This window comes from Sminthopsis crassicaudata, chromosome 5, assembly GCF_048593235.1.
Source record: "Sminthopsis crassicaudata isolate SCR6 chromosome 5, ASM4859323v1, whole genome shotgun sequence".
Taxonomy (NCBI): domain Eukaryota; kingdom Metazoa; phylum Chordata; class Mammalia; order Dasyuromorphia; family Dasyuridae; genus Sminthopsis; species Sminthopsis crassicaudata.
The window spans coordinates 242,460,853-242,532,941 of record NC_133621.1 but is presented as its reverse complement, the minus strand read 5'-3'; the positions used below and the strand labels follow the sequence as shown (position 1 = coordinate 242,532,941).

Genomic DNA, 72,089 nt, shown 5'->3' with positions numbered 1-72,089 from the left:
ACCAAAAAATAATTGGAACTAAATAAATCTCATACTAAAGAATGATTGGGTGAAACAGCAAATCATAGACATAATTAATAACTTCATTCCTTTAGAGGCCTACTTGCATAAAATAGAGAAAGAGAAGGTCAATGAATTGGGCTTATAACTAAAAATGCTAGAAAAGGAATAAATTAAAAACCCCCAGACAAACATGAAACTTGAAATTCTAAAAATAAAAGATGAGATTAATAAAATTGAAAGTAAAAAAAAAAAACTATTGAATTAATTAATAAAACTAAGAGTTGGTTCGATGAAAAAACCAACAAAATAGACAAACCCTTAGTAAATCTGATTTAAAAAAGGAAAGAGGAAAAGCAAATTGCTAATCTTAGAAATAAAAAGGGAGAACTCGCCACTAATGAAGAGGAAATTAGAACAATAGTTAGGAGTTGCTTTGCCCAACTTTATGCCAATAAATTTGATAACTTAAATGAAATGGAAGAATACCTTAAAAAATAGCTTGCCCAGATTAACAGAGGAAGAAGTAAATAGTCTAAATAGTCTTATTTCAGAAAAATAAATAGAACAAGCTATTAACCAACTCCCTAAGAAAAAATCCCCAGGAACAGATGGATTTACCTGTGAATTCTACCAAATATTTAAAGAACAGTTAACTCCAATGCTATATAGACTATTTGAAAAAAAAATAGGGATTGAAGGAGTCCTACCAAATTCCTTTTATGACACAGACATGGTACTGATACCTAAACCAGGAAGGCTGAAAACAGAGAAAGAAAATTATAGACCAATCTCCGTAACGAATATTGATGCTAAAATCTTAAATGAAATATTAGCAAAAAGACTACAGAATATCATCCCCAGGATAATACACTGTGACCAAGTGGGATTTATATCAGGAATGCAGGGCTGGTCTAATATTAAGAAAACTATTAGTATAATTGACCATATTAATAATCAAATCTCAATCAGATGCATCTCAATAGATGCAGAAAAAGCATTTGATAAAATCCAACATCCATTCCTACTAAAAACACTTGAGAGTATAGGAATAAATGGACTATTCCTTAAAATAATCAGGAGCATATATTTAAAACCATCAGTAAACATAAGTAATGGGGATAAACTGGAACCTTTCCCAGTAGGATCAGGAGTCAAACAAGGTTGCCCATTATCACCATTACTATTCAATATTGTACTAGAAATGCTAGCCTCGGCAATAAGAGCTGAGAAAGAGATCAAAGGAATTAGAGTAGGTAATGAGGAAATCAAACTAACACTCTTTGCAGATGATATGATGGTATACTTAGAGAACCCCAGAGACTCTGCTGAAAAGCTATTAGAAATAATTCATAACTTTAGCAAAGTTTCAGGATACAAAATAAATCCACATAAATCCTCAGCATTTTTATACATTACCAACACAATCCAACAGCAAGAGATACAAAGAGAAATTCCATTCAAAATAACTGTCGATAATATAAAATATAATATATACATATTATATTTTTATATATAATATATATATAATAAAATATATGTTGAAAGTATAAAAATAAATAATTGGAAAAATATTAAGTGCTCTTGGATAGGTCGAGCGAATATAATCAAGATGACAATGCTTCCTAAACTAATCTATTTATTTAGTGTTATACCAATCAGACTCCCAAGAAACTATTTTAATGACCTAGAAAAAATAACAACAAAATTCATATGGAAGAACAAAAGGTCGAAAATTTCAAGGGAATTAATGAAAAAAAAAAAATCAAATGAAGGTGGTCTAGCTGTACCTGATCTAGAACTATATTATAAAGCAACAGTCACCAAAATCATTTGGTATTGGCTAAGAAATAGACTAGTCGATCAGTGGAACAGATTAGGTACAAAGGACAAAAAAGGGTACAACTATAGCAGTCTAGTGTTTGACAAACCCAAAGATCCCAACATTTGGGATAAGAATTCATTATTTGACAAAAACTGCTAAGAAAACTGGAAATTAGTATGGCAGAAACTAGGCATGGACCCATACTTAACACCACATACTAAGATAAGCTCAAAATGGGTACATGATTTAGGCATAAGTATGAGATCATAAATAAATTAGAGGAACATAGGATAGTTTACCTCTCAGACCTGTGGAGAAGGAAGGAATTGTGACCAAAGGAGAACTAGAGATCATTATTGATCACAAAATAGAAAATTTTGATTATATCAAAATAAAAAGCTTTTGTACAAACAAAACTAATGCAAACAAGATTAGAAGGGATAAAGGCCTCATCTCCAAAATATACAGAGAATTGACTCTAATTTATGAGAAATCAAACCATTCTCCAATTGATAAATGGTCAAAGGATACGAACAATTTTTCAGATGATGAAATTGAAACTATTTTCACTCCTATGAAAGAGTGTTCCAAATCACTATTGATCAGAGAAATGCAAATTAAGACAACTCTGAGATACCACTACACACCTGTCAGATTGGCTAAGATAACAGGAACAAATAATGATGAATGTTGTAGGGGATGTGGGGAAACTAGGACACTGTTGCATTGTTGGTGGAGTTGTGAAAGAATCCAACCATTCTGGAGAGCAATCTGGAACTATGCCCAAAAAGTTATCAACCTGTGCATACCCTTTGATCCAGCAGTGCTACTACTGGGCTTATATCCCAAAGAAATATTAAAGAAGGGAAAGGGACCTGTATGTGCCAAAATGTTTGTGGCAGCCCTTTTTGTAGTGGCTAGAAACTGGAAAATGAATGGATGCTCATCAATTGGAGAATGGTTGGGTAAATTATGGTATATGAATGTTATGGAATATTATTGTTCTGTAAGAAATGACCAGCAGGATGATTTCAGAGATGCTTGGAGAGACTTACATCAACTGAAATGAGTGAAATGAGCAGAACTAGGAGACCATTTTACACTTCAACAAAAATACTGTATGAGGATGTATTCTGATGGAAGTGGATATCTTCAGCATAGAGAAGATCTAATCCAGTTCCAATTGATTAATCATGGACAGAATCAGCTACACCCAGAGAAGGAAAACTGGGAAATGAGTGTAAACTGTTTGCATTTTTTGTTTTTCTTCCCAGGTTATTTTTACCTTCTGAATCCAATTCTTCCCTTGCAACAACAACAACAACAAAATTTGGTTCTGCACATATATATTGTACCTAGGATATACTATAACATATTTAATATATATGGGAAGGCCTGCCATCTAGGGGAGGGGGTGGAGGGAAGCAGGGGAAAATTCGGACCAGAAGGGAGTACAAGGGATAATGTTGTAAAAAATTACCTATGCATATGTACTGTCAAAAAATGTTATAATTATAAAATTAATAAAAAAAATAAAAAAAAAAGAAATGGTTCTCAGTGTTTTTCAGGAGAAAACATTTTAGTTTTAGTCAGTGACCAGGGAACAGAAAGCTAGATGAACAAAACCCTTCTCTACCATGGGGTGATACTAATGGGGGCTTTCAAATAGACCTACAGCTCCCCCATTAGTGATCCCTGTATTCCCAGGTAGGAGTATGTCTTTTCAATCTCCAAAACACTTGCTCCTTGTACAAAGTGATTATCCCCCTGACTATATATCTAGTCTGAAGTAGAACAAAAATACATAGGCAGTGGTTTTTCTTTTCTTTTCTTTTTTCTTTCCCTTTTCTTTCTTTTCCTTTCTTTCTCTTTCCTTCCTTTCCTTTGCTTGTTTTGCTTTCTTTTCCTTCTTTTATTTTTTTGAACTTAATAGCAATAAGCATAGCTGTAATTGTGTAATTTATTGGTGTAGCAGGTACCATATATGTCAGGAAAAAGCAGATAAAAATTTATGAGTTATATTCATGATAAAAAGGGAGACAACAAGAGAACATCTCAGTACCTGACACATAGTAGAAGCCATTTCCATACCTAAGCATGTTACTCCCATTCCTTGATGTTTCAATCACCAATCACCCTGAAGTTTTTTCAGGAGAGCCTTGTTTTCTTACTGCCTTAGCATACAGAACCCATCATGTTGGGAAGCTACCATTTTGTTGGCCTGAGTTGGCACTAGGGGTCCCCTTTTCTTATTGCCTGTGGGTTTTTGAATAAATTTTTGTGTAATTTTGGAGCGAAAAGTAATTTGCTAGACAGGTAAATTCCTGGGAAGTACCAATAATGAGTACTGTGTTGTTTTATTATGTTGCATTATTTAAATGTGCACTATTCAAGGTTATAATTATATGTAAAATATAACTCATCATGTAGAGAAATGGAGGAAAAAGAAGGTACAGAGACAAAGTTAAACCCTGGGAGCCAGAACATTATCTGTTCTTCAGTTTAGTTGCATTTTTGGAAATTTATATGAGAATATGGGGTGCTGAAGGGTGAAGAAGTTTTGAGGTACATTATTATATGAAAAAAAAAATGTACTTCTCCCATTCAACATCAGCACACTTCCGGTAGTTACTACACATACTTTTTGGGACTACAAACTCTGATATAATCTGTCTCAGATGAGATGAACTAAACATTTTTGAAGAAACAAAAATTCAGTATTGTTGTCTCTAAAATATTTTGGGGGAATTTCTCAACCTAGAGGTCCTAAAATCATCTTGAAAAGTAACTCCACCCACTTTGGTCCATTTAATTAGAGGTCAATAAATTAAGAAGCAAGGTTAGAAGATAAAAAGTTTAATGAGCATCAGCTGATGGTCAGTTGCCACATGGACAGCAACTTGCAGAACACAGACAGATACATTCATTTAGAAGGGTTTATACAGACTTACGGTGATATTACAAATGGTTGAAAGAATCTGAGGCTGCTTAGCTACTTTCCTTCTTTGGGAGATTGAATGGGATTAGAGAGATCTGACTTTAATGTCTGGGCTAGCTCTCTGGTGGGTCTCAGGATCAGTGTGAGACCTTGGGCTTGGTGGGGGAATGAAGTGAAGGAGGCAGGAGAGCAGCCATGTGGCTGGTCAAAGATGGAGTCTGGACTCTGGACTCTGGAGCCTGAAGTCTTCTTTGTGGCTGAGATCACCGAGGTTTAGAGAGCCCTCTGTCTCGGGGGCTCCCTTAAATACTCCAGCACAATTACATTACCATATTATACTGGGCAGGTGTAGCTGTAGAACATCACATCACCACATTACCCTAAGCATATGCCAACTAGATTGACTACATCATTACATTACATCAAGAATGTGCTTAGAGAACCACCATCTTATACTGAATAGATACTTAACTACAAGCACCTTATGGTCTTAGATTCAAGTACACCCTTTCAGAGTTCTAGCCCGTTACATCTGACAGGATATCAGGTGATTTGGTGAAAATGTATTAACTTTGGGGCTAGAATTGTTAGCTATTAGGATCTTAGAAGTTGCCAAAAATAAGGTTTGCTTCAATGGATTATTTTCTCTATATCTAATCTTATCAGATATCTTGGCAGGAATTCTCTAAAAGAGCAGAAGCCTCCTTCTATGTAGAAATCAGTAAGGCTCATCCTGTCTTTGCCAGTTTGAGGGTCTGTCTCTATTTATACAACCCCATAATTGTTTCTTTGATCTCCAAGGTTAACTTTTTTGGGGAGGGATATTTTCCTCAAATTCACAGCTTGCTTCTTCCACAATGTCATTTCATCTCAAACTTTCTTCATATTGATGGTCATGATATTAGAAGGCTTCAGTCATTTGGATTTGAAGTTAGAATACCAAGATTTAATCTGGACTTCATAATTTACTATCTATAAATTTAACCTTACCTCTCTTAACCTGTTTCTTCATCTGTAAAATGAGAAATCTGGATTAAAGATGTCAGCATGGTACTGAGTATAACAGGAAACTGAGGATTTCTCAGAATAGTCACTTGATAATTCCAGACCCAATTTCAAAGGTCTGTTAATCATCAAGGCTCTGGGAAGGAAAACAAAAGGTTTGCTCTTCTAGTAGAAATATCTGAGGTGATCTCCTGGACCTTTCCTTAACTGCTTAGAGAAGACTCTAACTATTTAATGGCCTGGAGATATTCTAAGAGGTCTATAAACTGGCTAATCTCTATTTGTTGATTGAGGAAGCTTTAGGTAAATTAAGTGTCCTTGGTTATTCTAGCTTAATGGATTTACCTCTAAACAAATCTCCTTATTGTGAGGGAATTATATGTTTTGTTTTTTATAAAATTATTAACTAAGGTATATTGAATTTATAACTTAGATTCAGTTTATCTGGGGAATTTGGGAAAATGAAATAGGGTGCTCATACTGGTTCAAATAAACAGTTGTAAACCTTGTGAAACTGACCACCATAAATCCATAAGCTGAGGAAAACACACCTGCAAACAGTAAAACTGACCATATGGGTCTGACCAGAATTTGGTAAATTTGTGCCACTAAGTGGGAAAGTGAGAATTGATTGATAAGGAGAGGAGGTGTGTCATGAATTCTTGTGGTCAAGACTACATAACTCACTTCAATCTCTGTGGAAATTAACCTCTCTCCATTAGTGGAACTCCAGTGGAAAGATAGTTTGCTTCTTGTAAGATTCTAAAATAAACACTTCTATTCTTCATTTGAGATATCGCTGAGTATTTGTAAATTGGATTTGCTGTACCACAAAATACAGTAGAAAGACTGGTGGATTTAGAGGCAGAAAACCTGGATTTAGATTCCAGCACTGCTAATTACTACCTATATGAACTTGTTTCTTTATTTATAAAATGAAAGGTTTGAATTAGGTGACATCCATGGCTCCATTTATGATCCCATGGCTAGGTAATTTCTAAAGTTCAGCTCTCACATTTTAAATTATTTGTTTTTTTGATGAAGGCATATACATAGCAAGAAAAATTTCTAGGCTTTACTTGTGAAAATGGTGTTCATGCACATATATGCTGGTTCAAGGCAACAAAATAATGATAATATGTAGTTTAGTGATTCTTACTAATCTAGAACACGATGTTTATTTTGCATGCTCTTTCTCCTGTGATGATATAGAGGGGATTCTCCAGATCAATTCAGCTCACAAAGCTAAGGAATTATATCTCCTGTTTCTTTAAATGGGAAAAGATCTCTTCCTCTTTGCTATCTCAAGACATTTTCATTAAATCACACCAATAAGGATTTTACAGTCACAAGCTTTTATATTTTCTAAAATGTCAGACAACTGGAAAATCATTGGAACTGGAAGTATTGTACCACTGACAAAATGTGAGGACAAGCCCTTTTCTCCTTCAAGAAAGATCTTATTTTAAAAACATTTTGAAGGACCAAAATATGCTAATTGTTATAGTACATTTATTTTATCCATAAATGATAGGATGAAAATGATAATTTAAAAGTAAAATTATAATGTTTTTGCATTAATTGTTGCACCTGGTTCTTCTAGTAATAATTCTATTTCCCCAAGAAGAAAAGATTACTGTGAACTTTGAGAAAGAGGCATGAGAGAGAGAATCCCTCTTGCTGAGCCCTAACAGTAGCTAACAAGTAGTGTGGAGCTGGGGTAGAAGGTTAACCTTCCCTGGCATGGGGAACTTTTTCAGTGTTTCTTGTCTCCTCTGCATCAACTTGTGGATTATTAATAATAGTATTTATGTAATATTTTAGGCCTTGAAAAGTGCTGAACATATAGAATTTAATTGGCTTTTCACAACCCTTTCAGATAGGTATTAATATTAACTCCACTTTACAGATGACAAAATTGAGGCAGAGGTTAAGTGACTTCTCTGTGACAAAACTATAGTATCTGAGGCTAAATTTCTGACTCCAGGTCTCTTGTTCTAGCCACTAGTCATCTAGATGGCCAATCATCTGGCTGGAAGATTAGGAGTGACACAACTCTTTCCAAACACCCAACCTATAAGAATACTTAGGTGACACTACAGCCCATCCTAATTTCTTTGCTTGTTAAAAACTTAGACTACTGAGTAATCTCTTTTTTGGGGGGGGTGGGGTGGAGGGAGGAGTAGAATTAATACTAAAAGGACCAGATGCAACAATTGATGCAAAAATGATATAATTTTTTTTTTTTTTTTTTTTTTTTAATTTTTTATTTTATTTTATAATTATAACATTTTTTGACATTACATATGCATGGGTAATTTTTTACAACATTATCCCTTGCACTTACTTCTGTTCAGATTTTTTTCCCTTCCTCCCCCAACCCCCTCCCCCAGATGGCAAGCAGTCTTATATATGTTAAATATATTACAGTATATTCTAGATACAATATATGTGTGTAGAACCGAATTTTTTGTTGCACAGGAAGAATTGGATTCAGAAGGTAAAAATAACAGTTTACATTAATTTCCCAGTGTTCCTTTTCTGGATGTAGCTGGTTCTGTCCATCATTAATCAATTGGAATTGGATTAGCTCTTCTCTATGTTGAAGAAATCCACTTCCATCAGCATACATCCTCATACAGTATCATTGTTGAAGTGTATAAAGATCTTCTGGTTCTGCTCGTTTCACTCAGCATCAGTTGATGTAAGTCTCTCCAAGCCTCTCTGTATTTCTCCTGTTGGTCATTTCTTATAGAACAATAATATTCCATAACATTCATATACCATAGTTTACCCAACCATTCTCCAATTGATGGACATCCATTCATCTTCCAGTTTCTAGCCACTATGAAAAGGGCTGCCACAAACATTTTGGCACATACAGGACCCTTTCCCTTCTCTAGTAGTTCCTTGGGGTATAAGCCCAGTAGTAGTATGGCTGGGTCAAAGGGTATGCACATTTTGATAACTTTTTGGGCATAATTCCAGATTGCTCTCCAGAATGGTTGGATTCTTTCACAACTCCACCAACAATGCATCAGTGTCCCAGTTTTCCCACAGCCCCTCCAACATTCATCGTTATTTGTTCCTGTCATCTTAGCCAATCTGACAGGTGTGTAATGATACCTCAGAGTTGTCTTAATTTGCATTTCTCTGATCAATAGTGATTTGGAACACTCTTTCATATGAGTGGAAATAGTTTTAATTTCATCATCTGAAAATTGTCTGTTCATATCCTTTGACCATTTATCAATTGGAGAATGGCTTGATTTCTTATAAATTAAAGTCAATTCTCTGTATATTTTGGAGATGAGGCCTTTATCAGAACCTTTAACTGTAAAAATTTTTTCCCAATTTGTTACTTCCCTTCTAATCTTGTTTGCATTAGTTTTGTTTGTGCAGAAACTTTTTAATTTGGTGTAATCAAAATGTTCTATTTTGTGATCAATAATGGTCTCTAGTTCTCCCTTGGACACAAACTCCTTCCTCCTCCACAAGTCTGAGAGGTAAACCATCCCATGTTCCTCCAATTTATTTATGATTTCGTTCTTTATGCCTAAATCTTGGACCCATTTTGATCTAATCTTAGTATGTGGTGTTAAATGTGGGTCCATGCCTAGTTTCTGCCATACTAATTTCCAGTTTTCCCAGCAGTTTTTGTCAAATAATGAATTCTTATCCCAAAATTTGGGATCTTTGGGTTTGTCAAAGATTAGATTGCTATTTTTATTCACTATCTTGTCCTGTGAACCTAACCTATGCCACTGATCAACTAGTCTATTTCTTAGCCAATACCAAATGGTTTTGGTGACTGTTGCTTTATAATATAGCTTTAAATCAGGTACACCTAGACCACCTTCCTCTGACTTTTTTTTCATTAGTTCCCTTGCAATTCTCGACCTTTTATTCTTCCATATGAATTTTGTTGTTATTTTTTCTAGGTCATTAAGATAGTTTCTTGGGAGTCTGATTGGTATAGCACTAAATAAATAGATTAGTTTGGGGAGTATTGTCATCTTAATTATATTCGCTCGGCCTATCCAAGAACATTGAATGTCTTTCCAATGATTTAAATCTGACTTTATTTTTGTGGCAAGTGTTTTGTAATTTTGCTCATATAATTCCTGACTCTCCTTTGGTAGATATATACCCAAATATTTGATACTATCGACTGTTATTTTGAATGGAATTTCTCTTTGTATCTCTTGCTGTTGGATTGTGTTGGTAATGTATAAAAATCCTGAGGATTTATGTGGATTTATTTTGTATCCTGCGACTTTGCTAAAATTCTGAATTATTTCTAATAGCTTTTTAGCAGAGTCTTTGGGGTTCTCTAAGTATACCATCATGTCATCTGCGAAAAGTGACAATTTGATTTCTTCATTTCCTACTCTAATTCCTTGGATCTCTTTCTCGGCTCTTATTGCCAAGGCTAGAGTTTCTAGTACTATATTGAATAGTAATGGTGATAGTGGGCAACCTTGTTTCACTCCTGATCTTACAGGGAAAGGTTCTAGTTTATCACCATTACATATGATGTTTACTGAAGGTTTTAAATATATGCTCCTTATTATTTTAAGGAATAGTCCATTTATTCCTATACTCTCAAGCGTTTTTAGTAGGAATGGATGTTGGATTTTATCAAATGCCTTTTCTGCATCTATTGAGATGATCATATGGTTTTTATTAATTTGATTATTAATATGGTCAATTATACTAATAGTTTTCCTAATATTAAACCAGCCCTGCATTCCTGGTATAAATCCCACTTGGTCATAGTGTATTATCCTGGGGATGATTTTCTGAAGTCTATTTGCTAATATCTTATTTAAGATTTTAGCATCAATATTCATTAAGGAAATTGGTCTATAGTTTTCTTTCTCAGTTTTCGATCTACCTGGTTTAGGTATCAGTACCATGTCTGTGTCATAGAAGGAATTTGGTAGGACTCCTTCAATCCCTACTTTTTCAAATAGTTTACATAGCATTGGAGTTAGTTGTTCTTTAAATGTTTGGTAGAATTCACCTGTAAATCCATCTGGTCCTGGGGACTTTTTCTTAGGAAGTTGGTTAATAGCTTGGTCTATTTCTTTTTCTGAGATGGGACTATTTAGACTACTTACTTCTTCCTCTGTTAATCTGGGCAAGCTATATTTTTGAAGGTATTCTTCCATTTCATTTAAGTTATCGAATTTATCGGCATAAAGTTGAGCGAAGTAGCTCCTAACTATTGTTCTAATTTCCTCTTCATTAGTGGTGAGTTCACCCTTTTCATTTTCAAGACTATCAATTTGCTTTTTCTCTTTCCTTTTTTTAATCAGGTTTACTAAGGGTTTGTCTATTTTGTTGGTTTTTTCATAAAACCAACTCTTAGTTTTATTAATTAATTCGATAGTTTTTTTACTTTCAATTTTATTAATCTCACCTTTTATTTTTTGAATTTCAAGTTTTGTGTTTGTCTGAGGGTTTTTAATTTGTTCCTTTTCTAGCAATTTTAGTTGTAAACCCAATTCGTTGGCCCTCTCTTTCTCTATTTTATGCAAGTAGGCCTGTAGAGATATAAAACTTCCCCTAATTACTGCTTTGGCTGTATCCCACACATTTTGGTATGATGTCTCATTATTGTCATTTTCTTGGGTGAAGTTATTAATTATGTCTATGATTTGCTGTTTTACCCAATCATTCTTTAGTATAAGATTATTTAGTTTCCAATTATTTTTTGGTCTATTTTCCCCTGGCTTTTTATTAAATGTTATTTTGATTGCATTATGGTCTGAAAAGGATGCATTTACTATTTCTGCCTTACTGCATTTGATTTTGAGGTTTTTATGCCCTAGTATATGATCAATTTTTGTATAGGTTCCATGAACTGCTGAGAAGAAAGTATATTCCTTTCTGTCTCCATTTAGCTTTCGCCAAAGATCTATCATATCAAACTTTTCTAGTATTCTATTTACCTCTTTGACTTCTTTCTTATTTATTTTGTGGTTTGATTTATCTAATTCTGAGAGAGCAAGGTTGAGATCTCCCGCTATTATAGTTTTGCTATCTATTTCCTCTTGCAGCTCTCTTAATTTCTCTTTTAAGAATTTAGATGCTGCACCACTTGGTGCATACATGTTTAATATTGATACTGCTTCACTATTGATGCTTCCCTTTAGCAGGATATAATGCCCTTCCTTATCTCTTTTAATTAGATCAATTTTTGTTTTTGCTTGATCTGAGATGAGGATGGCTACTCCTGCTTTTTTGGTTTTGCCTGAAGCATAATAGATTCTGCTCCACCCTTTTACTTTTAGTTTGAATGTCTCATCCTGTTTCAGGTGTGTTTCCTGTAAACAACATATAGTAGGATTCTGACTTTTAATCCAGTCTGCTAACTGCTTCCTCTTTATGAGGCAGTTTGCCCCATTCACATTTATGGTTAGAAGGACTAATTCTATATTGCTTGCCATCCTATTAACCCCTGCTTATGCTTTTCCCCTTTCCTTCCCTTTTACCCTCCTATCCAGTATTAAACTGGTGAACACCACTTGCTTTTCACAGCCCTCCCTTTTTAGGATCCCTCCCCCACCTTAAAGATCCTCCCCTTATTTTACCCCTTTTCCTCGAAATTACTGTATTCCCTTCCCCTTAGCTTACTCCTTCCCTTTCACTTTTCAATGAAGTGGAAGAAGTTTCACCATAAATTGAATATGTCTATTGATACACGCTATGTTCATCTCCCTCCTTTCTTTCTCTCAGATATAATAGGTTACCTTTGCCTCTTCATGAGATGTAGTACCACCACTTTATACTTTTTTATGATATAATCTCCTTTCCACCTCTAGTTTCTAAGACAAATTGTACATATGTTCTTTACATATTTTTTGACAGAAGTATAGTTCTCAAGATTTCTTTTTACCTTTTTTAGAAGTCTCTTGAGTTTTGTATTTGAAGATCAAACCTCTTATGTAGGTCTGGTTTTTTCATCAAAAATAGATGGAATTCATTTATTTCGTTAAATGTCCATCTTCTTCCCTGGAAAACGATGCTCATTCTTGCTGGGTAAGTTATTCTTGGCTGCATACCAAGTTCCTTAGCCTTTCGGAATATCATGTTCCAGGCCCTGCGTTCTTTTAATGTGGATGCTGCTAGATCCTGTGTTATCCTTATTGTGGATCCTCCATATCTGAATTGTTTTTTTCTAGCAGCTTCCAATATCTTTTCCTTTGTCTGATGGTTCTTGAACTTGGCCACTATATTTCTTGGCGTTTTGATTTTAGGGTCCCTTTCAGTAGGTGATCGATGAATTTTCTCAATGTCTATTTTACCCTCTGTTTCCAAAACGTCTGGGCAGTTCTCTTTGATAATTTCCTCGAAAATGGTGTCCAAGCTCTTTTTTTCCTCCCATTTTTCAGGGAGTCCGATTATTCTCAAATTGTCTCTCCTGGATCTGTTTTCCAGGTCTGTTGTCTTTCTGGTAAGGTACTTGACAGTCTTTTCAATTGTTTCATTTCTCTGGTTTTGCTTGACTCCCTCTTGGTTTCTCCTTGAGTCATTCATTTCTACTTGTTCCAGTCTAATTTTCAATGATGTATTTTCTTCACTCACTTTTTTTATATCTCTTTGTAATTGTCCAATTGAGTTTTTATCTTCTATGGAATTTTTTTCCATTTTATCCATTTTATTTTTTTGAGAGCTGATTTCTTTTTCCAGCTCTCTAATCCTGTTTTCCTTGGAGTTGTTTACCTTTTCCAGCTCACTAATCCTGTTTTCTTTGGAGTTGTTTACCTTTTCCAGCTCACTAATCTTGTTTCTCAATGATTTGATTTCTTTATCCATTCTGTCTTTGAATGCATGGGATGACTTCTCCAGGCTCTCTTGCCAAGCTTCCCTTTCCTTTTCCCATTTCTCTTCCAGCTCTCTTGTGAGAGCCTTTTTGATTTCCTCTATGAGGTTCTTTTGTATTGAGGAGCAGCTTATATCCCTCCCAGGGGATACATCTGGGGACATTCTGTTCCTAGTCTCCTCAGCATTTGAAGTCTGCTCCCTCTCCACACAGAAGCTGTCAATGGTTAGAGCCCTTTTGAATTTTTTGTTCATTTTGTCAGAGTAGGAATCAAAGAAAACAAACTGACAAGAGAAACAATTGGTCTGTTTTGCGGGGGATGGGGCTGGATGGTATTAATGGGCTTCCTCTACAGACTGGGGGTAGCGCAGCAGAGAGCCACTAACAGAACAGCAATGACTGTACTGAGTCTGCCCTCTGAGGCTCCGAGAACGCACCGAGTCAGTCCAGGTGGGGGTTGGGGGTGGCCGGGCTCTGAGAGACGCTGGCTTTCTGGGGTTTTAATCTTCACCTCCGGTGTTTACACCCTCTCTGCTGCTCCTGGCTTGCTGCCAAGATGGAGCATCCACACTGGGGCAAAAGCCCTTTCACAGAAACTGCAGAGATCACACCCCTCCCCCTCCGGTCTGAGCTGTGTGAGCTGCCTGTCTTGCTCTGGCTGCCTGCCCTCAGTCTGCGCCCAGTCTGATTGACCCTCCCCCAAGCAAACACAGACCTTTTCTGGCGACTTTCAAGGATGTCTTCTCTTGGTGATCATCTGTGGATTTCTTTCTGGGTCAAGCATTAAGTCAGAGGCTTGTCATGAAGTAAGTTCTGAGAGAAAACGAGGAGCTCAAGCAGCTGTCTGCCTCCACGCCGCCATCTTGGCCGGAAGTCCAAACCAAAAATGATATAATTTTACTTTGAAATAAACATTTTCATCCCATCTCATTTCCTTCACCTTATGGATAAATGTACTGTTATCAACTAGCATATTTTGGTTTTTCAAAGTGTGCTCATGTTTTGTCGGTGATTGTGATATATGATTGTGATGGAATACTACTGTGTTATAGAAATAATAAACTTGATCTCAGAAAAACACGGATAGATTTGCAGGGAATAAAGAGTGAAATGAGCAGAACAGTGAGAACATTGCAAACAGTAACAGCAATATTGTTTTAAGAATAACTTTGAGCGAATAAGTCATTTTGACTTAAAAATACCCAAATTAACTATAAGGGACAGGATGCTATCTGCATCCAGAGAAAGAACTGATAAATAGATGTATAGAATGATTTTACATATATACAACTATTTGTGTCTAATAGCCAATTGGGAGGGGGTGACAAGAAAAAAAAGGAAAAAAGAAATTTACATAAACTTATTTTATTTTAAAAGGAATAGCAATTATACATAATAGATTTGCAGTTTCATGTGCAAACTTTTTAAAAATTAATACTATGGAATAAAATGCTTATTGATTGAAAAAAAAAGTTCACAGAGTTAAGGTCAAACTTCCCTGTTTCCATGACGTTGGGCCATTGTTGGTTTGGATGACCCAGGCACCCCTGGTGTCCTGTGTCCCTGTGATAGTCTTTATTACATGGTCTGCCAGAAGGCAGAGTGTTACATATAAATGGCTTATCATATTTGTGCAATACAAACAATGTGATACAGAAACCAAATAATCTGAGGTGACATTACTCTGCATCAAGAGAGACATCTGTTTATGGCCCTTCCTCTATATCATCCCCCAATAGCAAGGAATAAGATAAGAATTTTTTAGTTCTTTGGTCACTTCTGTTGCGGACAGTTCTGAATGATGTATTTGGAGAAGGACATTGACAGGCAAGGGGAGTAACCAGGACTTTGAAGGTGCTAAAGGCTAATTTGAAGGAATCAGAAAAACCTGGAGAAGAGGTCTTTAAAGTGTGTGAGGTATTGTCATGTGGAAGAGAGATCTGCTGGGTCTGAGGACAGCTAGGAAATGGGAGGAAGTTTGCAGATTTCAGCCCCATCTAAAGAAATACTATTTTTTACTGTCAGAGCTACTCTATAATGGAACCGGCCACCTCTGGAGGAAATGGGTTTCACTTCTTTAGAAATCCTCAGCAAGAGCTGGATGGTGACTTGCAAGACTTTGACGGACGCCTTAGAGAATTTTTTTGGGGGGGCACAGATTGCACATTATGGGTTCCTCTGAGAATCTGTATTCAAGGACACGAAAATGTGATTCCGTGGCACCAGTTCCCACCTCAGAGCCTACGTTGGTTTGTGTTCACTGCCCCCCCCTCCTTTCTTCGTTCTACCCCCTCCTCTGTTTTGTTCCTTTAAGAAAGTTTCCCTTTCGCATTTCACAGATCTAGGGGTTTTTAGGACGGCACAGTGTAGGCACACACTGGGCGAACATCCCTGCTTAAGGCAGCCCCCGAAGACTCGCCGCAGACGCCACAAAGCCCGGCGAGTTGGTTCCAGTTATTAGAGTTTCCCCCGGGCACGAGCTCAGAGAAGCCAGGGTGCAGCTTCGGGGAGGGGGGGTTCCCCTCGAAGGTCTGCTTCCCAATGTCCGGCTCGTACGTGGGCATGTCCAGAATTTTCTGAGAGGTTTTTTTTTTGTCTGAAGGCAGGGTCCAGAAGGATCTGCCTCCTCCCAGGAAGAATGTCCGGAATCTAGGGACCAGGGCCGCAAACTGATCCGGACCTTCTAGGGAGCTACGAGACGAAACAAGTTATTGTGGGCGGAGTGCGAGTTAGCGGTCGGAGCAGCCAGGAGGAGGACCAAGAGGAGGAAGAGAAGGAGGAGGAGGAGGAGGAAGAGGAGAAAGAGGAGGAGGAGGAGGAGGAGGAGGAGGAGGAGGAGGAGGAGGAGGAGGAAGAGGAGGAGGAGGAGGAGGAGGAGGAGGAGGAGGAGGAGGAGGAGGAGGAGGAGGAGGAGGAGGAGGAGGAGGAGGAGGAGGAGGAGGAGGAGGAGGAGGAGGAGGAGGAGGAGGAGGAGGAGGAGGAGGAGGAGGAGGAGGAGGAGGAGGAGGAGGAGGAGGAGGAGGAGGAGGAGGAGGAGGAGGAGGAGGAGGAGGAGGAGGAGGAGGAGGAGGAGGAGGAGGAGGAGGAGCAAAAGGGGGAAAAGGAGGAGAAGAGGAAGGAGGTACGGTTAGGATAAGAAGGAAGACCAGGAGGACTAGGAAGAGCTGGAGGATGTAAGGAGGAGGAGCTGTCGCGGATACTCCCACTAGGGTTACTTAGTTTAGGAGCTGCATCTCCTCCCCTCCCATCCTGGGCGGAGCTAGGGCGCTCCCGAATCCTCCCCCTCCCCTTCTCCCCTCCATCCCCTTCCCTCCCCGTGCCGAACCCGGAACAGAGCAGGTGGGAGGTGGGGGTAGTGGTGGCCGGGGCAGGGCCATTGCCCTGGGCTCACTGAGACCCCTGCCTCCTTTTCTTCAGCGGCGGGCACAGCCATGTCTGCGGAGGAGATGGTGCAGATCTTGCTGGAGGGCCGCTGCTACCCAGTGAGCAAGAAGAAGCTTATCGAACAGAGCGATTACTTTCGAGCCCTGTACCGCTCGGGTATGCGGGAAGCTGGGGGACCAGCCTCTGGGGGCCCCGAGGTGCAGCAGCTACGGGGTCTCAGCGCCCCGGGCCTGCAGCTCGTGCTGGATTTCATCAACACTGGAGGAACTGGGTCTGGCTGTTTTCTGGGGCCGCAGGCAGAGAAGGGAGGTGGAGAGGAGGAAGAGGTGGAGGAAGGCAGCCTGCTGGAGGAGCTGGTGGAAGTGGCCTCCTTCCTGCAGGTCACCTCTTTGCTGCAGCTGCTGCTGTCCCAGGTGCGACTGGACAATTGCCTGGAGCTGCACCGCCTGGCACAGGTGTATGGGCTGCAAGACCTCCAGGGGGCTTGCCTGAGGTTCATGGCTGCCCACTACCATCAGGTGCTTCGAAGTCCCAAGTTTCCCCTTTTGGTCTCCCCTTCACAGGCTCCAGGGGAGGTCAGTCTCAAGCAGAAGCTGAGGGAGGGCAGGATGAAAGGGAAGGCTGTACTCATAGCTCTGGGAGACTTTTTGGGGGGCCCCCTGGCCCCGCACCCCCACCAGGGAGAGCCGAGGTCTATGCTCAGATATGATGAGGCCGCCCAGCGGTGGTTGCCTCTGGCCAGTCAGCTGCCTCCTGATCTGGTTAACGTCAGGGGCTATGGCTCTGCCATTTTGGACAACTACCTTTTCATAGTGGGAGGTTATAGGATCACCAGCCAGGAGATCTCTGCCGCCCACTGCTATAACCCTTGCAAAAATGAGTGGAGTCAGGTGGCTTCGATGAACCAAAAGAGGTAAGAACCAGATCCCAGTGTTCCCCCAAAACTCGTGAGTCCGTGGTGGCGTGGCAAAAAGTGGTGATAATGTGCAGATGGACATCCCTGGGGTGTTACACCAACTCAGTATTCTCTGCTGTGACTGGCTTGTGGGCCTCAGACTGGTTTTGTTCCCTTAACTTTTGGAGGAACGAGTCAGAGATGTCAGGACAGAAGAGCTAAATGAGCTTAGACAGTAGGACTTTTAATGCAAGGAAGCAGCACCTAGCCACACTTTCTCCTTTTTTTTTTTTATTATAGCTTCAGTGACAGTTATCTTGTTGCACAAGAAAGATCAGATTTGGAAAGAAGGTAAAATATAACCTGAGAAGAAAAAACAAAAATCCAGCCACATTTTTAAAACATATTTCATGAGAAAAGTTTAGTTTTTCCTTTGACTTAGATTCTTATAGTCACTGAAGTCACACATGATCAGTCTAAGCAGTTATATTTATCCAAAATTCCTATGGGACAACTTCTTCCATCATTCAGAATCCTCTCAAGGCCTTAAAATACAGTCCATAGGCTTAAAGATTTAGATTCTAGATACATAAATGATAAAGCATTCATTGTACAATCCCAACCCTTAAGGAATTTACAATCTAATAGAAAAAGACAATATAAAAGGGGATTATAAAAGGACTAGGAGCAGTAGGAGAGGAAGGGAGGTGAACAAGAAGTGAAATGAATAGTGGGGCTGGAGTTTCCTATGAACAGGTACTTCCAGTGGACCTCAAGGGGAAGTCATCCTCTAGAACAGTGGTCCTCAAACTTTTTAAACAGAGGGCCAGTTCACTGTCCCTCAGACTGTAGGAGGGCAGGACAATAGTAAAAACAAAAGCTCACACTCTGTCTCTGCCCCTCAGCCCATTTGCCATAACCTGGTGGCACCGCATAAAGGTCCTCAGCCTGCCGCCATAGTTTGAGAACCCTGTGTTTAGGGGGTAAAGGGAGTAAAATGATCTAATCCTTTCTACTGCTAAGGCAACTTGGTTAAGGTCAGTCATTCAGGTATGGTAGTAAGAAGCAGGGGGCTTCAAATTCAGGTCATCTTCTGGTTTTTACACTATTGTATTTATCACAAGCATCTCTCCTCTTTCTCCTTCCAAAGACCCATCCTACATAACAAATAGCATTTGTTAGAGGCAAACAAACAGAAAGACAGGGAGACAAGGGAGATAAAGAATAAGAAAAAGAAAGCATATTGAAAAAGTCCGAAAACATGTTCAACCTGTAACATCTGTGGACCTCCCATCTCCCTCCACAAAGGGATAGTTTGGGAATGGTCTCGTATTGCTTGATTTGAATCATGTTTGATATTTATAATTTTGTTACATTCATTTTTTTTGCATGTTTCTTTTCATTTATACTATTGTTGTCATGGTGTATGTTATTATCTTGGCTCTACTTATCTTCACAATGCTTTAATTCTTGTGGATCTTAACATTTCATTGTATTTATCACCTATATCATTTCTTAAAGCACAGTTATATTCCATTCATGTACCACAATTTATTTAGTCTTTCACTTATCAATGGGAATCTACTTTATTTCTAATTCTTTGCAGTAACAAAAAATGCTTTTATAAATATTTTAGTGTGTGTGGAAATATTCTTTTATTAACAGTTTCCTTGGGGAATAAATTCTGTAATGAAATCTCTGGTTCATAGAATATAGACATTTTAGGCCTTTATTTGCATAACTAGATTTCTTTCTAAAATGGTTATACAATTTTAGGACTCCACTAACAATACATTAGTGTGTTTAACCCCTTCAATTTTTTAAAATTAATTTTATAATTATAAATTTTTTGACAGTATATATGCATGAGTAATTTTTTTTATAACATTATCCCTTGTATTCATTTTTCCAAATTTTCCCCTCCCTCCTTTTACTCCCTCCCCTAGATGACAGGCAATCCCATACATTTTACATGTGTTACAATATAACCTAGATACAATATATGTGTGTAAATCCAATTTTCTTGTTGCACATTAAGTATTGGATTCCGAAGGTATAAGTAACCTGGGTAGATAGACAGTAGTGCTAATACTTTACATTCAATTCCCAGTATTCCTTCTCTGGGTGTAGTTATTTCTGTCCATCATTGATCAGCTGGCAGTGAGTTGGATCTTCTTTATGTTGAAGATTTCCACTTCCATCAGAATACATCCTCATACAGTATCATTGTTGAAGTGTATAGTGATCTTCTGGTTCTGCTCATTTCACTCAGCATCAGTTGATGTAAGTCTCTCCAAGCCTCTCTGTATTCCTCCTGCTGGTCATTTCTTACAGAGAAATAATATTCCATAACCTTAATATACCATAATTTACCCAACCATTCTCCAATTGATGGACATCCATTCATCTTCCAGTTTCTAGCCACTACAAAGAGCTGCCACAAACATTTTGGCACATACAGGTCCCTTTCCCTTCTTTAGTATTTCTTTGGGATATAAGCCCAGTAGTAGCACTGCTGGATCAAAGGGTATGCACAGGTTGATAACTTTTTGGGCATAATTCCAGATTGCTCTCCAGAATGGCTGGATTCTTTCACAACTCCACCAACAATGCATCAGTGTCCCAGTTTTCTCACATCCCCTCCAACATTCATCATTATTTGTTCCTGTCATCTTAGCCAATCTAACAGGTGTGTAGTGATATCTCAGAGTTGTCTTAATTTGCATTTTTCTGATCAGTAGTGATTTGGAACATTCTTTCATATGAGTGGACATAGTTTCGGTTTCATTATCTGAGAATTGTCTGTTCATATCCTTTGACCATTTATCAATTGGAGAATGGTTTGATTTCTTATAAATTAGGATCAATTCTCTATATATTTTGGAAATGAGGCCTTTATCAGAACCTTTAATTGTAAAAATATTTTCCCAATTTGTATCTTCCCTTCTAATCTTGTTTGCATTAGTATTGTTTGTACAGAAACTTTTTAGTTTGATGTAATCAAAATCTTCTATTTTGTGTTCAATAATGATCTCTAGTTCTCCTCTGGTCATAAATCCCTTCTTCCTCCACAGGTCTGAGAGTAGACTATCCTCTGTTCCTCTAATCCATTTATGATCTCATTCTTTATGCCTAAATCATGGATCCATTTTGATATTATCTTGATATATGGTGTTAAGTGTGGCTCCATATCTAATTTCTGGCATACTAATTTCCAGTTTTCCCAACAGTTTTTTTCAAGTAATGAATTTTTTATCCCTATGTTGGTATCTTTGGGTTTATCAAACCCTAGATTGCTATAGTTGTACCCTTTTTTGTCCTTTGTACCTAATCTGTTCCACTGATTGACTGGTCTATTTCTTAGGCAATACCAAATGGTTTTGGTGACTGCTGCTATATAATATAGCTTTAGATCAGGTACACCTAGACCACCTTCATCTGACTTTTTTTTTTTCATTAGTTCCTTGAAATTGTCGACCTTTTGTTCTTCCATATGAACTTTGTTGTTATTTTTCTAGGTCACTAAAATAGTTTCTTGGGAGTCTGATTGGTATAGCACTAAATAAATAGATTAGTTTGGGGAGTATTGTCATCTTTATTATATTCGCTCAGCCTATCCACGAGCACTGATGTCTTTCCAATTATTTAAATCTGACTTTATTTTTGTGGCAAGTGTTTTGTAATTTTGTTCATATAATACCTGACTTTTCTTTGCTAGATGGATTCCCAAATATTTTATGCTCTCTACATTTTTTTGGAATGGAATTTTCTTTGTATCTCTTGCTGTTGCAATTTATTGGTGATGTATAAAAATGCTGAGGATTTATGTTAACACCTTCAATATTGACTTTAAAAAATATATATATATATATTTTAATTTTCAATATTCACTTTTATAAGATTTTGATTTCCATTTTTTCTCCCTCTCACTTTTCCCCCTCCCCAAGATGGCAAGCAATCTGATACAGGTTATATATGTACAATCATATGAAACATATTTTCTATTAGTCATGTTGTGAAATAAGAAGCAGAACAAAGGGAAAAACGAGAAGAAATTAAAAAACAACAACAAAAAAGTGAAAATAGTTCTTCACATCTGCATTCAGATACCATAGTTCTTTCTGTGGATGTGGATAGCATTTTTTGTCATGAGTCTTTTGGAATTGTCTTGGATCATTGAATTGTTGAGGAGAGCTAAGTCTGTCAAACTTGATCATAGCACAATGTTGTTGTTACTGTGTATAATATTCTCCTGGTTCTGCTTACTTCAGTCAGCATCACTTAATGTAAATTTTTCCAGGTTTTTCTAAAAACTGCCTGTTCATCATTACTTACACAACAATAGTATTCAATTACACTCATATACCACACTTTATTCAGTTATCTCCAATTGATGGATCTCTTCAATTTCCAATTCAAAGAGAACTGTGATGTACATTTTTATATACATGGTTCCTCCCCTTCTTCCCCCCCCCCTTTTTTTTTAATGATTTCCTTGGGATGAAGACCTAATAGTTTGCTGCATCAGAGGGTATGTACAGTTTTATAGGCCTTTGGGCAGGTAAACATTGACTATTGCCAGTTTTGAAAAAAATTTTGACCAATTTACAGGGCATGAGGTTAAACTCCTTAGTGGTTTTGATTTACATTTTTTAAATTAATGATTTGCAGTATTCTTTCAAGTGGTTGTGATTTGCACTTTTTAAAAAAAAATATTTTTGAAACTGTGCATAGCCAATCACTATTGGAGAATGGCTGTTAGACTCAAATATTTATTGTTTAAGAATCCTGGATACCAACCCCTAATCATAGAAATTTGAATTAAAGATTTTTTCCCTCATTCAACTTCTACTTTCTTATTCTACGTGGATTAATTTTGTTTGTACAGAAGCTTTTCAGTTTCATATGATCTTTTGTAATTACTTCTGTCTCCGATTTGATTCAGAATTTCATACCTAATTGCCTGTCGTCGGGGGGAGGGAATAGAGGGAGGGGGGGTAAATTGGAAAAATGAATACAAGGGATAATATTATAAAATATATATATATATATATATAATAAAAAAAAAAAAAAAGAAAAAAAAAAAAAAGAATTTCATACCTATATCTGTGAGATATATATGATTTGCTTCTCTTCTAGGTTTTTTCTTTTTCTTTTTAATGGCATGATCTTTAATAATGTCATATATTCACTTAGAATAAATTGAAAAATATGTTGTGAAAATGTTGCTCTAAGGCTAATTTTTGCCAGACTGAATTTCAGTTTTCTCAGCAATTTTTATCAAATAAGGAATTTTTTTTCTAGATAATCTATATTTTCTATAACCAGACACTAGGTTATACAGTTTTTTTCACCTTTCTTTACTTTTAAAAACTAATATCAAATGATGTTGATGAATGTTACTTTATAATAATAGTTTGAAGTTTGGAAGTGCTAGTCTCCTTTCATTATGTAAGTTTTTCTTTTTTTTTTCTCATCATTTCCTTTGATACTCTAGATATTTTATTTTTCTAAATGAATTTTGTTATTATTTTATCAAATACATTAATGTATTGCCTTTGTTATTGATTGGGATAGCATTAAAAGTATAAATTCACTTTGGCAGTTGTGCAATTTTTATTATATTTGCACAGTTTAGCCATGAGTAGGGAATATTCCTCCAGCTGTTTAGATTATTCTTTTTTTTCTTTTAAGGAGCACTTTGTAATTGAATCTATATAAGTCTTTGGTAATTGATTTCACTAGATATTTTATGCATTTTGTTCTTATTTAGAATGAAACTTATCTTTATATTATTGTTTCTTGTGTTTTGTTATTATATAAAAATGCTGGTTTTTTTGAAGATTTACTTTGTAATTTGCAACTTTGATGAAGTTATTATTTTAATTAGCATCTTTGAAGTTTCTTCAGGATTGTCCAAATATATCATCATATTAACAAACAGGGGTAGTTTTTTCTTTTTTTCTCTTGTCTTTTTGAAGTTGCTAGCAATTTTAGAACTATTATCAAATAACAGTAGGGAGAGTGGACATTCTTACTTTATTCCGACAATTATTATGAAAATTTCTGGAATCTCTCCATTGCATATGATGTTTGCTCTTAGGTTTCGAAGATGGTTTTTTGTGACATTAAAAAAGATAACCTCTATGCATATATTTTGTATTATTATTTTTTTAAAGAATAAATGAATGTTGCATTTTGTCAATATTATTTGTGTCTATTGAGATAATTATGTGGTTTGAGATGTTTTGGTTTTTAATATGATTAAACTATGTTGATTGTTTTCCTAATGTTGAATCCTATTTGCTTCCCTGGTATAAATTCCATTAACTCATGACAAATGATTTCTCAGAAAAATGACTAAATGAGATTTTGAGTCGGAAAATTAAGTTTTATCATTTGTTGAGTTTAGTATTCATTAATAATATTGATTTATAGTTTTCTTTCTGTGTTTTATCTTTACCTGGTTTAGGAATTAAGATAATTTTTCTGTCATATAGGATTCTGATAGGGTGCTTTCTTTCTCAGTTTTTTGTAATAATTTGTGAAGTATGGATACTAATTGTTCTTTACAAGTCTGGTAGAATTCTCTTGTGAATGAATTCATTGAAAGTTTATTTCTTCAATAGGTCCTCTATGATGAGATCTGTTTCTTTTTTTGAATATTGCATTGGTTATTTAAGATCTCTCTCTGGTCTAAGAGTACTAAGCCTCTACAGTAAATTTAGCTTAATCTTTTTTTAAAAGTTGGCCTTATTTTCACTGTCTTTTTCCCCACTCCTAAACTCCCACTTGTTTCCCTTTTTTCTTTGGAGTTTTGATTATTAGTTCTTTTTTGTTTTCCTATTTTAATGTGGTTATTTAATTTTTCTCTCCCTTTTTTCTCCCTTTCTGTCAAGTAGATTACCCTTCCTCTCCCTTCAACTCATCTTTGTTAGCTTTTTTCAGTTTCATCTTTTGTGCCCTTTTCTATTATCTATCTTCCATCTCCTCTTGACCCTTATTCTCTGTTTCATGCCTTCTATCTAGTCTCTTGTATTTTCTACAATCTACTTTGTCTACTGCAGCTAGAATTTTTGAGATAGACAGTTTGCCATATAGATTTCCTCCTTTCATTATGCCATTATGCAGAGCAATACAAATTCCTGTATTTGGCAGAGGTTATGCGGCCTACCACTGTTTTACATCCTCCCCCTGCTTTCTTTCTCTCTGAATTTGCTTCAAAATCTTCTCCTTAGATCTATGCTTCCATTCTTCCTGGTTCCAATTGTCCCCAGGAGCTACAGCTTTTCCCTTCTCCACCTGAGGTAGGACAGGTTCTCTTGTCAAGTATCAAATCTACAAAGCACCCAGAACATCTTCACCCCTATGGGCATTCATCAGTGGAACCTTTTGCCACCACTAGAACATCACCTCATTGTTCCCTCCCCTCCCATTTTTTAATCTTTCCCCTTTATCCACTTCCCTGAAGGCTGTCTCTTCCTCAAAATCCATAGGAAAAATCTTCCCCTTATTTCTAGCCACTGATTTGACCCAGTCACATAACCTTCCCTATTCCCTGCTCCTTTCCTCTCTTCTATGTATCTTCCTATTTTATAATGTAACCTCAGAAAAAACATTGACTACCCTACTGTAGGGAGGGTGTTTCTGTCTGTCTTGTCCCAGGGCTGCCTCTCCTCTATATCTCAGCTTTTGTCCAAATTTCCATGTATACATTTAGAAGAAAGTCACTTGTCTTCTGCTGTCTATCTGTAGCTGTCCTTTGCTACTGCATTAGTGCAGTTCTGTTGTTTGAGGTCTTTGAGAAGTAAATAATTAATATCTTCAAGTCTATTTTCTTTCTAAGAGTATTTCAAATGCTTATTTTCTGTTTAGGTCACTCTAGATTCTATTGCCCTTCAAAACATATTGATAACGTTTAGATTTAGGGGAACCAAAATGAGATTAGGGTTTCTGGTGGTCAGGGAGTTAAATAAGGTCTAGTGGCTGGTTCACGGTTCAGGGAACCAATGGAGAGTTTGGTTCCCTTGCAGCCCCTTGGGGGGTAGGAAGCTTTGAGGACTCCCTTCTGGCAGCACAGAGGTTCTCCGTAAAAGAATTTACAGACCTGAAAACCTAGATTGATAAAAGAAGTTTATTATGGGGACTGGAAGTAAGGTTAGAAATCCTGCCAGGCATAAAGTCTGGTGTTAGGGAAATAGGTGAGGATAAATAGAGTGGACAGAGGCCCTTGGCATCCCAAGCATGGCATAGCTGGCATGTTTGGAAGTTTTGCAAAGAGAGGTTTTAATTTGGCTCTTTTATATTGAATGTCTTAGTCGGGGCTGGGACAGCTCTAGTTGGCTATGAGCTGGGGATTGCTCTTGAATGTGGCTGAGTACAGCTTGAATTGAATGGAAGATCTACATTTGAATAGGGTTGGAATTCTCTAGTTCAAGACTCAACCAGCCCCACATAGGTAAACCACTTTATCTGATTCCCTGAGGCTGTCTCTCACTGAGACTGGATTGAAGGAGATTTTTGCATCATTGAAATGCCCTTTCCTTTATATTTGAGGGCCTTCTTTCTTGAAGAGTTTGTTGTTTCTGAACTGAATTGTTAAATTTTAACTACTATGCTATGTCTTAGAATTTTCAAGTTTGGGTTTTTTCTGGAGTTGATCTATGATTCTTTGAATTGGCATTTCATTTTCTGCGTTTGGAAGTGCTGTTCAATTCTTTTGTTTTTTTATTGAATTATGGTTTTAAAAGTTTTTAGACCTGTCATGTTTTTCTGGGTAACTCATGAAACTTAGTCTCTACACATCCTGTCTTTGAGATTGGTATGTTTTGTTTGTATAGTGAGCATATTTAAAATTTTTTTTTTAACTTTGTGATTATTTGCATCCCTGATCAATTGTTCTCTTTTTTGTTTCTTTGGTGAAACTTACCATTGTAGACTCAAATTTTTTATTTTGCCACTTTTTTTTTATTGTGCAAATCAGAAATTCTTTTTTAATTCTCATCTCTGTTGTGGCTGATGAGGTCTAGAATTGGGGTGCCCAAATGAAATTATGGCTTAATTTAGGTCTAGTGGCAGTTTTGGGGTACAGGGAGTCACATGGAGCTCCCCTGCAACCCCATTGGATTCGGCGCAAGGATACGGAGTTAAATGAGGTCTAGTGGCCACGCAAGAGTCCTCTGTAAAGGAATTTACAGACCCCAAAATTTAGATTGATAAAAGAGGTTTATTTGGGCGATTGGAAGTAAGGTTAAAGTCTAGTTAGTATAAGGTGAAGGTAGAGATAAGACTGGAAACAGTGTTCCATTGGGCAGAGATCCTTGGCATGCCAGGCATAAGGCTGCCATGTTTGGAACCTCTGCAAAGAGAGGACTCCAGTTTGGCTCTTTTATAATGAGAGATTTAGCTAAAGGGGCCTGTGGGTGCAGTCCCAAATTGGCTCCTTGCTGTGTTTCAGTGAAGGCTAGAATTTGCTTGGTGGGGGATGGGAAACCTGATCAGATCATTAGAATGGGGGCTGGAACAGCCAAGTGGACTCAGATACGATGGGGGCTTGGAGAGCCCAGATCTCCTATTGGAATTCAAAGGGGTGCTTTTGACCAGGATTTGTGAATCAAAGGTCCTAGCTTCTTGAATTAATAATGCATCAGCTAGGAGGGGTTGGGAATCAGAAAGGAATAAATCAATCTGAAAGGACTAGTTTCTTAAAGGGGCTACAACCTGCATCAGTGGCCCCATCTTCTCATCAAGTTTTCTTGTCTCTTTCAAGTGTTGGATCATTTTTCTATGTTTTGCAATATTTACTGATAGATCCCTGAACTCATTTATTAGATCTAGAAATCATATTTCCTTCTGCTTTTTGCTTTTTAAAAATCCTTTTGATATATCTGCTTATTTTTAAGGTCTGAATTTTCTTCTTCCTGAGATCTTTGGCAATTTCATTCATTTTCCCCTTGATTTTTCCTAGTTACATACTTCTTTTAACTCTTTTTTTCCCCTGATGGTGGTTTCCCTGGAGTCTGGATCTTAAGCAGTGGTCCTCAAACTTTTTAAATAGGGGACCAGTTCACTGTCCCTCAGACTGTTGGAGGGCCAGACTATAGTAAAAACAAAAACTCACACTCTGTCTCCGCCCCTCAGCCCATTTGCCATAACCCAGCAGGTTGCATGTGGCCTGAGGGCCATAGTTTGAGAACCCCTGTCAGCTTCTTCTGATACTGAGCAAAGCCTAGATTTCTGCCCCAGGAAGAGGGAGCAAAATAAGAACAACAGAAATAAAAGAATGGAGAAAAGTTAGAGGAAGAATCAAGAAAAAATAAAAAGGGGAAAAAAGGCCTGCTTCAGGATTGGATCACATTCTAGTACAAGTCATTTGAGACATGTCATGTCTGTGATGCCCTTTCTCTTACTTGAATACCTCCATAGTTCTGTACCTGGAAGCAGGAGGTGTGACCAGCAATTCTTTGTACTTTAAATGTTCTTGGGCAGGTTCTAGTTGGAAAACACCTAGTTTCATTCTGTCAAATTACAAATTAGTCCGTTTGAAGGGTTCTCTTTAAACTCAGATGCTAATTTGAATACCTCAATTGAACAATAAAAAAATGCATTAAATAATCTCAGATGTTTTGAGTCTGAAGCTGTGCACATTAGCCACACACCTTCAGCAAAATTAATAGGTTACAAAGTGTTTTCTTTATAATTAAGTCCCATATGTTATATATTGAATAGAACTTGGAACCTTTTTTTAAAATTTAATTTTATTTATTTTTATTAATTTTATAATTATAACATTTTTGACAGTACATATGCATAGGTAATTTTTTACAACATTATCCCTTGTACTCCCTTCTGTTCCGAATTTTCCCCTCCTTCCCTCCACCTCCTCCCCTAGATGGCAGGCATTCCCATACATATTAAATATGTAGAACTTGGAACCTTGAGCGATTATGATGCTGTAATCAAAGAGGATCAATAATTCAAATAGCAAGAAATCACTTATTACTTTATAATAAACCTTCATGGTCTAGAGGGAAGGCTCTCTCCCTAGGCTCCATTGGTGTTTGCCCTTTAATCTGACAATAGGGTTATTGAACTCAAAGTAGCTGATTTCCCTCAGGGATTGAACACAGTGCAGAAAGCCTGGGAATCTTAAAATAACAAGGTAACTTGTTTCTACTTGGGTTGGCTTGGACATAAAATAAAGTGGTTTTCATCAAACCCTTTGCACCCTGGAAAAAAAAAGGTGGTATGAAGCATACTTTTCCAGGCATGACTAATGTGTTGATTTGTTTTGATTGCTTGTATTTAATTGTAATGATGGAGGGCACTTCACATTAGAGCTGGAAGACAGCAAATTATTGGAAAGTGACAGGGAAATAAAAGAAGAAAGACCATTAATCAAACATAAATGTGTCAACGAATAAAGATTTTGCTATGTAAATTACTGTTCAAAATCTTCAGTATTTTAAATGTACTGTGGTTTTTTTTTTTGTTTTTTTTTTTAAAGTGTACTGTTTTTTTTCTCTGCTCTAGCAGGAAACTCTGGATAACAGGTAGGCAGTGCCTCCTGGTGGGCTGAATGTGGATCTGAACTCAGAAAACAGGTTATCACTAGACTGTTTTTGTGTTTGCTTTGGTAGTTATTACTTTCCTTCCTACTGTTTTAATTGGGAATAACCTTCACAGCGGGTATTATTTCCACACAACCAAGCTTTCACACCATCTTAGAATCTCAAAGCTCTGGAAACTCCCCTTCCAACTCTCATCTTGTCTTAACTCAAAATTGACATAAGAATCCCCTCTACAAAGACCAATAAGGGAACACCAGGTTCCACTTGAACATTTCCATTGAGGGAGATTCTACTACTTCTGAGCCAATTCTAATTATAAAATTCTTCCTTCCATCAAGTTAAAATATGCCAGTGTAATTGATTCCATTCCCTGGGGCCACATCTGATGTTTTTTCCACATGATGGCCCTTCAGATAATGGAAGGCAGCTATTAAATCTTATTACTAAATCCATTAATTTAGTTTAGTTTAATTAATTTAAATTAAATCTTCTTATTACGCCTTCTGCCACTTAAATCTTCTCCAAGTAAAACATCCCTAGTTTTTTGAAATGTATGGGTCACTATCCTTTTCACTGAGCTGGTCAAGTTCTTCTGGGAATCTGAAAATACAGTAGTATTTTTTTTTAATTTATTCTCTCCTTTCTTCTCCTTTGCCCACCCTACTAAAGAAAAAAAGAAAAGAAAAACCCTTGAATAAATATGCATAGTTAAGCAAAATAAATTCCCATATTGGCTGTGCCCAAACATGTGTCTCATTTAGTCTATTACCTTTTGGTCAGAAAGCAATCTTCATTTCTCTGAAATCTTGGTGATTGTGTTCATTGGAATTATGAGTCAGGAAAACATTACACATTGCTTTTTAATTCTTTATTCCTGGGGCCATTGACCTTGCCAGGTCATCACCCTGACTGCCAAAGACATTTGTTAAAAGTCTCTTCAATAACATTGTTCTAAAGAAATTAAAGCACTCAATATAGTTCATATTCATATAAAAAGTTCATGTTGGATTTTATATTGTTCTTCAGTTTAATTAGTTTGATGTTGAGGTCAGAACTCAGTAAATTAACCTAAGCATACACCAAGCAAGTTGTATTATTCTTAACTCTCTACATTCAAGAATTACTGCTTAATTACATAGACTATTTTCATATGGTGAAGTTCCTCTTAACTCAAATTTGACAACTTGAAAAAGCATTTCATAAGAGGCCAAAGTGCACTTGAGCAATTTAGGGGGTAGGTAGAAGGATTGTTTACTTTTTGGCTGCTTTTTAATTCAGCTTTGAAAATAACTACTCACCTATTTGCCCAGGGCAAGTGATTCTGCTGGATGAGTAATAAAATGTCTGCTAATTTTATTTACTTTACTTCCAGTGTACCTTTGGGGAGTACAGAGTAAAAACAAATTGTGGGCTGGTAAAATCGTAAGCTTATTTACAAGACTGCCTTAATTCTTTCAGTTCTCTATTTTTCATGGTCAAAAGTGACATCATGATTAGGTTTTATGAATCATTGGCATCAGAAAAATATTACCAAAATGATGCCAAGGGACCCCCTACTAATTCAGCCACCCAGGTGAAGTCTAATGACATACAAAATTGTTCTCAGGGTCTAAAGCACAATATACAAGTCCCAATGAAGGGAATGTTCTTTTCACTGATTTCTAGGAAATTTAACCCTATTTACAATTTTATTAACTGTCCCTAAGTCTATTTTGTAATTTTTAATGATGTCCTTTTATCCACATACTTAGTTGTTAGCTAGCTCAACTACATGTATATACATGTGTGTATGTATACACATTTACATATATATGTATATACATATATATATGTGTAAATGTGTATATACATACATATATATGTATATACATATATATACACATATTTGTTTTTAAAGAAGCATGCCTCAATGCCCCATCAGTAAAATGGAGATAATAAGAACACCTATTTTACAGGTTCTTGCTAGGATTAAATGAATTAACATATGCAAAGTATTTTGTAAATCTCTCTTTGTCTCTCTCTCATTCTGCATACAAATGCTAGCTATTGTTATTTATAAAATGTTAGAATATATGACCTCCAAGTTTACTTCCATCAACAAGTTAGAGTTTTGACCCTGGAAACATAAAAATGTTCAATAAATACTTGTTTAAATGATACCTTCAAATGTTATCTTTTGTTAAATGTTTTTAGAAACATTTTGAAGATTTTTTTTTTTCCTGTAGAAATTTAGGGCAGGAAAGGAGTTTAAAGAATCAGCAAATTCACCTTTCTCTTTTGAAGTTAGGATTATACTCCATCACAGAAAAATCCCTTATCTTAAAATCTCAAGAGGAAATTCCAGATTCTGTCTCACATTATACATATGATCTTTTGTATCATAAGTCTTTCATTCCTCTCTTTCAGGTCCAGTTTCAAGCTTCTGGCTGTGAGTGGAAAATTGTATGCCATTGGCGGACAGTCTATTTCAAATGTTGAATGTTACAATCCTGAGCAGGACTGGTGGAATTTTGTGGCTCCATTACCAAATCCTTTGGCTGAATTCTCTGCCTGTGAATGTAAGGGGAACATTTACGTCATAGGAGGATATACTACTAGAGGTAAGTCAAGTGAGTCAGGGTAGTTTAAAAAATGTGTAAGAACCTGCATCTTAGAGTGGAGCAAAGGATGTCCACAAAAAGTGTTCAGATATGTCCAAACGTTTACTTGCCAATCAAAGTGAAATAATCAAAAAATATTTATTACAGACATACTGTGTGTTAGTCACATAGTTTATTTTAGAGATGGGAATGCAAATCCTAAAGTTGGGTTAGTCTGTAAGATAAGTTGGTGATAGGACCCCTATAAACAAGGTTAGCAATTCTATAGAACAAGCTGGGCATTAATTGGGGACCTTGGGGGAAACCATCCTCTTTTGTCTACTGCCTCTAGAAATTTTATCAGTACAATACAGATAGTTTCTTATTAGTGCAAGTAATGAATCCTGTGATAGTGCAAGTAATGAATCCTGTGAATCAGTTGTATGTATTTGATTTTGCACTATTCTAAGTTATAATTATGTATATTGTGATCATTGGTTCTGTTTAACATGTACATTAGTAGAAAAATGTGACTGATGCAGTGAATAGAGTACTGGCCTGGAATCAGGGATATTTGAGTTCAAATCTATTCTCAGACATTACTTGTGTGACCCTGTTTGCCTCCATTTCCTTATATGTAAAATGAGCTGGAGAAGGAAACACACCAAACCATTCCAGTATCTTTGCCAAGAAAACCCAAATAGGACCCGAAGAGTTGGATTTGACTGAAAAATGATTGAACAATATCCGTAATATTTAGATTTAAGGTAGTTTATGAAGAAGTAAGGACACTAGCACTGGGAAGGGATTGGAAAGAGCTTCATGTAGGAGATGCTTGAGCTGCATCTGAAGGAAGAGAGGTTTTTATGAGATGGACATGAGGAAGATGGATGTGTAATTGTGGAGAATGGCCATACCAATATCAAACTAATTTGCAATCAAGGGTGTAACAGCAATCATCAAGCATCTATTAAGCACCTATTCTGTTCTAGGTACTAGAAGCTAATATACTAGATGCTAGGATAACAAAGACCAGGAAACAAGAAAGCCTCAATAGGAAGGCCCAAGAAATTTGCATTCTATTGGTGGCTAATTATAACCAATATATATTCAAAATACATAAAAGGTAATTTGATGTAGAGACACTAGCAGCTGGGGGAAGTGGGAAAGACTTTATATAGAAACTAGAATTGAACTAGTTTGGAATCACTTTGTGAAGGATTTTAAATGCTAAAGTGAGAGATTTATTAGTGGTGTTTCTTGAAAAGGAAAGTGACATTCATTCTTATGCTTTAGGAAATCACTTTAGCAACTATAGTTGGTGGTAAATTAGAGAAAAGAGAGGCTTGAGGTAGGAAAATCCATTAGCAAACTATTGCAGTAATCCAGGAAAGAAGTCATGAAGACTTTAATTAGAATATATATAGAGAAAGGGATGGATAGGAGAAATTTTGTGGAGTTACAATTGAAAGGACTTGGCAGATGATTGGATCTGTGAGCTGAGGGAAAGTGAAGAGTTAGAGACAATAATGAGTTCAGAAATCAGATGACTGAAAGAATGGTGATGCTCTTGACAGAAATAGGAAAGTTCGAAAGAAGGGTTTTGCTTTTGATGTATTGTTTGAAATGCCTGTTCAAAATGTCCAGTTAGTAATTGCTGATAGTACTAGAGCTTAGGAGAGAGACTTAGCTCAGAATTAATATGAGCTCAGAATGCTCTCTCCCAGATTGGACACAAATAGTCTATTTGGGGTGGGTTCTCTAACTTTGTGCATCTCACATTTCTTTTGAGCCACTTCAGTCCTGTTTGCTCAGAGCACAGTAACTTCTCTGATGAGGGTGTTTCATGTGCCAGTATCTTCCATGTCATACAACCAATTCTAAAGTTCTTTAGAGAGGCCTTGAGAGTATCTTTGTATCATTTTTTCTGATCACCACATCACGCCTGCCCTGTGTGAGTTCTCCATAAAATAGCCTTTTTGGCAAGCGTTTGTTTGACTAGGAAGCGATTTAAAGATCTGGGAATCATCAGCATTAGGTGATAATTAAACACATGGAAGCAGATGAAGTCGCCTAGAGGAAGAATAAGAAGAGAAGAGGATCCAGGATAGAGCCTTAGGAAATACCCACCTTTAGGAACTTAGGCACAAATCATTAAATTGGTGGTTGCCAGATGGAGGATGAAAGGAAGATATAAAATTGATTGTTTTTCTGATAAAAGGAGTATTTCTTTATGTTTAAACATCATTGAAAGACAAAGTTCATTGAAAATGTACAACTGGACTTGTAGAATATTCAGAGTTTTGGTCACATTTGACACAGAAAGAGAGGACAAAACACCTTAAGTTTTCCATACAGAGACTAGGATAGAACAGAAATGTCATTAATGGCTTATCTTGGTTGTGTGTGACAACACTCAAGTGAAATGAGTGTCTTTTAGTTAAACTTGCAGTTCTCCCAAGTCAGCTAGTACTGTTAAGTCTTTTTTTCATAGAACACTGGATTATGTATTTGTATTTTCAACAAAGAGGTGGGAGAAATTGTGCTGCGTGCCTCAAAAAGTAGTTTGTTTGTTGTTTTGTGGTGCCTTTTTTTTTTTTTTTTTTTTTTTTTTTTTTTTTTTTTTTTTTTTTTACTGAATTTGTTTTTTTATTAAAGCTTTTTATTTTTCAAAACATATATCTGGACAGTTCTTCAACATTACCCCTTGTAAAACCTTCCAATTTCTCCCCTCCTTCTCCCCATGCCCTCCCCTAGATGTCAGGTAATCCAGTACATGTTAAACATGGTAGAAATCCAATGTATGCGTATATATTAATTTTAAAATTATTATTATTTTTAATTTTTATTTTTATTATAACTTTTTATTTACAAAACATATGCATGGGTAATTTTTCATTATTGACCCTTGAGAAACCTTTTGTTCTAACTTTTCTTCTCCTTCCCCCCACCCCCTCTCCTAGATGGCAGGCAGTCCAATACATGTTAAATATGTTAAAGTATATATTAAATACAATATATGGATACATATTTATACAGTTTCTTACTGCACAAGAAAAATTGGATTTAGAAAGAATGTAAAAATAACCTGAGAAGGAAATCAAAAATGCAAGTGGACAAAAACAGAGGGAGTGGAAATGCTATGTTGTGGTCTACATTTATTTCCCAGAGTTCTTTTGCTGGGTGTAGCTGGTTCTCTTCATTATTTAACAATTGGAACTGATTTGGATCATCTCATTATTGAAGATAGCCACATCCATCAGATTTGATCATATAGTATTGTTGTTGAAGTATATAATGATCTCTTAGTTCTTATGTGTACATATTTATATAATTATTGTGCTGCACAAGAAAAATCAAATCAAACCAGTAAAAAAGAAAAAAAGAGAGAGAGCAAAATAAAATGCAAGCAAACAACAACAAAAAAAGAGTGAAATACTATGTTGTGAACCACACTCAGTTCTCACAGTCCTCTCTCTAGGTGTAGATGACTCTATTCATCACTAAACAACCGGAACTGATTTGAAACATCTTATTGTTGAAGAGAGCCACATCCATCAGAATTGATTAACATATAATTTTGTTGTTGCCATGCGTGTATAATGATCTCTTACTTAAGCTCATTTCAGTTAGCATCAGTTCATGTAAGTTTCTCCAGGTCTTTCTGAAATCATCCTGCTGGTTGTTTCTTACAGAACAATAATATTCCATAACATTCACATACCACAATTCATTCAGTCATTCTCCAACTGATGGGCATTCATTCAATTTCCAGTTTCTAGCTACTACAAAAAGGGCTGCCACAAACATTTTTGTACCTGTGGGTCCCTTTGCCTTCTTTGGGATATAAGTCCAATAGAAATACTACTGGAACAAAGGGCATGCACAGTTTAATAATTTTTTGAGCATAGTTCCAAATTGCTCTCCAGAATGGCTGGATGTATTCACAGTTCCACCAACAATGTATCAGTGTCCCAGTTTTCCTGCATCCTCTCCAACATTTGTCATTATCTTTTCCTGTCATTTTAGCCAATCTGAGAGGCCAGCTGAGTGGTATCTCAGAGTTATCTTAATTTGCATTTCTCTGATTAATAGTGGTTTAGAGGTGCTTTTTAAGAGGAAAAATATCTTTTTTAGGGGTTCTTTTCTGAGTTGGATTGACATTTCTTGGTTATGGAGAAGTAATCCTCTGAATTAAGGATTCCTGGAGGAACTTAAAATGGTTTAGTTGTGTGAATATGCAAATATTTGTGTGTCTTGGGGAGGATAGTGGAATGTGTGTATGTGTATTTGTGTACTGTAGGGATGTGGGAATCAAAGGCAGTATGTTAGCAGTAAAATTGTTTCCTCTCTAGTTTATCAACTGTGTGGTTCATTCCTTTCCTGAAGCTATTTCAGGTGTGTTGCATTAGGAGTGTGTCTTTGTACTGTAGAGAAGAAAATTCCCAATTTTTCCATTATATTTAATTCTAAAATATGATGCCCGGCACTCACCCATTTTACCTCCAGCTTAGTTAGGGGGTAAGGTTGCACTAGTCATCTCTGTATTCTAAAAACAGTCCATAGTTCCCAAAGGATTCCTGTATGTGTTTTCATGGGAAAGGGAATACTCAGAATCGTCCATGTTAAGTGAATTTCCAAGAATTCTAATTCCTTTCAAGCTGGGGACCAGCCAGCAATGCATCATATGTGAATTAGAAGAATGCAAACATTGACAATCTACATTTTCCTAAAGTGATGTCAAATATTCTTCTTTCCTTTGCTAAATATGTCCATAAAAATATAAGATGACAGGCTCTCACTATAACTAAGCAAGTAATCTACTGAGAAATTTCTTTTCTTTTTTTTTCCCCCCACCACCTTGGCTGAGCAAATGTCCTTTAAATTTGACCTGGAAAACACTTGCTAGTGTGTTTCTAGCTTCACGCTGCTTCTGCCAATGTACTTTTAGCTTCTCCTGGGCCACCCACTATGATTTTGTTTTTGGAAATTCCAAGCCAGAACACCCATTGTGGGCTGGTTTGGTGCTGTGAATAAATATGTGGGGGTTTGAATGTGAGTCTGTAAAGATGTGTCAGGGTTGGGTATTTCTCTTTTATCCCATTAGAAATCCCCTTTGCTTGGTTGTTCTTCCTAGCAGTTTTGGTAGTTACATTCATTTAACCAATTGTCAAAGTAATCCCTCACACAAGAACAAAAAAATCATGATTTGGAAGTTTGGTTCATATCCTGCTATCTTCTTAAGCTGGTTGAGGCTTTTCAGAAAATAACTAATAATCTATTTCTTTTACAATATATGATTAATTTTCAAAACACCTTTTTGGAAACTTCACATTTTGCTAGGTCAGATCTCTTTAATGAACTACAGAATATACTAAATTCTAGAATTGAGAAATATAATGTTGGAGCCAGGCTTTAATTCTGAAACAGAAAAATTTGTATTTGGTTCTAGGGAAAGTAGGGAGCCGGTGGCATTTATTGAGCAAGGAATGGTAGCCTTAGTGTTAGCTAAGTAGAGAGAGTAGAGAGAAAGGGTCTGATATAAGAGATGTGGTGGTGGAATTTATAAGAATTGGCAACATTGTTTGTGTGGTTGAAAGAAAGAGAAGGAAGATTCTAGGAGTAATCTGAGATTATGAACTTGTTTGACTGGAAAAATGGTGATTTCCATGATTGAAATAGGGAAGGTAATTGGAAAGTCTAGAAATGGAAATATAAATTTGGGAATAATTTGCATAGAGATGATCATTAAACCTATGAGAGCTGATGAAGTTATCAAGGAAGAGTATAGAAAAAAGAGAGAAGAAAGTTTGACAGAATTTGGGGATTTACCTAAAATTTGTGGGTACAGTACCACCACTTTCACTCCTCCTCCTCCTGGGATTCCAATGTAGACAGCCAAGAACCCTAAGTCAAAGAGCTCTGGAAATAGCCCTCTCCTCCCCTTATTCTCTACCCAAGACCACTGGTTCTGCTAGTAGCCTGGTGCTCAGACAGCCATTATTCAGAGAACCAACTCTTATAGCTATGTGACCTGGCGGCTGCTTTAGAAAGTGTTTTATTAACCACAGTGACTAAAGACTGAGAAAAGAAAGTTCTTCTTACAAAAGTCCCTTGATCTGGCTCAACATCAAAAATTGATATAGTCTTATCAGTGGAAATAACATTAAAGAAGTTATGTTCCCATTTGTTTTACCATTGTATTCTAAGAACTTTTCTCTGATTTGCAGCCCAAACCCCCTATATGTATAATTTTCCCCTATTAAATCAACAAATTAAATACTTACTATGTGCAAGGTACTTTGCTAATTTCTGGGGTTACAAATGTAAGTAAAAAGAATGAGTTCCTAACTTCAGGGAAAGTACATTCTATTGGGGAAAACAATGCATTGAAGATTGCTAAAAAGTTGGGGAGAGTAGAGTATGGTGGCAAAGTCTGGAGAGTCATGGATAGTTTAAAGGCTTCCTCAAAATTGAGCTTCAGGGAAGAACTCATCACTGGGAGAAGGAAATCACAGAAACGAAGGGAGAAAGCTGCTGAAGCAGGGTCTAGAGGTGGTGAGAAAGGACTGGGCCTTTTTTCAAAATGGAGGTTAATGGAGAAACATACCCACAGGAGAATTGAGTTGTTTTTTTTCTTTTTGTACCCCAAATGCTTAATAAATGCTTTTTCATTCATGATATGGATGATGACTGAGCAAAGGAGACTAAGAACTTGTCTACTAACAGTAGACAAGAGAACCAAGAAACAGCAGTTAAATTAAAATCTATAGAGAAAAAACTAGAAGAGTGAGGTCAGCAGTGTTAAATATATCAGAGGGAAAGCAAAGTAATAAAGGTAGCTTTTTTCTAAGGCTTTTGTTATGAAATTGAGGAGACAGATAGACTTTACTTAATTCATGGAGTTCTTACTGCCATTTATATAATTGGAATTTTTTGAATACTTAAGAAGTCATCTTTGGACTAATGCATTGTCTTCATTTCTTTTTTATAACATGAATCTTTTCCTTACAAAATCCATCTCTTTTGAGGTTAAGGGACATATTCAAAGTTTCATAGTTAGTTTAGTCTTATTTGTAATCTAGTACTTTTCCTATAAATCACCAAAAGCTATACTTTGCATGCTGTCTCCATCATGTAAAACTGGCTCTTTGAGAAGAATTGTTTAAATATTTGAACTTGTCTTAAATGAGAAGACTTTTTATAAAACAAAACTTACACAAAAAGCTTTGTTGATTTTTAGTCATATCTGACTCTTTGTGACCCCATTTAGAGTTTTCTTGGCAAAGGTGCTAAAGTAGTTTGCCATTTTCTTCTCCAGTTCATTTTACATATGAGGAAACTGAAGAAAATAGAGTTAAGTGACTTGCCCAGAGTCACATAGCTAGTAAATGTCTGAGGCTGGATTTGAACTTAGGTCCTCCTAACTCCAAGACTGGCACTCTATCCATTGCATCACCTGATTGCCCCTAAGATGATACCTGCCTTCAAGTAACTGAAGAGGTATAGATTTTATATGTGTGTGTGTGTGTGTGTGTGTGTGTGTGTGTGTGTGTGTGTATTGTAGGAATAATGTGTAGAATTATAGAAAGCAGATTTAGATAAGTTTAAAGAAAATTTTTTTTAACCATAAGAGATTTACAAATAATGACTAGACTTCCTAAAGGAGTGAACCTCTTGAGGTATATGGTTGCTCCTTGAAGCTGTCTTGACTTTGGGTATCTTGGTGAGACTGACCAACTCCACTGGTAGATCAAGTTTCCAGAGAGCAGTTGCATGTATTTCCCTTTCAGGGATATAGGGATACTCTTGGAGGCAGTAAGATTATTTTTAAAAAATCATTTATTTATTTATTTAATTTTTGCAAAAATTTGAGCTACTCTGGTGCAGGGAAGACCAAGACATAAACTCAGAAGATAACAGTATGTAAACAGCTATAAACAAAACCTCAAAGACAAATGCTAATAAGAATTCCTGGAAGTATTAAGGAGATGTGTGTTAGAAGAAAAGTTGGGGAAAGAAATACAAAAGTAATGCAAGAAAATTATGAAAAGAAAATTAACATTTTGATAAAAGAGGCACGAAGAAATTCTAAAAAAAAAATACTTTAAAAAATAGAATTGATTTAATGGTAAAAAAGACACAAAAATTCACTGAAGAAAAGAACTCCTTAAAAATTAAATTATTTGGGACAACTAGGGGGTGCAGTGGATGGAGCACCAGCCCTGAAGTCAGGAGGACCTGAGTTCAAATCTAGTCTCAAACACAACACTTCCTAGCTGTGTGATCCTGGGCAAGTCATTTAACCCCAATTGCCTTAGCAAAAAAAAAAAAAAAGTCAAGCCAAAGCTAATGAAACATCAAGAAATAAGAAAACATTAAGAAGAATGAAAAAATAGAAGAAAATGCAAAGTAACTTATTGGAAAGACATGTGGCCTAGAAAATATATCAGGGAGAGATAATTTAGGAATTATTGGACTACTTGAAAGCCATAATTAGAGAAAATTTAGACACTAAGAAAAACTGCTGATGTATCTTAGACTTAGAGGGTAAAATAAAAATTAAAAGAATCTAATCAATCAACTCTTCAAAGAAACCCCAAAATGAAAATTCCCCGGAATATTATAGCCAAATTCCAAAACTTCCAGATCAGAGATAAAATATTTCATGTTTGTTAGAATCATACATGATTTAGTAGCTTCCATGTTAAAAAAGTAGATGGTTTGGAATATGATATTCTAGAAAATAAAAGCTAGAATTGCAATCAAGAATCATCTATCCAGCAAAACTGAGTGTCATCCTTCAGGGGGGAAAATGGATATTTCATGAAATAGTGGACTTTCAAGCATTCCTGATGAAAAAAAAAACAGAGCTGAATAGAAAATTTGATATTTCAACACAAGACTGAAGAGAAGCATAAACATGAAAGAGTAATTGTAAAGGATTCAATAAAATTTAACTGTTTCCCTATTTGGGAAGATGATATATATATATATATATATATATATATATATATATATATATATATATATATATATATATATAAAAAGAACTTTATCATTATTAGGGCAGTTAAAAGAAGTATATATAGAAATGGGTGTGAGAGGAGTCTTCCCCTCCCCCCCAAAAAGTGAAAGGGTGAGAAAGAGGGATGCACTGGGAAAAGGAAGAGGTTGAATGGGGAGAATTTTCTCTCACAAAAGAGGTATAAAGAAGAGCTTTCACAGTGAAGGGATAAATATGGAGGAGAGATGGCAGGCAATGCTTGAACCTCACTTTCATTGGAATTTACTAAAACAAAAAGAATATATGTGTAATATGTGTATATACACATACTCACAAAACTCATTTGGGTATAAAAATGTTACTTATCTAATAGGGAAATAGAAGATGGGGATAAGGTAAGCAAAATAGATTTTTGAGAAATTACAGGGTAAAAAGAGAGACAGGAAGAACAATTGGAACTGGTTTGAATCATCTTATTGTTGAAGAGAACATCGATTACAATTGATCATCGTATAGTCTTGTTGTTGCCGGGTATAATGATTTCCTGGTTCTGCTCAATTTCACTTAGCATCAGTTCATGTAAGTCTCTCTAGGCCTCTTTGAAATCATCCTATTTGGTCATTTCTTACAGAACAATAATATTCCATAACATTTATAGACTATAATTTATTCAATCATTCTCCAATTGATGGGCATCCATTCAATTTCCAGTTTTTATCCACTACAAAAAGGGCTGCCACAAACATTTTTGCTTTGTTCCTAAGTCTTGTTTGTACTATATAGAAATCCCAATAACTTTAAGGAATTATTTTATGTTCAACTACTTTATCTAACCTAGTTTCTTACTGATTTTTAATTTTCAAAAAATTCCCTCATGTCATGTCATCTACAAGTAAGAATAATTTTATGCAGTGTTTGTCTTTAATATTTCTATAATTATGTACAATACTAGTAGTGAGTAAATGCATACTTTACCACTGATTGTGGGAAACATTGAATGTTTCTCTATTACAAATAATGCTAGTTCTTGGCATTATATATATGCTTTTGATCATATTAAAGAAGGTCCCTCCTGTGTTTATGCTTTTTAGGATTTTAACATGAGTACTTTACTTTGTCAAAGTACTTGCATCTATTAAAATAATCATATGGTTTTTGTTATTTTTGTGGATTATATTATGAATTATGTTTGCTAATTTATGTCAAACCACTTGTAAATCCATCTGGTTCAGAATTTTTGCTTTTAGTAGTTTATAAATGGCTTGCTTTATTTCCTTTTCTGAGTCTAGGTTAAAATTCCTATATTTTATTAATTCCTATTTTTATTCTCTCTAAAGAATATTTTATTTATGCCTTTTTACATTTGCCTTTGATTCCTTTAAGCCTATCATATGATCAGTTTTTAAGGTATTATAAATTTCTGAGAAATATATAAATTTTAAAAAATGTTTTTATCTTCATTAATCACATAAATGATTAGTTAAATCTATTTTTTCAACAATTCTATTCCACTTTATAACTTCCTTTATCCTTGTTATATATACATTTGTGTAGTTCTGAAAAGGAAAATTTCCTTATACTTTTTAGCTGGAGCTAAGTTTATTGAATTTATTGTTTTTTCTCTAAGTTATTTAAAAATACCTCAGTAGAGAGAGAGAGAGGGATCTGTTGTGGATAGTAAGCAATATCTATAATGTTTACAAATTTGCTTATTTTTTTATTTTAGATAGGAATATGAACATTTTGCAATACTGTCCCTCTTCTGATGCTTGGACTGTTTTTGAAGTATGTGATGTCCACATTCGAAAACAACAGATGCTGTCAGTGGAGGAGATCATCTATTTGGTGGGAGGTTATCTCCATGAACTTGGACCCAACAAAAGGACCAATCAAAGTGAGGACCTGTTAATAGTCCAATCTTTCAATACAATTACCCGGGAATGGCTCTATCTCAAGGAGAATACATCCAAATCAGGTCTTAACTTGACTTGTACACTTCATAATGATGGAATCTATATTATGAGCAGAGACATTACTCTATCAACTAGCTTGGAACATAGGGTTTTTCTCAAGTACAATATCTTTTCAGAGAGTTGGGAACCATTTAGGCGTTTTCCGGCTTTTGGACAGAACTTATTGATTTGTTCTCTGTATTTGCCTAGTGAAATGGAAATATGACTGAATTTAGTTTAGTGTTTTAGAATATTTAAAGAACCAAATTAGAAAAAGTAAAATCTTATTATAAGGATGATTGGCATTTGCCCAAGGTAATAATGCAAGCTTCATTAGGACTTGTAGTTAGTATTTATAAATAACCTCACTACTTGAACTTTTTTCACTATTTTGAAAGATTTGTGACTTTAATGATATTGTATTCTCTCCACCATCACTGATCATTCACACCTTAATAAATAAGTTTTCATTAGTTGCTTTGTCCAAAAAATTTATCACCGATCTCTAAATAGCAGAAATGGCAAAATATGAATAACTCTGAAATTAACTGGGTTGAATGTTAGGCAACAGCCACATATCTGCCTGCCTGCCTGCCTGATACTCAAATCTGTGGGACTATTTCAGAGTGAGTTGGAGATATTTGGGGTTCTCTTTATCAATAAACAAACATTTTAAAAACATTTGCCATGTGCCAAATCATGTGTTGAGGTCTAGAAATATAATACAAAAAGTGAGCTTTTCAAGGGCAGAGGCACTTAGTGCAATACCTTGTACATAAAAGGCACTTAATAAATACTAATTGAGAAAAAAATAGATTCTAGGAGGTTTGCTGTCTAGAGTTTTAGTCTAGGATCTTTTAAAAGATTTTAATTGATATTAATCCCTTTTATTAAGGGATAGGAAGAAAGAGGAAAGATAATTGACTCAAGGTGGGGAATAATTGGAACAGCCCAAAGTCTGAACATATCCATAAGGGAAGAAGTGCCACAACCTCCAATGGTAGTTTTTCCAGTTGTTTACCCCAGAAAATTTTTTTTCCAGCATTATAAAAAGGGTTCCTGGAGAGAGACCAACATCACTGTCAGTCACAATTAGGAGCCAAGAACTTTAGATTCAAACTTAATTAAATGGTACCATGAGGGCATCATTCTTCACACCAATAATAGCTTTCCATATTTTGGTTTACCATCACAAAATTTGCTAACCAGGAAATATCACTATTAAATGAATGATAAGTTCAGGGATTAGGTAAAAGTCAGAACAAATAGCTTAGATCATAAAATTATTGCACCTTAGAGGGGTTTGCTTTTTGGGAAATGGAAAAAGGGCATGTTCTAATTTTAAAACAATAAAGTCAACAGTAAGACTTTGTCAATGATGATCAAACATACATCAAAATGGTACATTTCACATATTTACATATCTGAAGATACTAATTGTACTTGACCTAGTATACTCTCTCTGGGGGGCATTGCCACACTTGTGTCCAGAGCCTTTTCTGCAGGGTAAGACCTACTGGACTTTGAACCTCTCTGACATAATGTCTTCCATGCCAAGATGAGTTATCAGAGTAGAACTTTTGTGGAGGCTTACTTGAACTAATTACTTGAAGGGGAAAAAAAAAAGAGGCCAACTTTTTAAATCTCAGGAGAACATTTCTTGAAGGTATTCTTTATCCAAACATAAAAGTATTCTTGATCCACGATACATTATATTTTAAGGAATGGGATTAATCAACAATGACTAGTTGCATGTTTTTTGGCTTAAGGGCCAAAATAAATTAGTAATATAAATGATGTTATATATAATTTCTTCTTAAGGCATTTGAAATATTATTATCATCCATAAATAACAGTTTTGACATTTTAACCATCCTATTTAAATAATTCCATTCACTAAGAAATTATTGCCCCCTTTATATTAGTGGGCTTTGCAAAGTGCTAGGAATACAAAGACAAAAGAGAAATAGTTTCAGTTGTCAAGTAGCTTAAATGAAATATATATTCATATAGTTGGAGAAGGAAATGGCAAATCACTTCAGTATCTTTGCAAAGAAAATCCCAAATAGAGTCATACAGAATTAGACAGCATGGAAATGACTCAAGAACAAAAATTCATATAATCCCTCAAATATTCAGTCTACTTAAAGGCTTGCTTCTATAATTCTTACTATATTCTTTGGTTCTTTTAAAAAAAACTATGAATTCTATTTAAAATTATATAACTTTTGGTTTAATTCACATAGTAAAATCTTGCCTATCAGATAAAATGTATAATAAGGTGAATTTTATTATAAAATAAAAGTGGATTTGTAAAAGAAGAGTTTGTGTGTTTGAACTTTGCCCTTAAGCATAAAAACCTAAGAGAAGGGAGAAACAAAAATCTCCAAATAGAAAAAACTTGTCTTGAAATCTTATCATTTTATTTACTATATTTGATGTAGTTCTTATTTTGAAGTTTAAAAAAAAAATCCTTATGTGTAATTCAGGCAGCTGGGATGATTTGACTTTTTCCTCTTCATTGATCCTTTATTCTTGTTAGCTAAAGTGAGGACAGCTGCAAAACATGTGTGCCATTGAAAAGCAGAGAGGAAGCAGTTGCATAAAAAATTAAGTCTCTGGTGTTATTTGCAGTAATAGGAAAGATGCTAAATTCTTGCCTTGGTTGTCTCAGATGGAACATATCTTAGTTTAATCAGGTTCCTAGACAGTCATTTATTTTGCCCCTGAGGATTTAATTATAATTCCTAACTTCAGCCAAAGATAGCTCAACATTCTCAAAAATTAGACCTCACATATGTTTTTTATGTAAACTGTATTTTGATTGACTAAAAGCCTTCAGCAAGAATGTCCTTTGACAATCTCTAAGGGAAGCAATAAATTAATAGTACAGTGATTGTATAGCTATCCACTATTCCTTGCCTTCATAGATGAAACTGGCCCAACAGCTATTTTAAGAAAACTAGATCATATCTGTAAAATATTTGTCAATCAATCTATATGCCAAGATATACTTGAGATATAATTAATCTTTAAAGAAATAAGATTTCACTTAAGTAAGTGAAGATAGCTGCAGTATAGTAAAAATGACCAAAATTTCTAAATTAATTTACAAATGTAGTGCTGTAGTCATCAAAATACCATTTTGGGCAAGTCACTTAACCCCCTTTTTCCCTACCAAAAAAAATTACCATGGGGATACTTGATAGGGTTAAAGAAAATAAACAGCATTTTGAGCTTAATAAAAAGTATAGAATTTCCAGGGAAAGTTTTTAAAAAGTAAAAACAAAGGGAAAAATAGTACTTCCAAATCACAAGTTGTACTATAAAGCAACAGTAACTTTAAACCAAAAGGGTTTGATACTGATTGAAATTTAGAAAAGTAGGTCTAGTAGAACAGATGTGGTAAGGAAGAGTTAGAAACAGTTGAACTCAATCTAGTTTTGATAAGCCATAGAATATAAATTGGGGGGGGGGAATCTCTCTATGATAACTACTGGGAAAGTTGGAAGAGGTTTGGCAAAAATTAGTTTTAAACCAATGCTTATGCCATAATAAATTCAAAATGGTTATATGACCTGCAGATTAAAAGAGACACACAAAAAAATTAGAAGATAATTAATCAAAACTGTGTCAAGGAAGAAAACTATTCCTTCTTGGACAAAGTATGTGAATGGTTTTCAGGAAAATTGCACACTATAACAACCATATGAAAGATATTAATAAATTATTAATCATTAATAAAGATAAAATACATTAAAAGTTTTGAAGTTTTATTTCATACTCAACAAACTGGCAAAAATGACAGAAGATGGAAATAGTAAATATTGAAGAGTTTTTGGGAAAGACAAGCACATATTATTGGTAGAGTAATGAATTGGTCCAGCTGTTTTGGAAAGTTGTGCTAAGAAACTTACTAAAATTTATATATCCTTTGACCTAGAGATACCTTTGTTTAGCATATAACTTAAAGAGGTCAGACAGGAAAAAAAAGGTCCCATGTACGCCAAAATATTTATAGAAGCACTTTTTTGCAATAACAAAGTGTTGGAAATAAAGAAGGTACTGGTGATTGTTGTCCTTCCTTCTTGAAGAGGATAACAAAATGACACCTCTATATTAGAGTTGTTAGTGTGTCCAAGTGGAATTAAGTCAGATTGAGTTAATAAATATCAATTTATTGATAATAAATGTTTACTAAATGCCTACTATGTTCTAGGTACTATGCTAAACACTGAATAAATGAATATGTCAGAATATTATTGATCTTGAAAAATGACACATATGAAGACTAGAGAAGTATGGGAAAACTAATATGAATTACTGCAAAGTGAAGCACAATTAAGGAAACAATATTATAGAAGGATTCTTCTTTGAACATATGGGAGTCATTTGATGAATAACATTTGTTATGGGTGATTAGGTTTGCTAAAGTAAATTTTTCCTTTGTTTAAAAAAAACTTTATTAACAGTGGATAGTTTACTCAGTAGGTAACATAAAACTTTAAAAAAATTAGAGTAGCTAGACGGCACAGTGAATAGCACCCTGGCTATGAAGTAAGGAGGACCTGAGTTCAAATATGGCCTCCTACAGTTAACACTAGCTGGATAATCTTGGGCAAGTCACTTAACCCTCATTGCCTCGCCAAAAAAAAAAAAAAATAATAATAAAAAACCTCATATCATTATAAATTGACAAAACAGATTAATCATAGGGATGATGAGAGGAATTGTTTATAAAAGGATTTTTTTTAATACATAAAAGGTTTTATTGCAGTTTTTAAAAAAAAGTTCTATTGTGTAAAATATGGTATTCACAAAATTCACTTTTCAAGAAATGATATATTTATATGTTCATTTTGGAAAAGAAGTTGTAACTTATAAGAAAATCCTATTTGTAACCTACTCTTAAGAGAGGAAGAGGGGATGGAGGAGAGGGAGGGAGAGAGAGACAGAGACAGACAGAGACAGAGAGAGAGAGAGACTTTTCTTCCCTGTTTTTTCTTCCTTCTTTCCCCACAGTAATTTCTTCTTCAGCTAGGATGTTTGAAACTGAACTCCCATAGACTAGCCCATTGCTTAACTAAAAAAACTGCTAAAATTTTTTCTTTTGTTTAAAGTCCTCATTTTGGTTATTCTGTTTCATTAGCCGTGTAGCTTTTCCCTTTTTAATCCAATTAAAGAAGGATTTTTACCTGATGAAGGAATCATAGAGAGATCTGTGGTAAGATATTTCCTATATAAAAGAAAAATAAAGAATTGGTAAGTAATTACTCTTGGTTAAGCCTTGGTATTATAATAAAAATGGCCATACCTTCCTAAATTAATTTATAAGTTCAGTACTAATCTAACTAGATAACAATGCAGCATAATTTATTTGGAAGGACAAAATATCAAGAATTTCAAAGGAGATAATGAAAAACAGTCAAAAGGAAAGGGGCCTAGTAGTACCAGATTTCAAAATATGTTAACAAAGCAGTCATCAGTGAAATATCTAAAAATACACAGAAGAAAACAGAAGGAAGTTCAGGAAGAGATATGGATAAACAGAGTGATGGTGATACTATTATGTTAATTTTAGCATTTACATTTTTGGTTTTTTTTAATTAAAGCTTTTTATTTTCAAAACATGCACAGATAATTTTTCAACATTGATCCTTGCATATAGCCTTGTATTCCACATTTTCCACTTCTTCCCCTCACTCCCTCCCCTAGATAACACGGAATTCAATATATGTTACACATGTGAAAATATATGTTAAATCCAATATATGTAAACATATTTGTACAATTATCTTGCACAAGAAAAGTCAGATCAAAAAGGAAAGAAAATGATTAAGAAAACAAAATGCAAACAAACACCATAAAGAATGAAAATGTTATGTTGTGATCCACACAGTTCCCACAGTCCTCTCTCTGGGTGTAGGTGGCTCTCTTCATCACAAGATCATTGAAACTGGTCAATCATTTCATTTTTGGAAAGAGTCACTTTCATCAGAATTGATCATGGTATACTATTGTTGTTGCCATGTACAATGATCTCCTGGTTCTGCTCATTTCACTTAGCATCAGTTCATGTAGGTCTCTCCAGGCCTCTCTAAAATCATCCTGCTGATTGTTTCTTATAGAATAATGATATTCTATTCATATACTATAATTTATTCAGCCATTTTCCAACTGATGGGCATTCACTCAGTTTCCAGTTTCTTGCCACTACAAAAAGGGCTGCCACAAACATTTTTGCACGTAACATTTAAACTTACAAAACTCCAAGATGCATGTAATAAATTCATAGTCAGTTTGTCTTCTAATTACTAGTCATTCTTTCTTTTTAAAAAAAATTTATTTGGGGATAAAGTCAGAATGGCGAGTAAAAGCAGGAACTTGCTCAACCTCTCCCCCAAACTGTTCCAAATTCCTTTAAATAATGACTCTAAACAGTTTTTAGAGTATTAGAACATTTTCCAGCTGAAGGCAACTTAGAAACTCAGCAGAAAAGGCCTGTGTTACCAGGGAGGGAGTCCTGGGGCAAGACACACTGATACAGCCCCAGCACACCCCAGCCCAGCCTGATTTCTGAATCAGCAAATGGCCAATTAGGAAAGGAGGTACAAAAGCTCACTGAGGAAAATAATTCCTTAAAAAATAGAATTGAGCAAATAGAAACTAATGACTTTATATGAAATAAAGATACAATAAATCAAAACCAAAACAACTGACCTGGAAAATAGATCCAGGAGAGATAATTTTAAGATTATTGGTCTACTTGAAAGTCATCATCAAAAAAAAAATCCTGGACATATTCTTTTAAGAAATTATCAAGGAAAACTGTCCTGATATTCTAGAATTAGAAGGTAAAATAGAAATTGATAGAATTCACTAATCACCTCCTGAAAGAGATCCCAAAATAAAAACTCCCAGGAATATTATAGCTAAATTTCAGTACTCCAGGTCAAAGAGAAAATATTGCAAGCATCCAGAAAGAAACAATTCTGGGATAATAATGGAGCCATACTCAGGATAACACAAAATTTAGCAGCTTCTACATTAAAGGATCTGAGGGCTTGGAATATGATATTTTGGAGAGTAATGGAGAGAAAATTACAACAAAGAATCTCCTGCCCAGCAAAACAATATAATCCTTCAGAGGAAAAAGGTGGTCATTCAATGAAACAGGATTTTCAAGTGTTCATGATAAAAAGACCAGAGCTGAATGGGAAATTTGATTTTCAAATACATGACTTTGGAGAAGCATAAGGAAGTAATCAGGAAAGTGATATCATAAGGGACTTAATAAGGTTTATCTGGTTACATATCTGCATTGGAGGATGATAATTGTAACTCATTAGAACATCCTCATTATTATGGCAGTTAGAAGAAGTGTATATAGACAGAGGGCATGGGTGTGAGTTGAATATGAAAGGATAATATCTTTTTAAAAATAATGAAACTTAAGAGGTAAAAGAAAAATGTACTGGGAGAAAGGGAATGGAAGAAGTGGAATAGTACAAATTATCTGCCATGAATTAGATATGGATCCACACTTAACACCATATATCAAGATAAGATCAAAATGGGTCCATGATTTAGACATAAAGAATGAGATCATAAATAGATTAGAGGAACAGAGAATAGTCTACCTCTCAGACTTGTGGAGGAGGAAGGAATTTGTGACCAAAGGAGAACTAGAGATCATTATTGATCACAAAATAATTTGATTATATCAAATTAAAAAGCTTTTGTACAAACAAAACTAATGCAAACAAGATTAGAAGGGAAGTAACAAATTGGGAAAATATTTTTACAGTTAAAGGTTCTGATAAAGGCCTCATTTCCAAAATATATAGAGAACTGAGTAATTTATAAGAAATCAAGCTATTCTCCAGTTGATAAATGGTCAAAGGATATGAACAGACAATTTTCAGATGATGAAATTGAAACTATTTCCACTCATGAAAGAGTGTTCCAAATCACTATTGATCAGAGAAATGCAAATTAAGACAACTCTGAGATACCACTACACATCTGTCAGATTGGCTAAGATGACAGGAACAAATAATGATGAATGTTGGAGGGGCTGTGGGAAAACTGGGACACCGTTACATTGTTGGTGAAGTTGTGAAAGAATCCAACCATTCTGGAGAGCAATCTGGAACTATGCCCAAAAAGTTATCAAACTGTGCATACCCTTTGATCCAGCAAATTTGGGCTTATATCCCAAAGAAATATTAAAGAAGGGAAAGGGACCTGTGTGTGCCAAAATGTTTGTGGCAGCTCTTTTCGTAGTGGCCAGAAACTGGAAAATGAATGAATGTCCATCAATTGGAGAATGGTTGGGAAAATTGTGGTATATGAATGTTATGGAATATTATTGTTCTGTAAGAAATGACCAGCAGGATGAATACAGAGAGGCTTGGAGAGACTTGCATGAACTGATGCTGAGTGAAATGAGCAGAACCAGGAGATCATTATACACTTCAACAACAATGCTGTATGAGGATGTTTTCTGATGAAAATGGATATCTTCAACAAAGAGAAGATCTAATTCAGATCCAATTGATCAATGATGGATAGAATCAGCTATACCCAGAGAAGGAACACTGGAAAATGAGTGTAAATTGTTTGCATTTTTGTTTTTCTTCCCAGGTTATTTTTACCTTCTAAATCCAATTCTTCCTGTGCAACAAGAAATTTGGTTTTGCACACATATGTTGTATCTAGGATATACTATAACACATTAAACATGTATGGGACTGCCTGCCATCTAGGGGAGGGGGTGGATGGAAGAGAGGGGAAAATTTGGAACAGAAATGAGTACAAGGGATAATGTAAAAAATTACCCATGCATATGTACTGTCAAAAATATAATTACAAAACTAATTTTAAAAATTATCTGCCATGAAAAAAGAGGCAAGAAAAAGCTTTTACAATGGAGGGGAAGAGGGGGAAGAGAAGGGGTACATGAACCTTACTCTCATCAGAATTGGCTCAAATAGGAAGTGACACACACTCAATATGAGAATAGAAATCTATCTTACCCTGCAAGAAAATAAGAGGGGAATGGGATATGGGAGGGAGAGGAAAATGATAAAAGAGAGAGCATATTGGGGGAAGGAGTAGTAAGTAAGAGAATACTTGAGAAGGAACAGGATGAAAGGAGAGAGAGAATAAATAGGGGAAATGCAATTAGCAATAGTAATTATAAAATTTTTTTGAAGCAAGTTTCTCTGATAGAATATTATTGTTTGCTGGGAAAATGATGAGCAGGATGGTCTCAGGGAAAAAAAAAAAAAAACAACAACCCTGAAAAGTCCTCCATGAACTAAGTGAAATATACTGTATACAAAGTAATAGCAATGTTCTGGGATGACCAGGTATAAATGACTATTGTTCTCAGTAATACAATCATCCACACATACTCTGAAGGACTTATGATGAGAAATCCTATCTATACCCAGAGAAGGAATCTGAATAGAGATGAAAGCATTCTCTATTATTCTCTCTCGTTTTATTTTTAATTTAATTTTTCTTGAGCATTTTTATTTTCACTGGGTTGGGAGGTCTGTTCCCCCCCCCCCCCCACAACTTGACTGTTACAGAAATGTTTTGCATAACATTGCATGTGGTTTCCTAATTGTGGGTGGGAATAAGGGAGAGAACCCAGAACTCAAAAATCTTAAAAAACAATGTAAAAAAAATTTGTTTTGAATGTAAGTGGGGAAAAATGTTAAATAAAGAAAAGTATTTTTCCAGATTTTAAAAGAATTAAAAAAATTTTTTATAAAGCTTTTTATTTTCAAAACATATACACAGATAATTTGATAACATTGACCCTTGCATAGCCAAGAAAAATCTTTAAAGAAAAAAAAATATTTAGTATTTTATTTTTTCTCCACTTATATGTAAAAGAAATTTTTAACATTCATTTTTAAAACTTTGAGTTCCAAATTCTCTCCCTCCCCACTCCCCCTTATTGAGAAGGCAAGCAATTTATATAGGTTATACATGTGTAGTGATGCAAAATTTCCATAGTAGTCGTGTTGTAAAAGAAAACATACCTGTCTTCCTTTGTAAGGGAAAGGGTTCTATACTTCACTGCATCCAATCAACAAGGTTAAGTTCTTTAATGTACGAACTAGTGTATTTATTAAACTCACTACTCATCAGGCATAGTGCTAAGAACTGGGAAATGATTTTATATACAATAATCCTTTTCTGTTCTTCTGTGAATATGGAGACATTCATGCTTAAACTTAAAAAAAAAAAACTTGAGGCACATCTCTGTATTTAAAGTCACTTGAGGCAAAGAATCCAACTTCCATATATCCCTTCATATGACTATAGGCATTGAAGAGAGTAGAGATTTTTGAGAGTTGATACAACCAACTTAAGTTTCTACAAGGCTGCTTTCAAATGCATGTCTCTCTTCCCCTTTTAACTTTTGTTTCTACACAAACTTGTGTTCGTAGAGAAACTTGAGCAATGAATTTTATAAGGCTTTGGCTTAAAGGATGACATGTACCATCAGTGTAGGAGAGGCTGTCAGTGAGGCACAAGCCATGACTTTGGAACTCTGGGGCTCCCTGCTAATACTTGGAGCAAAAGTCAATTTTTTGATGACTTTAAAACATTATTCTGGGTCAACTTATTTAACAGCAGACAAAGTAAAAGATTTCACTGCTTTCTTGGGGGGGAGTGCAGCACATATTTCTTAATTATCTATACACCCCAAAATAAATGGGCCTAAGTCACTCCAGGTTCTGAAGAGAGCACTATGAAAAGGAAGGCAAGATCATAATTTGAGAAAAATAAAGAGCAGCCAAGATGATAATTTGGGAGCTATGTTGTATAAGGGATTTCTATTCAGGTGTGGGCCTCTGAGGTCCTTTCCAGTCCTCAGTCTGTGAGTTTGCAAACAACATGTCTGTGGTACCTCTCAGTGTCTAGTCTCTTCCACAGGCCCAAGTTCTGCTAGTTGGAAGGACTTGAGGCGAGAGAGAAGCACTGTAGCTCAGGTGGTTTGTGGTTGAAGGTATTTTTCCTTTTAAATCTGTCTGGTAGACGGAGCAGAGTGTGTTTGCCTGTCTTGTTTTACCTAACACTCTAAAAGGCAATTATTTTGGGAGCCAAGAAATGTGTTCGCTGAAAGGACGGGGGATGGGAAGGGTACTGAAGCTTGTTTAAGAAACTTTATAAACCTACTACACAGTGTTACTTATTTAAACGGGCTCTGTTAGATTAAATAGGGCCTATTTTGACTTGGCCTGCCTGAATAACGTGGTGAAGTTTAACGCTTTCCATGTGGCTGGGGGAAAAAGGTAGATGAATTCTGCTTTTCTGCATGTGTGATCACATCTGTGATTTATGGCTTACAACTGAAATGCAGGTTTCTTTCCTCCAGAGTACCTGTAGTTTGCAGCATTCCTTAGATAATGAATCTGAAACCTGATGCCAGGTATCCAATCAAACAATCATGGAAATGGTTCTACTGATTCCATAGCATCTCTTGCTTTTAGCACAGCACAATGGCCATTACTTTAGAATAGGTCCTGATTGTCCTTCACTTGGACAATTGCAGGAAACTTTTGTTTTCCCTTCCTCCAGCTGTTCTCCTCTCCAATCTCTCATGTCAAATGAGATGCCAAACTTTTGTTTTCCCTTCCTCCAGCTGTTCTTCTCTCCAATCTCTCATGTCAAATGAGATGCCAAAAAGATATTACTAAAGCAAAGATCTGCTCATATCACATCCTTGCTAAAGAAACCTCAGTGGTTCTTAGATATAAACTCTGTTTGGCATTATTAAAGCCCTTCAAAAATCTGCCTCTAGCCTCTCTTTCCAAAATTTTAACACAAAATAAATTGCCCATAAAGAGCTTGCCACATAGGAGGTGCTTAATACTAATTTACTGACTACTTATTCCAGTTCATACTCTTGTGCTGTACTCAATACCAAGAATGCTCATTTGCCATTCTTAGATTCCATGATTCAATTCAATTGCTGCTTCCATTCAAGATCCCACTAGCTGTTTTGTTACCCCAAATTATCTAGTGTTGTATTTACTTATTTATTAATATTTTGTTTACTGCCAGTATAATGTCATATCTTTGAAAGCAAGGACAGTTTTTAATTTTTTTTTTATTAATAGGGAGTGCTCTCACTTGTGTTCTCACACAAGCACTTAATAAATTATTGTTGAATTGAAAAAGATGCCCTTTGGTATTATCTCCATTGAAATAGCATTTTTCAAAGCATATCACATACAACACAAGACAGCATGATATAGTGGTTCCTGTTGGAATCAGAAAATCTTTGGATTTGAATCCCACCTCATACATTTACTAGGTGTGTAATGCTGGTAAGTCACTTAAGCTCTCTGATTCTCAATTTTCTCATCTGTAAAATGGGTATAACAATAACACATACACCACAGGGTGGCTATAAAGATCAAATGATATAATGCATGTAAAGTGTTTTAAAAACGTAAAGCACTACATAAATGTCAATTATTTTTATTGTTCTACAAACCAATTTCATCAATTTTTTTTCATGTTTCTAACATTCAGTGAGATCTTATACTTAATGGGCATGTAATTTATTTTTAAAAGAAAGCCTATAAATCCTATGAAAGACAGATTCAACACATTTAAGTACAAAGCCAACTCCATAAGTGTTGATTTCATTCACTCTGTATACTGAGGATATTGAGGAAGTTTTTTATTTTTTTTTTAAGTTCAGTAATAATAATGAAGAAGTATATTACTTTTCCTGGAGCATTTATCCCAATAGTAACAGACAAACTTTTAAGACTTAGCAAATGAACTGAGTATGTGGACTCATGCCTGCAATCTCTGCTGCTAAGGAGACTGAGGCTAGTGGATTGCTTGAGTTTAGGAGTTTAAGGAAGGGGCAAACCTTCAGATTAGAAACAGAGTTGGCAAAGCTTCTATTCTAATCTACACTTCTGTTCTAATTGAGATAGGAAGACATAGTCTCAAAACAAATTAAAAATACCCTGAGGAAGTCATCTGTCAAAACCACATCCCACTTCTGATAATTCATATGGGCACAAATTGCGTGAAGGAATAAAAAAATTATTAAGTCCTAAGAGAGAAACTGAAAACCTTAAGCATTGCTACTAACCAAAGACAATTAGAAGGCAATTAGAAGAAAAAGAGATATTTGGGAAATAGCCAGTTAAGGAGAAAGTATATGAGAACAAGATTTGGATTTCTGGAATATTGCATATAATATATGAATGACATGCTTCTAGTTTGAAGTGGGATATACTTGACAAGTACTACCAGTCAAAATGTTTTGACTAAATTTCATGCAAATTTAATCAAAAGGGTTTTTAGTTAAAAAAGGAAGAAAGAGGTCAGAAACTGCCTTTGCTAGGTACCATAGAGAGGAGACTAACAGAAGATGGCTAGAAATTCATAGAGAAAAGCCAAGAAAGAAATATCCAAAACCCCAAATAGCACCAGTTTTCTTTATACAATGCACAAAGAATGGTTAGGAAGTAAGGAAACCTAGGGATCCTGATGGAAAGAGGCATATTTGACCTTGTAGGTTTTCCTGAGACTTAGAAATATGAATCTGGAAGGCTATGCCACTTTCAAAAGTAACAGAATGGTATGGCATATTAAGATATATGAGAAATTGGGGGAGAAACATAGTGTGGAAAATATTTGGATAAAGATCAACAGAGGCAGAAACAGAAGTAGCATTATCATCAGAGTATACTATAGACCACCAGGACAGAAAGGGAATAGATGAGGAGTTGGAGAAACATCATACTACTGGCCTACTGCCATTATGTAGTCGTTTTGAGGGACTTCAATTATGCACACATCTAATGGAGCTTTTTCTCTGGCCAGAACAGATCAGCTAACAATTTCTTAGCTTGTCTTAAGGATAATTTTATCCTTCAAGAAGTGGAGGAAACCAATAAGAGCATGTACGCCAGAAAAAAAAAGAAGTAAGGACAAGTAATGAACAAAGATGAAAAGGAATATATGGCAGTCCGGGGGGGGAAATGGTTTCAGGAGTATTGAAGCTTAGAATATGCTGAGGTTGATGAGGAAAGCAAAAAATAACAAAAAGATCTTTTAATTTGTACTAAAAAGATGAGAATAAAAAAAAAAAAGATAGGACTATTGGTCTGCCTGAATGGAACAATGATAGAAGAAAAAGGGAAATCAGAACTGTTTGCTATTATGGTTGTTTTTAATTCTTCAAGGAAACTTCATAAAATCTCTCCTAGGGAGTTTATCCCCAAGATTGATGAGGGCACAGAGAGTACCTATCTACCCTTGAGTTCACTATGTTAAAGGATTATTGCAAAAACAGCATCAGGAAAAGTTGGAAACATAATTGGCAGATACACAATTAAAATATTAGAGTAATTGTATATGGACACCTGGTAAGTTGGTACACTGACAGATCAAAGATTGAACAGCATCGTTTAGAGTCTCGAATGAGTTAAAATATGAGTACAAAGAACAAAGTGATATTTTTTCTCATTTCATTAAATTTTTTTTTATTAATAGTTTTTATTTACCAGATATTTGCATGGGTAATTTTACAACATTGACAACTGCCAAACCATTTGTTCCAATTTTTCCCCTCCTTCCCCCCCCAGATGGCAGGTGGACCAATACATGTTAAATATGTTAGAGTATAAATTAAATACAAATATATATATATATATATCCAAACAGTTGTTTTGCTGAACAAAAAGAATCGGACTTTGAAATAATGTACCTATTATATATACCTGTGATGGAAATCCAAAATGCAGGTGGACAAAATTAGAGGGATTGGAAATTCTATGTAGTGGTTCATAGTCATCTCCCAGAGTTCTTTCACTGGGTATAGCTGGTTCAGTTCATTACTGCTCTATTGGAACTGATTTGGTTCATTTCACTGCTGGAGAGGGTCACGTCCATCAGAATTGAACATCATACAGTATTGTTGTTAAAATATATAATGATCTTCTGGTCCTGCTCATTTCACTCAGCATCAGTTCATGTAAGTCTCTCCTGGCCTTTCTGAAATCATCCTGTTGCTCATTTCTTACAGAACAATAATATTCCATAATATTCATATACCACAATTTATTCAGTCAATCTCCAATTGATGGGCATCCACATAGTTTCCAGTTTCTGGCCACCACAAAGAGGGCTGCCACAAACATTCTTGCACATACAGGTCCCTTTCCCTTCTTTAAGATTTCTTTGGGATACAAACCCAGTAGCAATGCTGCTGGATCAAAAGGTATGCACAGTTTGATAACTTTTTGAGCATAGTTCCAAATTGTTCTCCAGAATAGCTGGATGTATTCGCAGTTCCACCAACAATGTATCAGTGTCCCTGTTTTCCCACATCCCCTCCAACATTCTGCATTACCTTTCCCTGTCATTCTAGCCAATCTGACAGGTGTGTAGTGGTATCTCAGAGTAGTCTTAATTTGCATTTCTCTGATTATTAATGATTTGGAGTATCTTTTCATATGACTAGAAATAGTTTCATTTTCTTTATCCAAGAATTGTCTGTTCATATCCTTTGACCACTTATCAATTGGAGATTGGCTTGATTTCTTATATATTAGAGTCAATTCTCTACATATTTTGGAAATGAGGCCTTTATCTGAACCTTTGACTGTAAAAATGTTTTCCCAGTTTGTTTCCCTTCTAATCTTATCTGCATTGATTTTGTTTGTACAAAACTTTTCAATTTGATATAATCAAAGCTTTCTATTTTATGATCAATAATGATCTCTAGTTCTTCTAGAAGAGATAAACTATCCTATGTTCCTCTAATTTATTTATAATCTCATTCTTTATTCCTAAGTCATGAACCCATTTTGACCTGACCTTGGTGTATGGTGTTAAGTGTGGATCAATGCCTACTTTCTGCCATATTAATTTCCAATTTTCCCATCAATTTTGTCAAACATTGAGTTCTTATCCCAAAGGCTGGGGTCCTTGGGTTTGTCAAACACTAGATTGTTAGAGTTATTAATTATTTGTCCTTTGGACCTAACCTATTCCACTGATCAACTAGTCTATTTCTTAACCAATACCAAATGATTTTGATAACCGCTGCTTTATAATATAATTTTAGATCTGGTACAGGTAGGCCACCTTCATTTGATTTTTTTTTCATTAATTCCCTAGATATTCTTGACCTTTTGTTTTTCCATATGAACTTTGTTGTTATTTTTTCTAGGTCATTAAAGTAGTTTTTTGGGAGTCTGATTGGTATAGCTCTAAATAAATAAATTAGTTTAGGTAGTATTGTCATCTTTATTATATTTTCTCGCCCTATCCAAGAGCATTTAATATTTTTCCAATTGGTTAGATCGGACTTAATTTGTGTGGAAAGTGTTTTGTAGTTTTGCTCATATAGTTTCTGATTTTCCCTTGGCAGGATAGATTCCTAAATATTTTATGCTATTAGTAGTTACTTTAAATGGAATTTCTCTCTGTAACTCTAACTGTTGGACTTTGTTAGTGACATATAAGAATGCTGATGATTTATATGGATTTATTTTGTATCCTGCAACTTTGCTAAAGGTGTGGATTATTTCTAATAGCTTTTTAGTTGAATCTCTGAGGTTCTCTATGTATACCATCATATCATCTGCAAAGAGTGATAATTTGGTTTCCTCATTACCTACTCTAATTCCTTTAATCTCTTTCTTGGCTCTTATTGCCAAGGCTAGCGTTTCTAGTACAATATTGAATAGTAATGGTGATAGTGGACAACCTTGTTTCACCCCTGATCTTAATGGGAATGGTTGCAATCTTTCTCCATTACATATGATGCTTATTAATGGTTTTAAAATAGATGTTATTGATTATCTTAAGGAAAAGTCCATTTATTCCTATACTCTCAAGTGTTTTTAATAGGAATGGATGTTGGATTTTATCAAATGCTTTTTCTGCATCTATTGAGATGATATGATTTTTGTTAATTTGATTATTAATATGGCCAATTATATCAATGGTTTTCCTAATATTGAACCAGCCCTGCATTCCTGGTATAAATCCTACTTGATCATGATGTATTATCCTGGAGATGATTTTCTGGAGTCTTTTTGCTAATATCTTATTTAGGATTTTAGTATCAATATTCATTAGGGAGATTGGTCTATAGTTTTCTTTCTCCATTTTCAACTTACTTGGTTTGGGTATCAGTACCATGTCTGCATCATAAAAGGAATTTGGTAGGACTCTTTCATTCCCTATTTTTTCAAATAGTTTATATAACATTGGAGCTAATTGTTCTTTGAATGTTTGGTAGAATTCACCTGTGATTCCATCTGGTCCTGGAGATTTTTTCTTAGGGAGTAGCTTGCTCTATTTTTTTTTTCCTGAAATGAGACTATTTAAGCAATTTACTTCCTCCTCTGTTAATCTGGAAAGCTTATACTTTTGGAGGTAGTCCTCCATTTCACTTAGGTTGTCAAATTTACTGGCATAAAGGTGGGCTTATTTCTATAATTTCCTCCTCTTTGGTGGACAGTTCCCCCTTTTCATTTTTAAGACTAACAATTTGATTTTCCTCTCTCCTTTTTCTAATCAGATTTATCAAAGGTTTACCTATTTTATTGGTTTTTTCATAGAACCAACTCTTAGTTTTTTTTATTAGTTCAATAGTATTTTTACTTTCAATATTATTATTTTCTCCTTTTAATTTTAGAATTTCAAGTTTAGTATTTGATTGGGGGCTTTTAATTTGGTCTTTTTCTAGCTTTTTAAGTTGCAAGCCCAATTCATTGATCTTCACTTTCTATATTTTCTTCAAGTAAGCCTCCAAAGATGTAAAATTTCCCCTTATTACAGCTTTAGCTGCATCCCACAGATTTTGATATGATGTCTCATCATTGTCATTATCTTGCGTGAAATTAATTTTGTCTATAATTTGCTGTTTCACCCAATCATTCTTCCAGATGAGATTATTTAGTTTCCAATTACTTTTTGATCTATTTACCCATAACTTTTTGGTGAATGTAGTTTTTATTGCATGGTGATCTGAAAAGAAAGCCTTTACTATTTCTGCCTTCCTGCATTTAATTTTGAGATCTTTATGCCCTAATATATGGTCAATTTTTGTATAGGTTCCATGAACTGCTGAGAAGAAAATATACTCCTTTCTGTCACCATTCAGTTTTCTCCAGAGATACCTAATTTTCCTAATATTTGATTTACCTCTTGTATCTCCTTGCTTTAAATGTGTTTCCTGTAAACAAGATATTGTAGGTTTCTGACTTTTGATCCAGTCTGCTATCTGCCTCTGCTTAATGGGAAAGTTCATCCCATTCACATTTACAGTTAAAATTACTAATTCTGTATTTCCTGCCATCATAATATCCCCTGATTATGCTTTTTTCCCTTACCCCTACCGAAGCCCTTTCCCAGTGTTAAACTTATGAGCCCCACTTGTGGTACACAGTCCTCCCTCTTTAATATCCCTCCCTTTACATCTCTTTCCCTTTCTTATTCCCTTTCCCTATTGCTCTTTTCCTTTTCCTTTTTCCTTTCCCTCTTTTTAATGAGGTGAGAAAGAATTTTCTGTAAAACTAATATGTTAATTATTTTCTCTTTGAGCCAATTCTGATGGGAGTAAGATTCACACAATGTTTCTACACCTCTCTAATTTCCCTTAGATATGATAGGTTTTCTTTGCCTCTTTGTGGGATGTGGTTTCCCTCTTTTTATCTCCCTTTCCCCTTTTTCTTACACTATCCCCTTTCCATTTCTACTTCCCCCCTTTTTTATTTCCTTAAAATCAAATTATACATATAGTCTTAATGTATATCCACAACAGAAATACAGTTCTCAAGAGTCCCTTTTACTTTTTTCTGCTTCTCTTGAGTCCTACGATTGGAGATCAAATTTTTTCTTTAGATCTGGTTTTTTACTTAGAAACATATGGAATTCATCTGTTTCATTAAATGTCCATCTTCTTCCATGGAAGGAACTGCTCAACTTAGCTGGGTAGTTTATTCTTGGCTGGATTCCAAGTTCTTTTGCCTTTTGGAATATCAGATTCCAGGTCCTTCGATCCTTTAATGTAGAGGCAGCCAAATCTTGAGTGACCTTATGTGGCAGCTTGGTATTTGAATTGTTTTTTCCTGGCTGCTTGTAATATTTTTTCCTTAGTATGATAGTTCTGAAATTTGGCCACAATGTTCTGTGGAGTTTTTTTTTTTAGGGTCTTTTTCAGAAGGTGTTCGATGAATTCTTTCAATGTCTATTTTACCTTCTGGTTCTATTATCTCTGGGCAGTTCTTTTTGATGATTTCCTGTAAAATAGTATCTAGGCTCTTTTTTTCATCATAATTTTCGGGAAGTCCAATAATCTTCAGATTGTCGCTCCTAGATCTATTTTCCAGGTCTGTCATTTTGGCAAGTAGATAGCTGACATTTTTCTGCAGATTTTCATTTTTTTGGCTTTGCTTGACTGATTCTTAGTGTCTCAGTGAATCATTCATTTCTATTTGTTCAGTTCTGATTTTTAATGAGTTATTTTCTTCATTATCTTTTTTAACTTCTTTTTGTATGTGCCCAATTGAGTTTTTAAATGAGTTGTTTTGCTCCATGGAATTTTTTTCCATTTCACTAAATTTATTTTTTAGTGAGTTATTTTCTTTTTCCAATTCACAAATCCTACTTTCTTGGGAATTCTTTATCTTTTCCAATTCACAGATCCTACTTCCCTGTGATTTCTTTACCTTTTGCAACTCCTTAATTCTGTTTCCCTGCACTTCCTGTGAATTCTTTACCTTTTTCAATTCACATTTCAGGACATTGTTACTCTCTAGCCTAGCTTCTCTTTCCTTTCCCCATTTTTATTCTAATTCTCTCTTCAGATTTTTAATAGTTTCTTCTAGGAGAGCTTTATTTGGGGTATTGCCTGGAGGCTGCCTGCTATTAGCCTCTTTAGGTTTGGAAACTAGCTCTTTTTCTGCATAGAAACTTTCAATCTTTTCTTCATTTTTTTGCTCATTTTTTTTAAAGCCTTCAGGGTCTGCCTTCAGGGCAAGGAGATTACCAGCTTCCTCTGCAGATTGAGGATGGGTTTATGGGCAATATTTGCCCTCTCAATGGGCTGCAAGGAACAGCAGAGCACGTGGAAGTGATTATGCCTGGGTATCACAGCCAGGCTGTGTAAGTGCCCTGCTTGGAGCCCTGCTGTGAGGATTAGTGACTGCCTTGGAGCTAGTGGTTAAGGATCAAAGTTATCACTGCCCCCCCACAAATGCTCACTTTGAGTATTTGTGATAGACTTGTTCCTCACCATACCGGAAGTATCCCTGCCTGGGAGAGCGCAGTCCAACTGGGGAAATTCCACTATCTCCAGTGAGCCCCTCACTACACAGATAAGAGGCTGCCCTGGGTTGTGCCCCTGCTATGTGTGACTGCCCCCCATGAGCCCCTTGCTGCAGAATGCTGGGAAGAGCTTTGTTATGGTCTGCGCTAGGTCACTTCTGGTCCTGGGTGGGTGCAGCCAGATCCTCTCAGGCTCTGGTGTCCCTTAGCGTACCCATTACCCCAGGCTCCAACTTCTCTGCTGGTCCCCTACTCCGACACCAAAGCAAAGCAGTCAGGCTACATACAGCAGAGAGCTCTGTGTAAACCTTCCAAAGGCAGAGACTGCCCCGCTCCTGTTTCTATCCCTGCTCTGCACTGCTTTGCTCCCGCCACCTCAAGTCAAACCTTTTCTGGCGATATTCCAGATTCTCTTCCACTGGTAAGTTTTTGTATTTCCAATCTTCGTGGGTTTTACCCGTCAAGGGCTGTTTTTGAGGTTGAATTAAATACTTGGTAGAAAGGGAATTAGAGAGCTTAGAAAGTTCTGTCTACTTTTCCGCCATCTTTGCTCCACCCTCATTAAATGTTTTTCAGAAGAAATTTTATTTTTTTCAATGAACAGAAATCTATTTTCTTTGCTCACTTCTCCCCACCCAATTGGAAAATAAAAGGAAAACAAAACTTTTATAACATATGCATGGTCAAGAAAAAAAATTTTCTGGTGTTGATCATGTCCAAAAAAATAGTCTCATCTTTACAGTGAGTCTTTCACATGTCTGTCAAAAGGTAACTAACTTCTATCATTCTGAGTCTTCTAAAATTGTGGTTGTTCATTTTTCTTTTTTTCTTTTATTAACTCATCCCTCTCAATACTTATAATCCCACTGAATATAAAAAAAACTAAAAAAATTTAAAGTTATGCTCTCAATAATCATAATTTTGCAGAAAAAATTCTCATATTATCTATGTCACACATTGTATGTATGTATGTCTTTGCATTTTAAATTTATCATTTGTCTCGCACACAAGGTCCTCCTCCCCATTCTGTGCCTTTTCAGAGGCTGTGACTTATGCACCTCCTTTTTTATCTCTAATTCCTGAATTCTTTGGATTCCTTGAAGTCTCATCTATAATTTCATTTGCAGCTACCACCTTACACCTATCAGATGTATGAACATGATAGAAAAGGAAAATAACAAATGCTGGAGGAAATATGGAAAAATTGGGACACTAATGTACTGGTGGAGTTGTAAAATGGTCCAGCCATTCTGGATGACAATTTGGAACTGTAGTCAAAGGGCTATAAATGCATGCCATTTGACCCAGGAATCCTACTGCCTGGTCTATATCCCAAGGAGATCAAAGAAAAATGAAAAGGACCTATATGTAGAAAGTATTTATAACAGCTATTTTTGTGGAGACCAAGAACTGGAAATTGATACCCATCAATTGGAAATAGTTGGATAAATTGTGGTATGTGCTTATGATGGAACACTTTTTCTATTAGAAATGATGAAAAGGATGGTTTTAGCAAAACCTGGTAATTGAATGTAAATTGAAATGAACAGAAGTAGGAGAATATTGTACACACTAATAACAATATTGTAATGATGAACTGAGAAAGATTTAGCTACTCTGATCAGTATTATAATATAAGGCAATTCTGAAGGATTTGTGATGAAAAAAATTATTTACTTTTAGAAAGAGAATTAGTAAATTCTGAGGGCAGATTGAAGTATAGTTTTTTATCTTTGCTTTTCTTGATTTTTTGATAACACAGCAAATATGAAATATTTTGCATTATTTCACACAGATAATTGATATATTGCCTGCCTTCTCAATGGGTATAGGAGAGTTTGGAGGGAAGGAGAGAATTTAGAATTCAAAAAAAAGTTTTAAAATTAATGTTAAAATAAATATGTAATAAATTTATTTTTAAAAATTAAAATTTTTAAATTTTAATTTTAAATTAAAATTCCTCATTCTTCTTCAGCTTATGCTTTCACTCTGAGGTTATTTTCAATTATCCTGCTTGTTTTCTCTCTCATTAGATTGTGTGTGTACCTTAAGAATAGAAACTCTTTTTGCCTTTCTCTGTATCTCCAGAACTTGTACATGCCTGTCATGCTTAATAAATGTTAATTTACTTGACCTATTTATTGATTTGTGGAAAATCAGTGGCATTTTCATCTTAATTCTTCTGGACTTGTAATTTATCATTATGTTGATCAAAGTTCCAAAATCTCTAAAAGTTGTGTTTCTTTATAATAATATCATTGTATAAATTTAATTTCTAATTTTGCTCAATTTGCTCTGTTCAGTTTTTTTAGTTTTCTCTGAAATTGACTACCTTATTATTTCTTCTAGAATATTAATATTCCATTTTATTCATATACTAATTTGTTTAGCCAGTTCCTAAGAAGAGGACACCCACTTTTGGCTATTGTAAAAAGAACTGCTCTGACTATTTTTGTACATGTAAGTCTTTTTCTTCAATTTCTTTGAACTATATAGGCTTAGTAATGGTATAAGCTGAGTTAAAAAGTATAAACCTTTTACTGATTTTTAAAGGATGGATAGTTGGACTTGCTTTTCAGAATAGCTGAACCAATCCACAGCTCCATCAATACTAAGAACATTAAAGTAGCTTACTTATTTATAACTGCCCCTGCAATATTTCACTTTTCTCTTTTGTCATATTTGACAGACTGATGGGTATGACATGAAACCTCAAAATTCTTTTATTTGGATCTCTTTAGTTTCACATGATTGTTGGTATCTTGGATTTTTCCCTTTGAAAACTATTTATTATTCTCCTGGCTTGTGCTCTAGTCTGTCAGGAACCACAAGCATTCTTTTTTGTTCTGGAACTCTGAGGAGATGCTCCGGTAGGCTAGTGTTCCTCCTTGTCCTGGAATTACCACCCAGAACTGTGACCCAGATCCGAATATGGTCAAAGCAACAGAACCCTTCCCCCAGTGCCAACAAAGAGACCTCAGTAATCTCCTTTGGATCAGTTGTTCAACTCCATTACCTTCTGTGGACTGAGACATTTGGGGGTAGCTGCTGATGCTGCTGATTCAGTCATCCTCAAGGGCTGCCCAACACTCTCCCCGCCCCCCCCCCCCCTCTCTGGGATTGGGGCTGTGCTGGCCTGTGCTCTGCTCTCACATAGGTGCGACATACTTTTCCTACCAATTTCCTAGTTGGAAGATTATTTCATCCCATCCTTTTGTGAGTTCTACTACTCTAAAAGCTGTTTTTATGGCATTATTTAAAGGTTTTTGGTGGGGTTTTTTGAGGAAAACTCAGCTGAATGGCTATTTTTTCTCCTCCATTCCCTCTCTTCCATTCCTTCATGTTCTTACCCTCCAAAATTGAGTTTGTTTTGCTTATGACTATTCTCTTATCTATCCCTTTCCTTATCCCTGTCTCCTATTTCCTTTTTGAATTTGGTATATTTCTTCAAAAATCTCTCTCCCTTTCTCCCTCCCTGCCCCTTTCTTTCCCTTTCTCCTTCTTCCCCCTTTTCTCCCTCTATTCCTCTCCCTCCCCCTCTCCCTCTCTTCTTCTACCTCTCTCCCTCCCTCCATCTTCCCCCTCTCCCTTTCTGCCTCCCTCCCTCTCTCTCCTCCCTCTCCTCCTTCTTTCTCCTCTCCTTCTGTTCTCCCTCTCTCCTTCCCTCTTTCTCTCCATATCTCTCTCTCTCTCTCTCTGTGTTTCTCTCTCCTCCTCTTCCTCCTTTTCCTTTTCCTCCTCCTTCTTGCTTTCTCTTAACTCTTGTACAAAACTATATTCAATTCTCCTTTATCCAGTTCAGAGGAAAGTGAACCCATAAGTTGTGGTTCCTTCCCCACCTTCCTCTATGATTATATACTTAATCTTCTGCATTAGTTATTTTTCTCCTCTTCTTTCTTTCCAGTAAAGTCCATCCCCTTCCGTTTCTTTTTTGTCTTCTCCTATGACCATTAAAACAGAACAAAGTTATTCATGGAAATTTGCTCCCCCCCCCATCACATTCAGTTTACACCATCTAGCTCTGAGAATTTCTTTGAATTAGAATTATTTCAGTATTAAGATCCATCATTTTAACATGTTATTTTACCTTTTTTTTTGGAAAAGCTTGCCAATCAGCAAGTATTTGCCAAGCAACAACTATGTGCCTTCTACAAGCTGCTTTCAGATAGAAAAGAAATATGAAATAAATTCTGCCAACAAATGCTCTATTTTATGCTCTAGCATAAAATCATTAGTGACCCATGACAGCATTACATATACTTTTAGAACAGAAAACTAAATTGTGTAGTATAAAAAATTAGAGAACATGATAATATATATAACATACTAATTGTGTGTTATAGAAAATAAGTCTACATAGAATTAGAGAAGTAGGATTATAGATTGGGATTGAGTGTGAAAACTTCACAGAAGAGATAAGACTTGTTTTGAAGGATGAGTATGAGATAGATAAAAGAGAAGAAAGATTGACAATTTAGGGGAAAAGGACAGAAGACTTGCCAAGTTGGGGGAATAAATAGCAATAAGTTAAATATATAGGTGGGAATGAGTTTGGAGCTTAAAGCAGACAGGAAGGAGACTGGTCCAGCTAGTCTTGACATTAAGTGGTAAAAAAATTAGGTTGTAAAGATAAGATGGGGCCAGATTATATGAAAGCAAGGTGTTGGAATTCAGAGTTAATGCTATAGACAATAAGGTACTGTATATTTTAATTAAATTTTTTTTCCAAAAAATTTGAATAGATAATTTTTAACATTCACCCCTGCAAAACCTTGCCTTCCAATTTTTTTCTTCCTCTCTTCCTTTCCACCTCCTCCCCTATGTGGCAAGTAATTTAGTACGTATTAAACTTGTGCAGTTCTTCTATATGTATTTCCACATTTATCAATGCACAAGAAAAATCATATCAAAAAAAAGGAAAAAAAATGAGAAAGAAAAAATGCAAGCAAACAACAATAAAAAAGTTGAACATACTATGTTGTGATCCATACTTGGTCCCCACAAGTCCTCCCTCTAGGTGCAGATGGCTCTCTTCATCACAAGACCATTGGAACTGTCCTGATAGGATACTGAATTTTAAGAAGATTAATCCCTGCAGTGAGTGAACTAATAATGTAGGAAGACTGATGAGGAAGGAATCAATTATGGTAGTTCCCACATAACATGACCTTTGGATCAGGTCCCTTTTCCCCCAAACCTGAAGGAAGAGTATAATTAGCTAAACTCAAGGAGACTTGGATTGTTGCTCAACTTTCTAGTCAAGACTTTGACATTGTGAAAGATTTACTCCAACCAGTGTAAGAATGATTGAGAAGCTGCAAAGGAGGAAGAGGCTTTTTAAAGAACATAGTAGGGGTGAAAAGCTGAGAGGTACTGGTATTTGGGATTGTAAAGGCCATCCACTAGCCTAGGACTCCTAGTGTAAAAGAAAAGAACTTGGAGAAGACCTGCTTATTATTTCTCTAATCTTTCCCTCTGAAAATACCTGTTTAGTTTGTCAAACAAACATTTAATAATCTATTCTTTGATTATCTTTTGGCTGGCTTTTATCCTATAAACATTTGTCTTCTATTTGTGGCCGATCTCAGGTAAGTGCATTTCATCACTCTTCAGGTGGTAAATGATTGAATCCTCGAGTTTTTCTCTGGCATTGGGTGTTTCTAACAATCACCTGGGGGCAATATTGAGCTGTCTTTGATTTTACTTTACTCATTAACAGTCTAATAGATTTCATAAGAAAGCTAAAAATCTGAAGATGGGTCCAGGACCTTTTCTTTGTAGATGAAGGACTTAAAATTTCTAGAACGCTTAGGTTCTAGTGGCTGAGCATTTCCCATGCATTTTCCCTCCAGACTCTCAGACACTGGAAGAAGAAGTTAGATGAAGGAAGGAGTAGTGAGGATCTGGGACTAGGAGAGGAAATACTGCTCCAGTTTGTACAGGAAGCAAAGCCTGGGCTGGCTATGGGGCTTTATGTTCCTGTCCTTTTGGTTGGGTAGGACTGAGAAAGACAGAGGCTACTAGGGGGACTACAAAACATCTAGAGTTTCCATAGGTGTCAATCAATCAAAAAGCATTTATTAAGCACCTTACAGCCATAGGATAGTATTGAGTCTGGACAGGAAGACATAAGTTTGGAAGACGTCATGAAAAGAGTGGAAGAAAAGAGTCAAAGATTACAAAATTTGGAGTTGTCCCTGTTGTGAAGGCAGGGCTTGAAGCTTTTCATAGATCTTTGCTTTCCCACCTAGATGTTAAATTTAAATCCCACTATAGCATCCTATTACTTATGTGATCTTAAGCCAATCTGGGTATACCTCTCTGGACCTCAGTGTCCTTAACTCCAAGATGAAGGAATTAAGACTTGAGAACTTCTAAGTTTCTTGCTAAGTTTTTCTTCCTAAAGGAGTCTAAGGAGTAATTTCAGTATATTAAGTACTGAAAAATTTGTTAAGTATTTTTATATTTTATGGATTCTAGGGAATACTCTATATCTTATATATATGTATGTATGTATGTATGTATATATATATATATATATATATATATATATAAATGTAAAAAAGATACACACACATATATATATAGTGTGTGTGTGAATCTTTTATATATATATATATGTATATATATATTTATATATATATACATATATATGTATAGGTATATGTATATATATATATATATATTTATATATATATACATATATATGTATAGGTATATGTATATATATATATATATATATATATATATATATATATATATATATATATATATATATATATATGAGATAAGGTCAAAAAGAGATAGCCCAAGATACAAATAACCAGCAGGAAATTCCTGTCTTGGGAGAGGTTAAAGGAGATAACTTGAGACAAATAATTAATAGAATTTTAGAAATTCTTGTCTTATTTACAAATCTCTCCAGAACGTCTTGGATAACATCTCTGTGCAAACATTGCTTTATGATCCTAGATATGTATAAAAGGAATTTCCAAAAATGTAATCCTCACACTCAGTATCCTGGCCTTGTGCCCGACAACTTTGGTTCTGGTGTCCCCTTGCCAGGCAGTTTGACCTTTCTGGAGGCTAAATGGCTGTCTATCCCTTTACTATCAATAAAGACCTTGTTTTAATACAGCATTGATAGCAAATTAATTTGCTATCCGGACTGCTCTTGGTTACTTTGGGGAAGGAGAGAGAGAGAATCAGACCACCAGAAAAAAAGCTGATCCATCTCTGCTTAGAGCCTCAATTTCTCCTCATCATTATGTGTATGTATATACTGTGTGTATGTTTCTTTCATATATATATATAGTGTGTGTGTGTGTGTTATTTGTGGGTTTGTATATCTTTGGGAGAGAGAGGGGGAGAGAGAGACTTTGCATAGTATGTATAAAATAAATTACATTATCTATTTTTGGATATGATATGAAATATGTGCCATGGATAAATTTTAAGTTTTGCCTGGAGTATCTTAGTTGGGGGAAATAAAGCAATAGGAAAGAATTAACCTTATTTGGTTAGCCCTTAAGATTAGACCTGGTTTGGGGGCAGCTAGGTGGCGCAGTGGATAGAGCACCAGCCTTGAATTCAGGAGGACCCGAATTTAAATCTGGTCTCAGACACTTAACACTTCCTAGCTGTGTGATCCTGGGCAAGTCACTTAACCCCAGCCTCAGGGAAAAAAAAAAGGTTAGACCTGGTTTGAATAAGACTAAGGCCTTTGGATTAAGATCAAATGAAATGATATTTCAAGCACTTAGCACAGTGCTTGTCCCATAGTAGTTACTTAATAAATACTTACTCCCTTTTCCTTTCCCCTGGACAGCTCTAGAATAGAAGCAAGCAGGAAATATGCTATATTGGTAAATAATCTTTGTATCTGATTCAGAAATAGGATTTACATAGGCTTTGAGTTTCAAAGATTTGGGAATTAGATAAGAGGAATTAAAGAAAGGAAAAAATAGTTTCTTGATGAAAAAAGAATCTTTTGGGGAAATACAGCACATATAAAGTCAAAGAATTAGAAGTGTAAGGGGCTGAAACCCTTAAAAGTTGTGCTTGAATCAGACAACTGAGCACTTAAGGCTAATTACTATTGGAAATAACTCTATTAGCATTTGTTTGGAATTTCTCTTCTCACAGTTAATGCTAGCTCAATGCTTGGGGTTAAGAGAATTATAGGTAAGGATTAGGGGGTGGAGTGAGAGAGGCAGAGAACTTCACTTGGCCTCAGGATGAGGAGGAAAAAAATGTGGAGATTCTGGACTCTAGAATCAAAAAAGATCCTTGGCAAAACTCCTGCCAGTTTTGTCCATTTCCTTCACTTCTCCCCTTAAAGACCAAAGACTTTTGCTTATCCTGACTGGCTGATTCTGAGGCCTCCAGGGAGCTAGCCCAGACTTTATATAGAAGGAATATTAGAAGTTCAATTAGTTAATCAATATGCATTCATTAACTATTTACTGTGTATGAATTCCTTCTATATCATACTCTACAGTGGTCAACTTCTGCTGAAAAATTTCCATTGATGGAGAACTCACTACCTCATAAAATAGGGTATACCATTTTCTGACAGTTATAATCATTAGGAAGTTTTTCGTTAAATTAAACTAAAATCTTCTTCCCATAACTTTACACCTTTTGTTTCTAGTTTTATATCTAGAGGCCAATCATGACTTCCACATGACAAATTTTTATAAATTAAAGATATCTCCCTCTAAGTAATTTTTCTTTAACCTTAACGAGCTTTATTTCTCTCAA

General features: G+C 35.5%; 1 protein-coding gene across 2 annotated transcripts; it reads left to right on the top strand.

Annotated features, from left to right (window-relative positions):
* Positions 1 to 16,753: 16,753 nt before the first annotated feature.
* KLHL42 (kelch like family member 42) lies at positions 16,754 to 44,353 on the top strand. Of its 2 annotated transcripts, none has more exons than XM_074270668.1 (4): positions 16,754 to 16,772; positions 17,017 to 17,896; positions 31,855 to 32,048; positions 42,761 to 44,353. In XM_074270668.1, the coding sequence occupies exons 2-4, from the start codon at positions 17,031 to 17,033 to the stop codon at positions 43,210 to 43,212; spliced, it is 1,512 nt and encodes a 503-aa protein (XP_074126769.1). In that variant the 5' UTR covers positions 16,754 to 16,772; positions 17,017 to 17,030; the 3' UTR covers positions 43,213 to 44,353. The 2 variants fall into 2 exon arrangements, with proteins under 2 accessions (XP_074126769.1, XP_074126768.1); XM_074270667.1 differs by lacking the exon at positions 16,754 to 16,772 and adding an exon at positions 16,795 to 16,938.
* The last annotated feature ends 27,736 nt before the right edge of the window (positions 44,354 to 72,089 follow it).

Coding starts and splice junctions, on each gene's coding strand:
- KLHL42 (XM_074270668.1), top strand. CDS start 17,031: ATGTCTGCGGAGGAGATGGTGCAGATCTTGCTGGAGGGCCGCTGCTAC. Junction 17,897..31,854: donor GCTTCGATGAACCAAAAGAG/GTAAGAACCAGA, acceptor CCTCTCTTTCAG/GTCCAGTTTCAAGCTTCTGG. Junction 32,049..42,760: donor AGGAGGATATACTACTAGAG/GTAAGTCAAGTG, acceptor TTTTTATTTTAG/ATAGGAATATGAACATTTTG.